Source organism: Cornus florida, unplaced genomic scaffold (genome assembly GCF_030987335.1).
Source record: "Cornus florida cultivar Cherokee Brave unplaced genomic scaffold, ASM3098733v1 CherokeeBrave_3.0.0_Hap2_Chr06, whole genome shotgun sequence".
Classification (NCBI taxonomy): Eukaryota; Viridiplantae; Streptophyta; class Magnoliopsida; order Cornales; family Cornaceae; genus Cornus; species Cornus florida.
In genome coordinates, this window is record NW_026775576.1 from 88,640,710 (window position 1) to 88,712,798 (window position 72,089).

General features: G+C 33.8%; 5 protein-coding genes, 2 long non-coding RNA genes and 2 pseudogenes across 7 annotated transcripts; 8 read left to right on the forward strand and 1 right to left on the reverse strand.

The window, feature by feature from the left end:
* The first annotated feature begins 9,083 nt into the window (after nt 1-9,083).
* On the forward strand, nt 9,084-10,967 carry LOC132312684 (UDP-glycosyltransferase 88A1-like). Its single transcript, XM_059811148.1, has one exon. The coding sequence runs from the start codon at nt 9,161-9,163 to the stop codon at nt 10,586-10,588; it is 1,428 nt and encodes a 475-aa protein (XP_059667131.1). The 5' UTR covers nt 9,084-9,160; the 3' UTR covers nt 10,589-10,967.
* Nucleotides 10,968-11,946: 979 nt separating this feature from the next.
* LOC132312685 (uncharacterized) lies at nt 11,947-16,625 on the forward strand. Its single transcript, XR_009483311.1, has 3 exons — nt 11,947-12,489; nt 12,632-12,680; nt 16,290-16,625. It is a non-coding gene; the product is annotated as an uncharacterized LOC132312685 (long non-coding RNA).
* Nucleotides 16,626-16,651: 26 nt separating this feature from the next.
* Nucleotides 16,652-19,003, forward strand: LOC132314533 (UDP-glycosyltransferase 88B1-like; annotated as a pseudogene).
* A 2,300-nt stretch (nt 19,004-21,303) lies between these two features.
* On the forward strand, nt 21,304-23,758 carry LOC132312686 (UDP-glycosyltransferase 88B1-like; annotated as a pseudogene).
* An 11,854-nt stretch (nt 23,759-35,612) lies between these two features.
* On the reverse strand, nt 35,613-38,072 carry LOC132312687 (ABC transporter G family member 8). Its single transcript, XM_059811150.1, has one exon. It carries the CDS (start codon nt 37,688-37,690, stop codon nt 35,771-35,773), a length of 1,920 nt encoding a protein of 639 aa, XP_059667133.1. The 5' UTR covers nt 37,691-38,072; the 3' UTR covers nt 35,613-35,770.
* A 10,225-nt stretch (nt 38,073-48,297) lies between these two features.
* Nucleotides 48,298-49,528, forward strand: LOC132315007 (uncharacterized). The gene is made up of 3 exons (XR_009483560.1): nt 48,298-48,641; nt 48,836-48,880; nt 49,075-49,528. It is a non-coding gene; the product is annotated as an uncharacterized LOC132315007 (long non-coding RNA).
* A 1,941-nt stretch (nt 49,529-51,469) lies between these two features.
* On the forward strand, nt 51,470-51,853 carry LOC132314534 (uncharacterized). The gene has a single exon (XM_059813387.1). The coding sequence runs from the start codon at nt 51,470-51,472 to the stop codon at nt 51,851-51,853; it is 384 nt and encodes a 127-aa protein (XP_059669370.1).
* Nucleotides 51,854-55,162: 3,309 nt separating this feature from the next.
* Nucleotides 55,163-59,310, forward strand: LOC132312688 (uncharacterized). Its single transcript, XM_059811151.1, has 4 exons — nt 55,163-55,292; nt 55,531-55,613; nt 57,719-58,071; nt 58,197-59,310. Exons 3-4 carry the CDS (start codon nt 57,727-57,729, stop codon nt 58,854-58,856), a joined length of 1,005 nt encoding a protein of 334 aa, XP_059667134.1. The 5' UTR covers nt 55,163-55,292; nt 55,531-55,613; nt 57,719-57,726; the 3' UTR covers nt 58,857-59,310.
* On the forward strand, nt 56,479-57,363 carry LOC132314535 (uncharacterized). Its single transcript, XM_059813389.1, has 3 exons — nt 56,479-56,640; nt 56,732-56,960; nt 57,044-57,363. The coding sequence occupies exons 1-3, from the start codon at nt 56,479-56,481 to the stop codon at nt 57,361-57,363; spliced, it is 711 nt and encodes a 236-aa protein (XP_059669372.1).
* Nucleotides 59,311-72,089: the final 12,779 nt, after the last annotated feature.

Sequence of the window (72,089 nt, forward strand, 5' to 3'; positions counted from 1 at the left end):
TTCCTCCCTCATTTCTATCTTGCATTTTGATTCTTACGAAGTCTAGATACTGTTTTTGTGGTTCATATACATTGGAAGGAACTGAGTAAGGGATTGCATGAGCATTCAAGTCATTTTGAGCATTTATGCATAATTTCGATCGATCCAAGTTTTGGTTCGATCGATCGAACATTGGTTCGATCGATCCAACTATGGACTCGATCGATCCAGCTCTCATTTTGCACCCAACACTTAAAAAAAATTTTGGACCTGCATCCAAACTCCAAAATGCATGCTCTCAGGATCTCCAAATTTTCAAAAGTTCGATCGATCGTAAACCATTTCGATCGATCGAACTACCTTTCGATCGATCCAACATGTGGTTCGATCGATCATGAGTCCCAACACTTAGAAAAATTTTGGACCTGCATCCAAATTCCAAAATGCATGCTCTCGGGACTTTTCAAAATTTTTCATGTTCGATCGATCGAATTCCAAGTTCGATCAATCCAAGGTTCCAACACATATCAACTCTTGAACCCTTAAACTTGTACATTCTTTATCCTCTTCGATCGATCGAAATCTTTCTTCGATCGATCGAAATTTGCATCTCATTAATTTAATTCCCTTTGATTTTTCAAAATTTATTCTAAAAAAAAAAAAAAAAATGCCATTAAGAGTGGAGACCTAAGTTCGATCGATCGAACTCCATCTTCGATCAATCGAACTCTGCATATCGTGTTTTTAAAAATATAACCGAGTTAGATCGATCACTTTGGATCGATCCAACTTCAAAAGGAAACCAAACCCTAGTCTCCCTCTTCTCTCAATCTCATCTCAATCCGGCCAACCTCGATTCCAATCATCTTCCCCATCTCCGGCGAGCCAATTCCGGCAAGGTAGAGCCTTATTTTCACCGCGGCTTCGCACCCTCTCTCTCATCTCATCCCTCTCGATTTTGAGGTAAACCGCGAGCCATTTCTTGATTTAAAAGCTTAAATTGATGCATGTTATTGATTTTCTATGTCGAATTATGTTATAAATGTGTAAATCATCCATTTTGAAGCTTGAATTTCCTGTTACATGATATACATATACATATCCATTCGGCCGAACCAAATTGGGGATTGTGATGTGATTTGTGGAGTTTGGGGAGTGTTTGGGTGTTGAGGATGGGATGTTTGGTGTGTAGATGGGCCCACAAACACGTTTGTGTGGGCCCCGTGCTCTAGATCTCACAGATCTGTGACTTTTCAAATTCGGCATTCGCACAGTTCGATCGATCGAACTTGTGCTTCGATCAATCGAAGTTGTGAACTTCATTTCACTACCTTCGATCGATCCAATCTTGTGCACTTTCATGCTTCGATCGATCCAACTTTTGAACATTTTTCACTTTGATCGATCGATCCAACTTTTGAACATTTTTCACTTTGATCGATCGAAAATTTCTGTGATCGATCGAACTTAAAGTTCGATCGATCGAACTTTCAAAGATCACACATACACACTCCATTCATCTCATGTTGTCTTCATGCTATCTTTATATGCACAATGCCTGTGATATTCCACATTGGATGCATTTCATACCTACATTGCTTAGCATGATTCACATATCATCATCATCATAGATTCATGTCATCCGTATTTTGTCTATCTTATTTGACATACATGTTTCTATTATGCACTTAAATTCTTATATATCTGGCACTGACTTATATTGAAATTTTCTTATCTTTTTACAGATCATGCCTCCGCGGTACAAGAGTACAGCCAGGAGATCTTCGGGGCCACAGCGACCCCGCAGACATATACGGCCCAGGATAGAGATGGTTGCAGAGCCATCTCATGCTCAGGCGGAGCCCGTACAGGTTACTCCCCCTCAGTCCCCATCCCACGAGGCTGAGGAGGGAGCTGACCACATGCCATCTACATCTCAGGCTCCTCCAGCCTTCACACCATCACCTTCTCCTGTGCGCCATCAGGCAGATGCAGCCGCCATGCCATCACCGCAGCCACCTCTACCGGCTCAGCGCCGTGACCAGTTGCTGCCGAGATATGCAGCTATGACCGTGGCTCAGGAGTCATACTTCGATACTGAGTACTTCTCCGAGTCTATCCTGACTCGGTCTGGCTATCAGGATATCATGCAGCGGGGCCTCTCAGCCATCTTTGCCCCAGTCACCGACCTTGTATACCCGCGACTGGTACGGCTATTCTTTCAACATCTCCGGCCCTCGCCACGATCTACCGCAGAGATGATCACTATACTGGACGGCCACGAGATTGTCATCACAGTTGACACTCTGGCCTGTGCTTGCCGGTGCCTACACCGGTATCCACCTGAGCTTGCAGAGACATACCCGAGGCTGCATAGGCCTTCATTTTCTGACATGGCTGTCTCCTTGACAGGCCATCATGCCGGTGGTCAGACATTCGCCACCAGGACCTTCTTGCCTGGCGACCTCTGGTTCATCGACACAGTTCTTTTTCAGAACATTTACATGGCGGGCCACAAGATCCAGAGGCGTCATGACTACTTGACAGCTCTTTACGCTTTTTACATGGGCTACTGGGTATCTATCCCAGTCCTCATCTGGAGCGTGATGAGGTTACTGTATGATTCTTTCATTTCCAGGAAGGACCCTAAGCGGTCCAAGGTCCTGCCCTTCGGACACCTCATCACGCAGATCCTTCTTGACCAGCGCTACAGAGTGCCCCCAGATGAGGAGCCCCTTGCACGGTCCAGCTTCTATAGGAGGAGCGACTGGAATAAGAGCTACAATGCTCTTATTCGGAGTCTTCAGGAGCCAGCTGTAGAGGCAGCAGCTGAACTAGATGAGGAGGAGGCAGCCCAGGCACAGCCGGCACCTCCAGCAGCAGCGGATATCGCAGCGGACGACACACCAGTCGGTCCGGCTACCGATCGCATGGACATTGACCTGGAGCGACCTGCGGAGGAGTATGCTGATGCCGATGATACCAGTGATCGAGCCGCTGCTCAGGAGCGAGTTCGGGAGTCTTCTTTAGAGGCATCTCTGCCTGAGTCTCCAGTTCCCACTCCTAGATTCGGAGCACGCTTGTAGACACTGGAGGAGGACGTAGCAGCCATGCGAGCTGACATCACTGCCCACCGAGCTGAGTTCACCTCTTTCAGGGCGGATGTCATGGCTTGCTTTGCCGATCTCTCCAGCCGACTCCCTGCACCTGCACCCACACCTGCACCTCCAGCCACTGCAGATCTTCACGATCAGGCCTCCTGAGACTTCACCTCTAGTTATTCTATGCTTTCATTTCTTTTATTCTGGATCTGTATTATACTGTCACTGTTACTGTATTATACTTTGCGGCCGGTCTGTCGGCTTTATTATTTTATTGATGTACCTGCACTTTATATTCTCTATATATTGCTTTTTGATTATGGATGTCTCTTAGTATCTCATATTTGTATGTTTGACTCCATCAGGTACACCATAGTGACTTCAGTGAGAGAGTGCTGCCTAATTTTTCAGGACCACTCTTACACCTCTCTCTCTATTCTCTATTTATCCCATTTTACACTTGCATGTCCACTGTGCACTGATTATCCTATCTTGTTATCTAATGAGTTTATCCGAGTGCAAACTTTTCAGGACCATAGTTTATCTCAAGTTTGGGGGGGCCATGCCACCCACTTTGGATACTTCTATCCCGATCATTCATATCTAAAGCACTGGTATACTCTTTCCTTTGTTCTCTTCACACATTGAGGACAATGTGCAGTTTAAGTTTGGGGGTATTGGTGTATATTTCAGTGTTACTTTAAAATTCAAATTTTGAGCATGTCTTGTGTATTTGAGGGATATTTCTATACTTGGTCCATTTCTAGCTATGATTTTGATCTTTTGAGGACTATATTGCTTAAAATTTAAAATTGCTTGACTTGAGAGTCCAATACTCCTTGTATGCCTTGAGGATGCCATTTAGGAGTAAATTTTTCAAAAGATTGATATCTTGCTTGCATTTGTGGTCCACATCATCCTGAATTTGTGATTGTTTTGAGATTCATTCTAGGATTCTACACTAGCACCGGTGCACACTAGCATTCATTTGTGGGGTACATGCTTTGTTGATTATTGAATTGGTTATATCCCAATTGGGCTAGTAGTGCATTGAAAGCTTTCATTCTTGATAAAGGTGGATAACAACCCCTTTTCATTGAGTAGCCGGGATTCTTGCCTCATTAAGCAGTGAACTTCTCGCGCCGAAAGGTGGAGGGCCCAAACTCTAGGTTAATAATTGAATTGAAAAAAAAAAAAGAAAAAAAAAAAAAAGAAAAAGAAGAAGAAGTTGCAAAAAGCAATAAAAGTGAGGACTTCTCCCAAAAGGTGAGAAGTGGGAAATGATTAGATGGTTGTTGTCTTGATTTGTAACCTAGTTGATTTGAGTTTGTAAGTCCGTAGGGGTGTCTTAACACCTAATGCCCTAAAGCCATTTGGTTTGGGAGTCATTGACCTAAAACTCGCTACATGAATCTTCTAGAAAGCTTAAGAGATCAACACATTGCACAATACTTCCATCTTTGATCCTCAATAAAAAAAAAAAAAAAAAAAATAGAGTGAAAAGAATAAGCGCACCTAGAACAATAAAGCTTTAATAAAAGGTCCACTCTCTTATCTTGATGATCGGTACTAGATTTGTGTGCTAGTTTGAGGGTAAGGATGTGATTACTTCTCTAGTTGGCTAAGATAGCAACACACTTGATGCCGGACCTCTCACCTGGATTCTAGACTTGTTTCGATTTTCATGATCATTTTCTTGATATGTGGAGGACCATACTTGCTTGCTTGATATTGAAATTTTGGGAGAATGCTTGGAAATGGTTGAAAAATTGCATACTTGAGGTAGTTTTCTCCCAATGCTTGTTTGCAATATTGGTGCCTCTTTTGAAAGAATGAGCTTAATGTTTGTGGGTACCATTTCTGGAAACCCTCACGAGACTTTACTCGTCCACTAGGGGTAACCTAGGGGTTTAAAAGGCTTGTTACATATGCTAAATGCAATCGTGTTCCCTACGAAAGTGGCGCTATCATTTTACTTGCTTTCCAGTTTATACTTGTTTAGTTGTTCATTTCATTCCTTTACTTCTTAGTTCATTGCTAGGGACTAGCAATATTTAAGTTTGGGGGTGTGATGAGTACTGAAAAGTGCGCATTTAAACCCGTTAAGCTTAAGCATTCTAGTACCTTTATCTATCTTACTTTGCCGTTTTAGACTTATTACGTGTTATTTATATTTTCAGGCACTAATCCCAAAATTGAGCTAACTCAGCCAAATAAGAGCTTAATTGAAGCAATCCTGAGATAAACTAAAGGAGGGAGCAAAGTGGAGAAAGAAAGGAGCAAAAAGGAATCAAAGTTGTGCAGCTGAAAAGTTCGATCGATCCAACTTAAAGTTCGATCGATCGAACATCTATGATCTATCACAGTACTTCTCGATAGATCCAACCTTGGCCCTTGCTGAAATTCCAAGTTCGATCGATCCAACATCACCTTCGATCGATCGAACCCTATTTTGTCCTATTCAAATGATTGATCTTATTCACAGCTGTACGCCTACCAACCACTTTTGTCCTTTTCCCCATAAATATCTTTGAAATATCTCAGCCTTATCCTTATCCGGAGGAGTCAGACCACTTCGATCGATCCAAGATGCAGTTCGATCGATCCAAGTTAAGGTTCGATCGATCGAACTTCCTCCAGCGAGAAAAAGTTAAAGTCCAGCTCATTTATTCCGTCCTTCACCCAATCATTGGAGAATATGCCTTGCACGACCACAGCTCATCATATGGTGTATTTGACCTATCTATATAAGGAATATGATACACTTTTTTTGGAGGAGAGTCTAGAGTCTCTTGTGACACATTGAAAATCATCTTGGAGGCTATTCTTGGAGAGGAAGAATGGAGGAAGCTAGAGCAACCATTGGAGGAGATCTTCACCAACTATGAGCAGCCATGGAGTTAGCCCTTGAGGGTTGGATCATCACTACCATGAGTGGCTAGACATCTTCTTGGGGCTAGAGTTAGCCCCAAACATGCTTTCTTTACCTAATCTTGTGTAATTTTGAGGGATTTGTGTTGTAATGCATATTTTGATTCTTGAACTTATGAAGACCTTGATTATTCATTGAGTTCTATGGATTAATGCTTCCAATTGATCATTTTCTCTATCTATATGTCTATGTATGCTAGAGTAAATGCTCACCTTTAGATTTAATGTTATTGATGCATGTCTATGTGTATTAATGCCTTTAATCTTGAGATTGCCAAAATATGAAGTTCTTAATGTAATGCTCTTATTATGTCTCTAGATGGTTCATACTTATTCCTTGATGGATTGTGTTTCTCTTTTAAGCAGTGTAGTGTTAGTTGGGGAAACAATTCATGCTTGTTCTTTGATGTTCCATGCTTTTGAATGCAAGAAGCATATGCTCTAATATTGTGGTGTAGTGGAATTTTGAGCTTAATGAAGGATTAATGATTAGTTATGATATGTTGTATCTTTCACATGTGTTTAGACAATTTATTCCTCTCCCAATAGATATTTTGTACCTCTCACATGATGATTAGATAATGCATGTTTAACTAAGTCATCCTTATGGATTGCTTGGACTATGAGCTTAATGAAAGGTTCAATGACTTGAATTGTTATTTTGTTATCTTCACATGATGTTTAGACAATATATTCCTCTACCAATAGATGTATTGTGGCCTTACACGTGTTGATTGAGACAATTTGCACTTGTTGAGTCACCCTTACCAATTGAATGTCTTTTACACACACAACATTGTTGCAACACATTCATTTCCCTCATTAATCACTTGATTATGGTTTGGAATAGTATTGTTTGGTGGTGATCTCTACACCCCAAGACCTTTCCTTCTTCCTTACTCTTTATCTTATTGCATTGCTTTATTATAGTTTAGCTCATTTAGTATAATCAACCAATCAATCAACAATTGTGTGATCACTCGACCTACTAACCATAATTACCATAGTCTCACGATTCGATACACCATCAAATCCCTTGGGACGATCCCTACTCGCCCTATCTATATTTTATATAGAGAAAGGTAGTAGTGGCTTTTTATAAATGTAAAACTTGGCCACCTCCTAAACACACACAACTCTCAAGCTTTGTTGGTTGTGGCGACTCCATCAAGGAAACCAACAACAACCTACGTCGGCCACCTATGTAAATTGCAACCCTAAATTCACGTAGAGAACAGAAAACTAAATTCCCTTAAATTTAAATTTTCATTAAATAAAATTGATTAAACAATTAAATAAACACAATTAAATAAATAAATAAAATTATATAAACAGTTACCAAAAACATATTAAGTAACATGACTGATTAAACAAATAAACCATTAAGTAATTAATTAAACCAAATAATGCACATAAAACCAATTTAAACAAATGAAAAACAATAAAATAAATAAAAAATGCGATAAAGACAATAAAATAAATAAAAATGCAATACAATAAATATTAAAAATACTGAGACTATCCTTTTTAAAATTAGGGTTATTACAATCATCCAACCTCTCACCTGGCCTATATAACAAAGTGTTCCAAGGCCAAGAGAGGTAGAGTAAAAAAAGGGAAAAGTAAATAAGCTTTCATGCTTTCTCCATACACCTTTATGAAGGGAGTCAATGGTGTACTATTACACTGCCATCTTCACCCTCTCTCTCGAGTTTGCCTGTGCTTCTACCTCTCTCAGTCCACCTCAGATTCTATTATGTTGTTTGAATCACTCAGATTTGTGTATGATATCACCATTTATATGTATTTTATTGAGTTACGAAAACCAACCCCCACAAAAGTAACAGTCTTCCAGAAATGGGAAGTTAAGTTGGGTAGTGTGCTGCATTGATTCAAGTTGTTGGATTTAATCTACCTCCATGGCTTCAAGCATGTGTCAGCGGCAGCTCGATCATTGAGTTGTCTAGTTTCAAGTAGTTTGTTGGGTCTTTTGATAGTCTGGTGTTGAATTTTGGTTTAGTTGTGTGTTGGTTTGGTTCAGTACTCGGTAATTAATTAATTAGCTGGTTTAGTTTGGTGTACATTTTCCTTGTAAAATTACCCTGCTTATCAAAAACCAAAAATAAAAGGAGAACCATGTTGTGCATTAAGGGAACTCATCATTTGGAATGACCGAGCAATAAATCCATAGAGCCTGTTCAACACCATTATTTCAAAGTTTAACACAACTTTTTTTAGATCAAAATAAATTCAATAATTGTATTGAAGCACGATTTGATGCGCTGATGATACAACATGCCACAGTAGGATAAAACGTTCTGAACAGAATTTGAGCTCGTCTTGTCTCTGTCTCATATTTTTTGTTACCGTGTTTATCACGGAGGAATGCTGAAGGGTTGTGTTTGGCTTTTTGGAAGGAGATTGGATTGACTGGTCGTTCAAGCATGAGAGAGAGAGAGAGTCATAAGAAATATTATGATGGGCAAATTATTGGACTCCCGTAAGTTTGGCCAAACTCTTTTTCATATTAAACTTTAAAAAAATATATGGGATAACCTCACGAGTGGTCCCAATAATAATTGACCCCGGCTTCTCTTTCTCCACAAATCATTTAGCTAACCCAAGAGACTAATTTTTGCGACCTTTTTAAGGAGTATTTGTGAGTTTGGGAAGTGGACATTTAATTTAAGGATAGAAGGGAGTAATTAATTACAAATTCTCATCAATGGCTTTGTGGCTCAGTGACATGTTTTCAATCTTTCGAAGTGGTGGTGAGGGTTTGAATCTCTAGAGTAGCAAAGTGGTGTGTGTAAATTTTTTGTCAAAACCAAAAAAAAAATTAAATTGTCTATATCATATACCGAGTACTATTATATACTATATAAAAACTATTTAAAAATCTTGCACTGACTGGAAGGTGTTAGCCTCAAATTTATTGTGTCGGTTGGTCTGATTAGCTGGTTTAGTTTGGTTTTTGTGTTTGTTCTTTTTCAGTTGGTATATTCTTCATCGCTTATTGTTTGGTGTACATTTTCTCATTTACCTATAACATTAGCTTGCTTATTAATATGTATATATATACCGCTTGAGAATATATATACCGCATAATCCTTTCTCCTTTCGGTTCACTCCATCAAGCGCATATAACCATGAAGGATGCCATAGTTCTATATCCTTCTCCGGCCATGGGACACCTGATCTCCATGGTGGAGCTAGGAAAGCTTATACTCCGCAACCACCCTTCCTTCTCCATCAAAATCCTCATCACCCACCCACCTTACAACACTGGCTCCACCACTCCTTACATCAACCGCATATCCGCCACCACTCCCATCACCTTCCACCACCTCCCCGCCGTCTCTCTCCCTCTCCAAACCTCCTCTCCTAACCACGAAACTCTGGCTTTCGATTTCCTCACCCTCAACAACCCTAATGTCCACCAAGCCCTTCTCTCCATCTCCCAGACTCACACTGTCCATGCCCTTATCATAGACATGTTTTGTACCCCAGCTATGTCTGTTGCAGCAGACCTCAATATCCCAGCTTACTATTTCTACACTTCCGGTGCCTATTGCCTTGCTGTCTTCCTTTTTATGCCCACAATCCATCAAAACACAACCAAGAGTTTCAAAGATCTCAAAAACACTTATCTTGACATCCCAGGTGTGCCACCATTGCTAGCCACTGACATGCCAAAGCCGCTACTCGATCGCGCTGACAAGTCCTATGAAGGCTTCATGGATGCATCTATCCACTTGCCAAAAGCAGCTGGAATCATTATTAACACATTTGAATCACTTGAACCGAGAGTTCTCAAAGTAATATCACAAGGCCTTTGTGTCCCTGGTGACCTTACACCACCAATCTATTGCATTGGACCCTTGATTGCAACCCATGATGATAAACCTGGTGGGGATGGTGGCAGACATGAGTGTTTGATTTGGCTCGACTCACAACCGAGTCGAAGCGTTGTGTTTCTTTGTTTTGGTAGCTTGGGTTTGTTTTCAGAAGAGCAGCTGAAGGAGATTGCAATTGGGTTGGAGAGGAGTGGACATAGGTTTTTGTGGGTGGTGCGCAGTCCACCTTCGGAGGACCACAGCAAGCGTTTCTTGGCACCGCCCGAGCCGGATTTGGACTCCTTACTTCCTAATGGCTTCTTGGAGAGGACGAGAGAGAGGGGACTAGTAGTGAAGCAATGGGCTCCCCAGGTGGATGTGCTGAGTCATGACTCGGTGGGCGGGTTCGTGACTCACTGCGGGTGGAACTCGGTGTTGGAAGCTGTGTCCGCGGGACAACCGATGTTGGCGTGGCCGCTTTATGCGGAGCAGAGGATGAACAGGGTGGTGTTGGTGGAGGAAATGAAGCTGGCCTTGCCGATGACTGAGTCGGAGGAGGACGGGTTTGTGAGTGCGGCCGAGGTGGAAAAGCGAGTCAGGGAGTTGATAGACTCGGAGGAAGGGAAGTTAATAAGGGACCAAGCTGAGGCAAAGAGAGAGGAGGCAAGGGCTGCAATGAGTGAAGGCGGATCCTCACGTGTTGCATTGGCTGAGTTGGTTCGGAAATGGAAGGCGGTATGAGTTGAGTCACACCTAGTCTTCACTTGGTTTGGTTGACCCATTAGAACTAATATAGCTCATTTGATGCTATGCGTGCTCTATGTTAATATGTTGATAATTAACTTGAAGCATATTTGAAGGACCAATTTGAACACAATAAAAAATTAGATCATCATATGAATCTCAGCCTACTGAGATTTTGTGATTGCATAATGCTTGGCTCGTTGGACATGTGCTGTCTATCAGTCTAGTATTTTGTATAGAATCCAACGTTTGAAAGTGTTTCTTACAACTTTCTATCTGTTTTTAGCACCTAACAATGTATGACATTCCTTTTTGTCTTATGTTTGTTAATTTGTACTTCCTTCGTCCCTTATTAGTAATTTATTTTTTTCTTTTACATGTCTCAAATTAGTTGTTCTTTTTTAAAAGTTAAAACATCTTTTTTTATATTTTTATCATTGTCTTTTATCTTTTTAAAAAATTTCAAACTTTGTAATTATATATATTTAAATTAAAAAGAATAATTTGGTAATTTTAAAAAGGGACAATGCATTAATTGTATATTTCTTTAAAAAGTTATAAAACAAAAAATGGACAACTAATAAAGAACAGTAATAGTAGTTCACTTTGACTACGGATTCAATAAAGCCCATTGAATAAGCTCTCACCTTGTACTATCTTACATTACATTTAATATTACTTGTATAGAATGACATGTTTCACTAAATTACCAGTACTGTCTTCTACATCATTCTCATCACAGAGCATATTTGGTGACTAGAACCATTAGATTAAATGGTTTTACATGCATTGGATTTGAATGGACCTCCTATTAAACCATCTGATGGTTGTTAAATTTTTTTATTTTGTAAGTAATAGGCTTAGATGGTTTTACATGCATTGGATTTGAATGGACCTCCTATTAAACCATCTAATGGTTGTTAAATTTTTTTATTTTGTAAGTAATAGGCTTGAGGTTTCAGTTAGTATAGCACAATCCTCTTCTTTTTGGGGATGGTTTTCGGTGAATTGTGCACCGGACATATCATAGTAGACCGTACATAACATGTGCGAAAATGACCGACTCTGAAAACCTGGTGTACCGAACAAACAGGATATATTCTTTTAGCCTAGTGGTGGTTTTAGCGTCACTCTGATTGGCTGCAGACGTGTAAGGATTGTTTTTTATATGTTCATGGATTCAGTGGTTTTTTGTCACGGGACTAAAACTACTTTAGTAATTTATATCCTATAGTAGCATTGTCACAAGGGGGTCCAGTGGGACCTTATTATTAATTTGATTTTGTACATATAAGTTTGAGTATTTATAAAAATAGCTCTGGAAAAGTATTTTGACAAGATTTGTAGTGGGGCAAGGGCTCCATTGTTCCGTAAAATATTTTTTTATTTTTAATTTTTAACAAAAATTTAAGTCAAAATTGAGATCCAAACAGAGAATATAATAATTTGTGACAACAAAACACCAAAAATTTTAAGTACATTCAAAATGTAGCTTTTTATTTTTATTTTTTATACACAGCAAACGTAGCATTGCAAAGCTTATAATAATAGAAACAAGAAAAACAAGCTTTCAAGAAATAACACGGCATTCCGATTTTGTCCCCACAAATTTATCTTTAATTCCCCATATTAGCCTTGTTTGTATATAAAATTACAAACCCAATCTTCTACCGATTTCTCAACGAGTCTCTGCAACGCATCGTTGCTCAGGAGAGAAGCCGACGGAAAGATGAAACGGTCGGCGACTGAGGAGCCGAGAAGGATCGACGGCAAGGGATGCTGACGAACTAGAGAGAATATCTCCCTCTCTTTTTAACGCTTCACTTTCTTCTTGCAGAGGGATACCGTTATTGGCATAAAAGCTAGGGTTTTTGTTGAAACACTAAACAAACTACATGGTAACTTGAACAAATTGTCATGCTTCGACTTCAGAATTTTAGCTCAATTTTTTCTATTCTTTCTTGTCATATTATGTTCTCAGTGATTTACACTTTTTAGTGAATGCTTAAAATTTCTAAAACTCAGGTTTGATCTATTTAGGCATAGTTTGTTCAAGTAGATTGCTTCAAGAATGGATCTGAACTTTCAGGTAAGCAAATTATTCTCCTTTTTATTCTTTAAATTTTACTTGATATAGAGCGGGGTCCTTTTTCCTTTTGATGGTTTTCTATGCATGATCTTTTGGAATTAGGAAGCTCCTCCAAACGCTAGGTAAAGAAATGAATCACAAAGGGATATATTGACTCTATAAAGGACATGTAGAATGGATGTGTGACTACGGTTAGCACGGCACTAAATTGGAGGTTTGTATGAAAACTCTAGAATTAAAAGGGTCCAAGATAAGTAGGAATAAAACAAAATACATGTAGTGTAACTTTAGTAAATCTAGATATACAGTTCGAGATGTGGTGAAGATTGAGGGTTGAGGGTCATGAGGCACAAAAACGAATATTTCCGTTATTTACGTTTAATTATTCATAATGAAGGAGGAATTGGTGATGATGTTAATCATAAAATACAGACAGGATGAGATAAATAAAGGAGTGCATCTAGTATTTTAAGAAATCGGCGTATCCCTCTAAGATTATAAAGAAAATTCTTTAATACAACAACTATTAGATAGCATGTTCTTTATGGAATAGAATGTTAGGCAACTAAGAAATAATACATGCATAAAGTAAGTGCTTTCAATGCGAATTTAGAGATGGATGCGCGAGAAGACAAGAAATGATAGAATTAGAAATACCAACGGGCCAGTTCCTAGCGGTATCGGCCTCTTATTTTCCAAAAGAAAGTCAGGGGTTCAAGTCTCAGAAGAGACGTGTGTGTGTGAGTACCAATTAAAAAAAAAAAAAATTAGAAATGAACACATTTATGAGATAGTTGGAGTAACATCAATCGGAGATAAAATGAGAAGACATTGATTAAGATGACTTGGTTTTGTGCAAAGAAGATCGGAGTAACATAGACCACAATGAGGGTAATGTCAAGGGAAGGGAAGACCAGAATTAACATGAGTAGACTTGATAAGGATATGATAAGATGTGATTTAACTGATGTTATGACAATGGATATAGCAAGATGAGAAAATAAGATTCATGTAGCCGTCCCAAGTAATTGGGAAAAAGGGTTCGTCGAATTGAGTTGTTTCTTGGCGTATACTGGAGTTCGTTTGGTTAACCGGAAATTGATGATGGAAAGTGAAAGGAAAAGAAAGTAAAGTAAAAAAAAATGAAAATTATGTTTCTATCATGCATTTGGTTAGCATGATTTTTTTGTAAAAAATTTGTGGGAAAAGAAAGTGAAAAGAAAATGATTTATATACCAAAATTATAAATAATTGTTTTATGAATAAAAATATATGTGCCTGCATATATATATATACATATATATGTATATATATAGTCCTAATTTAAAAAGTCAGAAAATTGTAACTTAATTAGGAGTCTTAATTTAAAGAGTTACAAAGTTGTAATATAAGTAGGAGTCTTAATTTATCAAAAAGAAGTCACTTTGAGTCTAAAAAGAAGGAAGAGAAATAACTACCGAGGGTATAATTGGAAACGAATACATGATGATACAACTTTCACGCGAAACTGAAATTTTCGCGTGTTTTATAGAGAAAACATTTTAAGGAAAATCAACCAGTTGCAGGAATATTACTTTTCTGAAAATTTTTCCTTTCACGCTAACCAAACTACCAAATAATTTAAAATTTTTCCGTTTCTTTTTCTTTCTAACTAGTTGACGCTAACCAAACTAACCCCAAGTGGAGAGTACAAGCCATGTTAGTGTTAAGACATTATTGAGTGGTTCCATGATCATGAACTCGTCTCATTCTTTATTACGATTGTCACATAGATAAAAAGTTTTAAATCTATGCATGATCTTCTACTCTGTTTTTCTTTTCTTTTTTATTTTATTTTAATGTCATGATCTTTTGTGTACACACATGCGTTATGGTATATATTTGCACTGGTGGTCTGACAATACTTTTGGATAGATTAGGAGCAGAAGTATGTTTTGTCATTATTAGTTGAGTTTTTGAAGTGGAGTCCTTGTAAATCTTGTTATGCTTTAGTATATTTTGTAATTACTTGACGTTCTATCAACATGGAAAAAGCACATATACTATTTTATATTTTATGTTCTTTCTTATCTTTTTTAATACTATATATTCATTTTGTCACTGGGTCTAAATCACATTTCTATATATAGAGCATATCGTCGTTTTGGCTTGATTTGGATATCACAACAGCTCTAGAAGTTCAGGAAACAGTGTTAATTTAAGTTCGTGAAATTGAATAGGAAGAGCACTTGTAGCCATTTGGGGTTCACTTGTGGCAATTTGGTTGTCAATGTTAGAAATTTTCTATTTATCTATTCTTAGTGGGATTACTTATGGTACTGAATAGGAGCAAGATTATGCTTTTAGATATGGTATATGATGAGTTAGAAGATTTTGAAATTGAGGGAAGGAGTGCATTGGGCCTGTTAATTTCTTGTTTCTCTTGGAGGAGGGGTTATATCTAGCATAAACAAGCATTTTGTGTAAGTAACACCTTATTGGACCCTAAATTTTGGAACGAATGGCCTACGTTGTTTTTAACGTTCAAATTGGGTGGCCTAAATCCTGATTGCTTGCACAGATAGTGGGCTTGGTCAACTGAATTCCTTAGGTTCCAACAACAGAGTGGTTACTACGAGTTAGAAATTTATAACTTAGATCTATTATCTGAGAGCTGATCTGAAGCAAACCAAACTTCTTGGTTGGTTTGACTGTGAATTCGACCATTCCAATTTGTCACATTATGGATTTTAGAAGAAAAACTAATCAGGGTGCTAGCAATTAAAGTTATTTCCATGGAGAATGTATATTGATACAATTATTAAAGGGTATGGATAAATAGCATTGTTTACAAACAATAAGTTGATCGAGTTTTCTGAGGAGTCATCCTATATATTGAGTGTCTAAAAAAATTGGCCAATAACTGTACAAAATACAAAAATTGGTAGGTTTAGGTCCAATGTAAGCATTCATAAGTCTATATGGAGAGGCAGTTTGGATTCTAACTTAGGTTTTTTTTTTTTTTTTTTTGGATCGTGTAAATGTAAGGCAAAAAAATACAAAGAAGCCGTTAATTTCTTTTTATAAAATCATTAGGTCCTATTACTAAATTAAAATATAGGAGGTTTATTCATTGATAGGACTCTATGGTCCTATAAAATTAAAAGGCTTCTATGTTATTTTCCCTAAAATTATGTATATTGGTTCGGTTTGAAATTTTGAATCTGGAGGCTGTTTAGGAGGATCAAGGGTAGAACCTATGAATGTATAGCTCCAGAATATTTATTTGATTCTTTGTATGTACTGGATTGCAGCCTTTGCAGGTTTATTTGTAATTAACTATTCTTTAAAATCTTCATATCTATTCTTTTTAATCTTTTCACATGGAGTTCTTTACTGGACTGTATAAAATCTTTTGGAATACTTATGCTTAAGTTTGAGACTTTCTGCTCTTGTTTATGGTCATTTTATTCTCTCAATTTTTATCCTGTTTTCCTGTTGCATACACTCATATAGCCTTTGAATCTTGTTTTCTTTTGGTTATATTTTGGCATTTTTCAAGTTGAAATTTTAACTTGTTATATATCAGTTTCTTGGTTGGTGATTAATCTATCCGCATTTCATGACCAGAGGCTGTTGCCGATGCAAACAAAGCAATTAAGTTGGATCCTTCAATGCCTAAAGATATTTGCGCAATGGGTGGCATTTCTGTACGTACTAGATAAAGCATTTCGAAGACACAACTTTTGGAGTCAGTATATTGTTGTCCTCCATAAAACTTTGCATGCAATTGCTGGGTTCTTGTTTGAATTTCAGACCACTATAATTAATTTGTATATGTGTGTGTGTTTTTCTAATATTTGACACAACTTTTGGTGTCAGTATATTGCTTTCCTCCATAAGTATTTGCATGCAATTGCTGGGTTCTTGTTTGAATTTCAAATACCTATACGTAATTTGTGTGTATATATGTGTGTGTGTGTTAACCATGTATGGGGTTTGCTTTATTTTCTGGGGACTTGCATGGAGATCTTTGTAGTGTATATGATACATTGGCTGCATGATATTGAGGAGTTCAATTTATTTCTCTATGCATCGTAAAAATTCATTTGCTTAAAAGAGTCTCCTGGATGGTATATACCAGTTCTCGACTGTGATTTGGTTGAACAAAGTAATACTCTTCCAGAAATGGAAAGTTAAGTTGGGTAGTGTGCTGCATTGATTTAAGTGTTGGATTTAATCTACCTCCATGGCTTCAAGCATGTGTCAGCAGCATCTCATTGAGTTGTTTGGTTTCAAATAGGTTGCTGTGTCTTTTGATAGTCTGGTGTTGAATTTTGGTTTAGTTGTTTTGTTAGTTGTGTGTTGGTTTGGTTCAGTACTTGGTAATTAATTAGCTGGTTTAGTTTGGTGTACATTTTCCTTGTAAAATTACACTGCTTATCAAAAACCAAAAATAAGAGAGAGAGAGAGAGAGAGAGAGAGAGGAGGGGGGGGGGGGGGGGGGGGGGGGGGGGGGGGGAGAGTGGGGTGTGTGTGGAGAGATTGGCATAGTTCTTTTTCTCCGGCTATTGGCCACCTGATCTCCATGGTGGAGCTGGGAAAGCTTATATACTCAGCCACCACCCTTCCTTCTCCATCCAAATCCTCATTGCAACCCCACCTTACAACACTGGCTCCACCACTCCTTACATCAACCATGTATCTGCTACCACTCCCATTACCTTCCACCACCTCGATCCTCACCATTTTCCTCCTCTCTCTCACCTTTGATTTCCCCTGCCTCAACAACCCTCATGTCCGCCAAGAACTCCTATCCATCTCCCACAATTGTACTGTCCATGCCCTTATCATACGCTACTTTTATACACTAGCTATGTCTGTTGTAGCAGACCTCAAAGTCCCTGCTTACTATTTCTTCACTGCTGGCGCCTATGGCCTTGCTGCCTTTCTTTCTCAGCCCACAATCCGCCAAAACACAACCAAAAGTTTCAAAGATCTCAAGAACACCTATCTTGACATCCCTGGTGGTGGCACACCAATACTAGCCAATGACATGCCAAAGCCCTTATTGGATCGAACTGACAAGTCCCGTGAAGGTTTTCTAAATACAGCTATCCACATGCCAAAATCAGCAGGAACCATTGTTTACACATTTCAATCACTTGACTCAAGTAATCAAAACAATATCAGAGTGCCTTTGTGTTCCTGATGGAGCTACACCACCGAGTTATTGCATAGCACTGTTGATTGCAACCCATAACTGAACTAGTGGGAATGGTGGCAAGCATGAGTGTTTGATGTGGCTCAACTCGCAACTGAGTCGAGCATTGTGTTTCTTGGTTTTGGTAGCTTAGGTTTGCTTTCAAAAGAGCAGCCGAAGGAGATTGCAATTGGGCTGGAGAGGAGTGGACATAGGTTCACTTGGGTGGTGTGTAGTCCGCCTTCCGAGGACAGCATCAGGCGTTTCTTGGCACCACCCAAACCGGATTTGGACTCGTTACTTCCTGATGGCTTCTTGGAGAGGACAAGAGTGAGGGGACTAGTTGTGAAGTCATGGGCTCCCCAGGTGGCTGTGCTGAGTCATGATCGGTGGGCGGGTTTGTGACTCATGGCGGGTGGAACTCGGTGTTGTGTGCAGGACAACCAATGTTGGTGTGATAATTTATGCAGAGCAGAGGATCAATAAGGTGGTGTTGGTGGAGGAACTGAAGCTGGCCTTGCCAATTACCGTTGGCTGAAGGGTTTGTGAGTGCGACCGAGGTGGAAAAGCGAGTCAGGGAGTTGATGGACTCAGAGTAAGGGAGGTTGTTCAGGGACCAAGCTGAGGCGAAGAGAGCAGAGACGAGGGCTGCAATGAGTGAAGGCGGGTCCTTAGGTGTTGCATTGGATGAGTTGGTTCGGAACTGGAAGGGCGGTATGAGTTGAGTCACACCTGGTCTTCACTCGGGTTGGTTGACCCAGTAAACCTAACGGCTCATTTGATTCTATGTGCAATTGGATGCTCTATATTATAATTGATCATTAGCTTTAAGCATATTTGAAGCTAATGATGCATTAAAATATAATAATCAAATTATCTCGTCATCTTAATCTCAAGTAGTATGAGATTTTGTGATCCTATGATGTTTGGTTGCATGAGTGGTTCGTCGTAAATGTGCTCTCTCTCTGAGTCTCTGTCATTTTATAGTTGTCTCTTCACTACTCATCTGTTCTTCGTTTGGTTTTTTAACATTCTATGGCCATCCTTTGTTTTAGGTTTGTTAATTTGTACCTTTTATTTTCTTATTTTTATAAGCAGTTTGTACCGTCTTATATCATATTAAATATTAATTTGTACTTCACGTGACTACTGAATCAAGGGAGCCCACTGAATAAGCTCTCACCTTGGTACTATCTTAAATCACATTAAATATTAGTACTTGATTAGTTATTACCATACTGAAAATATAGATAGATAGTCCTGCTTCATAAACTATCATGGCGGGTCCAGATACTAGCTCAGGCCAAATCCAATGTTTTAACGTTTCCCTACCCTGAAGCCCGAGTTTGAAGGAACTCTTCAGATCTCAACTCATTTCACGGAAATTTTGGTATCATCCAAAATTTTAATAATCTATTAATGACTAATCATTACAAAAAATTAAGTACATAATTTATACACTTGACACGAAGTAAACCCACTTGTTGTATCATGTGACAAGTAGGGTTCACTTTAGGATTTTGAGTCATTAAAACTTTTGGAACCCAGGCCCATGGTCTCAAGGGCTTGGTCGACGCCCGGAAATTTTCAGGCATGACTCGAACGCCAAGCCCAAGTCGAGCCCACATAATTTATACACTTGACATGAAGTAAACCCACTTGTTGTATCATGTGACAAGTAGGGTTCACTTTAGGATTTTGAGTCGTTAAAACTTTTGGAACCCAGGCCCATGGTCTCAAGGGCTTGGTCAACGCCCGGAAATTTTCAGGCATGACTCGAACGCCAAGCCCAAGTCGAGCCCATGGTCTCAAATTCTTGTGATGCCAAACCCAAGTCTAAAGGAACCCTTTGCATCTCAATCCATATTGCATTGCATTGCATGCTTTCTTAGGTTGTAAAAATTTTTAATAATCTACTAATAAAGAAATATTACAAAAAATATATAGTTTATTGTAAATACATGATGTCATTCACCATGCTTTATAGGTCCATAGTATCATGCTACTTTAACCTAATTCATCTTTTTTCAATACCTTTACTTAAAGTCTCCAACAACCATTAAACACATAACCATCAACCTTCATGATGTAGAAATCAACCAACTCTGTCCTTCAAAAGTCTTGGGGAAGTAATAGTGAAGTATTTATCATCTACTTTTCAACACATAATAAAATGTTGGTAGGATTTCTAGAAACTCAATAAATTTCACAAGTAACCACAATGAAAACTATAGACCCCATTTGCATAGAGAATGGAGGATAATAGATATCTATAGGTTACAAAAATTAAAATTTGAAGGGCTTGTTTGGTTTATCACTAAGAAAACAATTTTATGTTTTAAGAGAACTAACTTCCATACTCAGAAAGGCACCAAAAGAAAGAGAGCCAAGAGAACCTAAACAGAGAATCCTTGAGAGAGGTACCGAAAACGAAATATTTGAATGAGCAGCAAGGCGTCAACGAGAACAGTATGAGATATTTTCAGTAGAGGGAGAATTTATTTTTCTTTGTAGAATGAAATGGAGCTAGCTTGATGCCTTGTTTTCCAACACTCTCGGACGTATTTATATGCAAGGTTGGCGTCGATTGGGCTGGACATTTTATCGAACAACTTTCCTGTACAATTTACTGTCCAAGCTTGGCATTGATTGTACAGACATTTTTATCAAACAACTTTCCTGTACATTTTACCGTCCATTTATTACACTCAGAGAAACAAACCTTCTATTATACTTTCATTTTGACCCTTTGTATCACTGACCTGACTCGCGTTCTCAATTTCATTGGACTGCTTGTGGCTCACGCAGTGTACAAGCCGGATATAATACAACACTTGTACTTTGTTGTGAGTAGACTCACAAATATTTTCCAATACTTCATGGATTATATCTTTTCTCGATTGTGATTTGGTTGAATGAAGTTACAGTCCTTTGATTATTAGTGATTACTTTCTGCTAGTATATTGCTAGTGGCATCATAATTGTTGTTTTGATTAAAATTTATTTCCTCCCCTTGGGTAGAAATTTACATCTTTTGGATTTCTTGATATCTCCACTTTTTTGTATGCTTTGCTCAACTGCTCTCTCTTGGGTTGTTGGCTAGTTTTCTAAACAGTGGAGAAAAGTCAAAAGATTGAATAGATAATCTTAAAATCATGGAAGCAATGCAATTAGTACTTCCACCGCTAATTGAGTATACACAATACAACAATGTATATTATAAATGGGAGATTTATTCCAACCAATCAGTATTAAATGTCAAGTGTGGCGGTGTTGTCCAATTGGTAAAGTTTCAAGGCAGGGGTACCCATTAGGATTTTTTTTCTTTTCTTTTTCATATTTTAAATTTAAAATAGACATGTATTATTTTATTATTGCATCACATCAGTGATAAGGAGAAGTTCTCATACACTCATAAATAGATAGGTATTGTTTGTAACAGCTGCTTGAGTAGCCTGGGGTATGAAATGGGTCGCTGCATGTGTCTTTTGATAGTCTAATATGAAATGGGGCGCCGCACGTGTTATTTGATAGTCCGGTGTTGCATTTTGATTTAGTTGTGTGAGCTTTACATTTTCTTTTTGGTAGTTGCGTGCTTATTTCTTGTCATATAATCCTCCATCGCTCAACAGCGCACAGAGTAACCATGGAGGACACCATTGTTCTATATCCTTCTCTGGGTATCGACCACCTGGTCTCCATGGTGGAGCTGGGAAATCTTATACTCAGCCACCACCCTTCCTTCTCCATCCAAATCCTCGTTGCCACCCCACCTTACAACACTGGTTCCACCACTCCTTACATCAATCATGTATCCGCCACCACTCCCATCGCCTCCCACCACCTCCCCGCTGTCTCCGTTCCTCTCCAATCCTCCTCTCCTAATCCCGAAACTCTCGCTTTCGATCTCCTCCGCCTCAACAACCCTCATGTCCACCAGACACTCCTCTCCTTCTCCCATAATTGCACTGTCCGTGCCCTTATCATAGACATGTTTTGCACCCCAGCTATGTCTGTTGCAGCAGACCTCAAAATCCCAGCTTACTATTTCTTCACTTCTGGTGCCAATTGCCTCGCTATCATCCTTTATCAGCCCACTATCCATCAAAACACAACCAAAAGTTTCAAAGATCTCAACAACACTTATCTTGACATCCCAGGTGTGCCACCAATACTAGCCACTGACATGCCAAAGCCGGTACTCGATCGAGCTGACACCTCGTATGGAGGTTTTATGAATACAGCTAGACTTTTGCCAAATCTGCAGGAATCATTGTTAACACATTTGAATCACTCGAGTCAAGAGCTGTCAAAACAATATTGGAAGGCCTTTGTGTTCCTGATGGACCTACACCACCAATTTATTGCATAGGACCGTTGATTGCAACCCATGATCATCAACCTGGAGGGGATGGTGGCAAGCATGAGTGCTTGATGTGGCTCGACTCGCAACCGAGTCGAAGCGTGGTGTTTCTTTGTTTTGGTAGCTTAGGTTTGTTTTCAAAGGAGCAGCTGAAGGAAATTGCAATTGGGTTGGAGAAGAGTGAACATAGGTTCATTTGGGTGGTGCGTAGTCCGCCTTCGGAGGACCAGAGCAGGCGTGTCTTGGCACCAGCCGAGCCGGATTTGGACTCGTTACTTCCTAATGGCTTCTTGGAGAGGACAAGTGAGAGAGGACTAGTAGTGAAGTCATGGGCTCCCCAGGTGGCCGTGCTGAGTCATAACTCAGTGGGTGGATTCGTGACTCACTGCGGGTGGAACTCGGTGTTGGAGGCTGTGTGCGCGGGACAACCGATGGTGGCGTGGCCGCTTTACGCGGAACAAAGGATCAATAGGGTGGTGTTGGTGGAGGAACTGAAGCTGGCCTTGCCTATCACCGAGTCAGATGACGGGTCTGTGAGTGCGGCGGAGGTGGAAAAGCGAGTCCGGGAGTTGATGGAGTCGGAGGAAGGAAAGTTGATCAGGAACCAAGCCAAAGCGAAAAGAGAGGAGGCGAGGGTTGCAATGAGTGAAGGCGCGTCCTCGCGTGTTGCATTGGCCAATTTGGTTCGGAACTGGAAGGCGGTATGAGTTAAAATCTAATGATCGATGCAATATAAATAATCGAATTGTCTCATCATCCAAGGTTCTGGCAGTTTTAGATTTTTTTTTTTTTTTTTTTTTTTCGGAAGGTAAAGAAAATAGTGAAAGTGGCGGTATTAGATTTTGTGAACGCATAATGTGTGGGTTACATGAGTAGAATGTCTCATTCAGTAGTAGTTTCCAACGTTTGAGAGTGGGTCTTCGTCACTTCAATATGTTCTTGGTACCTTACATTCAATGGCCGGCCTTGTTTTTAAGTTTATTATTTTGTTGTTCACTTGATTCTGATTCAAGGAGACTCCACTGAACGTGCTCTCAGTTCGTATTGTGTTTGATTGGAAGAAAGGATTAGGATTGAGAAAGGATGATAGACGATTATGTTGTTTTGTAGGAAGGAAGGAAGGATTGAAAAAGGATGAATTAAGCCAAAAAAAAAAAATTGGTTTTTCTTTATTTGTCCGGATTTAGGCAAGAGAGAGTAGGAAAAGTAAGAAAAGTTACGATACCAATTTGAAGTGTCAATTATTTATAAAAGAATAATTATTTAAGGATAGAATTGATAGCTATCATCCACCATCCTTCTTTGCAAAATCATTTATCAAATCTCCTGCCGTGTAAACAATAGCAATGAGGATCTATATTAGTAAAAAAATAAATAAATTTCGTCCTTCAGTTCCTTCCAAAATTTGAAAAAATACAGAGGACCCACCAAATGTTCATTATTTATTACTTTAAAAATAGGAAAAAATAAAAATAAAAAGACAGTCGGCAATGGGTTTGATTCACGATGATTCAATAATGTATGCTTCCAGCCTTCCACCATTAGTCAAACACAAACATGCTTTGCAAATGCTTTCAGATTCAAAGATATCTCACTTAAGATAAATTGGTCAAATCATCCAATCAACAAGTCTCATTTCAATAATTCAATAAGATAGGGATAGTCTACATATAAAAACGAAACATACGCAATAATTCAATAAGGTAGGTATAGTCTACGTATATGAACGAAACATACGTCAGATTAATTAGTTTGATAATTTAACTAAACCTCTCTCTTTTTCCTTTATTACATAGAACTTAAAACTTCTTTAAAAAAAAATGATCAACCTTGCCCGAAGTTTGGGTGATTTTACTTTCATCACTCCTACCGTTAATTGACTTTTAGTCAAGTTAAAAGTCAGAAGTAAATTTTTTTTATTTTTATTTTTATGAATAGTCAGAAGTAAATTGAAATAAGAAAAATGCTCTTATGTGATGCAAAAGGACAAAACTAATCTTATCATTCATGTGAAATGACTACTTTGACCATAATATTTTGAACAAATAACTAGCATCTAATGTTTTTAATTTTTAGAGTAAAGTACAACAACATCCTTTAAAGTTTGACAAAAAGACATTCAGAGAAAACTTATCTGTTTTTTGGACAAAGACACCCTCTGAAGATTCAAAAATAAAAAATATGGTACCCCATTTTTAAAACTTAGTTTCATTAGTCTGGAGATATCAAAAGAAAAAAAGGAGGGATTTGTCTATTATGTCCAAAAAAAGGGTCTTAAATTATATATCAAATATTATGCATTTCCCAACATAAAAGGGAAAAAAATAATAATAATAAACAAAAAAAGGCATGCATAAAGTTAAGATGGTACCTATTTTCTTTTATGTTAGGAAATGCAAAATATTTGATATATAATTTAAGATGCATAAAATTATACTGGTACCATATTTTTTATTTTTAAGGAAAAGAAATTGGTTTAATTTTTTTTAGATGAAAGAATTAAGCATCTTAATTTAAAAATAAAAAAGAAAAAGAAAAGAAGTAATAACAAAATATAATTTATTTGAAATATATGTATTGAATCAAAAAATCATTTTAGACGTCTACATTTTTAAGAAGTTGTGACATTAATAAAGTAAATAACAAAAAAAAAAATGTAAACAATATAAAGTTTTTTTTTTTTTTTTTTACTTTTTTTTTATGCATAAATTATTCATGAGGGTAGATTGGTCCAATTTATTAAATAGTAAAATTAAAAAAAGTCTCTTAAACGGTCAAAAGGTAATTTGGTCAATTTTCATGCAAAGGGGTGTCTTTGTTCATTTTTGAACCTTCAGGAGGTGTCTTTGTCCAAAAAACAAGTAAGTTTCCTCTGAGTGTCCTTTTGCCAAACCTCAGGAGGTGTAGCTGTACTTTACCCTAATTTTTATTAATACAATAATTTAATATTTTATCAAATTATCTAAAATATAAATAATAAACTTTATTTAGCTAAAAACATAATTAAACATATATACCTCTAATTAGCTTAAAGATAATAACCTCGTACTGAGATAACAATAAAGCGAAAGTTTCAAACTCGAAAGAATTATAATTTCTTATTCAATTCTTCATTTCAAGATAGTTGAATCAGTTTTTTCTTCAAACTTCTAATCCTTTATAGGGAGTTACAATCTACAGAACAATAAGCCGACCTATCGCAACACCTACATACCTTGGTTCTTGCATTTTATACAAACACATTAAATGCACCCAACAAACACTTCAATCAATTGTCTACTTGGTTTTCATGCTCATTACTTGTTTTTCCTATTCTAATTTCATGTTTCACATTATTTCACTTGCAAACACTATTTCATTTTTTACCGTCTTTGTTTTCATTCACGTTATAGCGCAACATCCACACATGCAACTATTATAATTATATATATAGATATATTTCCACACACACATAAAACATACACTCATGAGGTAGTTACAAATGTTGTCCTACAATAGTCCTATCTACTTCAGAAAAACTTATCTTCAAGTTTGGTTACGGATAAAGTGGCTCATCCAATACATGATAATTGAATAAGTTAGTAGTATTAAAGGTAGGTAAAATAGCCATGCCATCGGGAAGTCAACAACATAGACATCCCTTCTTTGTTTTGAAATCACCCTTGTCTCCAGATTTAATATGAATTAATTGATAATAATTGCTTATGCAGTCAATCTTTGAAAAACTTTTTGAACCAACCATCGTATCCAACACAGCATCGAAACGCATTATAGGAACTAACTCCTTAATTTGCCTTTGAAACTTTTCATCTTGGTTAGATTTATGAAATAATGTTGCAAATTTGGTAAACTTGCGTCAGGCACTAGATCTTTGTGAGGTTAAATATTATGCATGAAAGGTAAACAATTTGGAAAATTGTGATACTCCTTAATTTCGGAATACGAATTGATCAAATCTGCGCACAAAACTAAGGGATCGATATCAAAACAATTAAAGTATTTAAATAAGCATAGATTACAAAATGAAATAAAGAATAAAATAATACGCTAAAGAAAACTAATAAATAGTAAATCCATTAATAACTCTCCAATGGTTACAATTCAGAAATCCCGTAACTCAAAGACCCCTTAACCAAAAGTTACTACATTTCAAAAATAAATACTAATGTCAAATGAAATAATAATAATATCCTACTTTTAAATAAAAACGAAAGAATGGATAAGTCTTCCAGATGCGAATCCTCAACCTTAATATTTGAACTTGTAATAACCTGAAAAATAAATTGCGGGTTAAACCTTACGTGCAAGCTTTTTCTACCAAGCCCCTGAAAACCAACAAACAGATCATCTCTACTAAAACCATCCTTAATAAAGCTTAAACTTTAATATACGATACTACAAATATATAAATACTTATATATATAATACAATAATCTTATCTATTAATAGGTTCATTAAATTAATAAAACCATTCACCAAAGATTAATTATTTATCATACTTAGACCAATCCCCCATTTATAATTTCTTTTAAAAAAATAACTCCTCCAACCTTAATTCCAACTTAGACAGTAATTTAATTAAACAACAAATTTTAAATTAAAAAAATACCATATTTAATCCAAAACCAAATAATAATTCAATTATCTTTATTACATTGCTAATGTCTATGCTTTGACAATTAGTTCATATCTCTACCAATATAATTTTACTAATATAATAAAATAATAATTAACATTTAGGTACTACATTATTCTAATAAGAATATCCAATCCTAATCAACTTATACGTACAATATCTATAGATGAATTTTAAATCATCTAACAAATAGCAATTAAATTATGCATTGGCAATTCAACCATGCCATTATAAATATATTTATTTATACTAGATTATTCTTATAAGAATATCCAATCCTAATCAACGTATACGTACAATATCTATGGATGAATTTTAAATCATCTAATAAACAACAATTTAATTATGCATTAGCAATTCAACCATGCCATTATAAATATATTTATTTATTTATTAGTAATTCAACCATACCTCCTTAAGTATATTTACTTATACAATTAATTAGCAATTCAACCATACTTCCCATATATGAAAGTTATTCATAACTAATAAAGCCATACATATAAGCCTTTGGCAACTCATCCATGCCTGCAATTCAACTATGTACCAAACCTTAAAACTAATTTAACCCTCAACCAAATCATACATAAGCATTCCATGCATATTATAAGCATATAATTAATTTAACAACCAACCTATCAAGATATACCAAATAATAATCATAATTTAATCATCTATATACATATACACGTATATTATTTAATATAAATATATGTATAACACCTTCCATAATAATCTTTGATTATTAAAATTATATATATATATACGTCCTTCCTTACTAATCATATATACATATATATAGTTATACACACTTCCTTCTATCCTTAACTACTACTTAAATATATATACGCACATTAAATACCAAAGCAACACTCTATGGCTCTTAAAACACCACGAACGCATTCGCTGATGGTTGTTTTCAACCCTAACAGTTTAAAAAACAATTCTTGGAATTCACTGGACCCCACTGGACCTTTCCGAGACCTCAAACACCATTGCACGTGCACATACGCGCTGCCACACGCGCCAAGACCCATTGCACGCGTTTCCACGTGCCATCCTTCACTGGCAGGTGCGTCCACGCACTGCCACGCGCCCTCACGTGCCTGATCCACTCTCGGCATGTGTTGGCAGTTTCTAATTGGTTGCTGTTTGGGGCTCTAGTAAGTTGCGTTACACTGGATAATTATTTTGTTGACTAGACTAAGTCAACAGTCCAGATCACATGCGCACCATACTCCCAAGTTCTATGCTGCACTGAATCATCTCCTTTTCATCAATTTAATCCAAGGGTCCAGATTAGTACACTCACCCTTATACTATAAGCCTCGCCGCACTGGAATACACACTCCTTTGAGGCGCCGATTACAGAAGCCTCCAATATATTATGTAAACAAAATTATATATATATATATATATATATATATATATATATATATATATATATTTCCAAAATATTTCTAATACTATTCTAAAAATTATAAAACAAATCCAGAAAATTCTAGAAAAACTCCAAAAGCTTAGTTTATTAATTTTGGGTATAAATAAATATATATAATTATATTATGATCTATTTAATCTAATTAATCAAGTTACACAAAGTCAAAGCAAATTATAGAAATTTCAGAAATAAAGTTTAATTAACCTAACCTCACATACAATATTTAAATTATCAGAACAATTTATACATATATTCACATGTTTAAATCTATAATTTTGTAAAAAATAAACATACTCATCTAATCCGATTAATAATTTAATTTAATAAAATAAAATTATAATTTCGATAATTAAGGTGATGAGCTTATGAGTTCTAAGAGGAGAAGTAGAGAAAACTTGCCTGTTTCTATCCGACGTCCTATTTTTCTGATCCGGCCTCCTCTTTGTCAACCTTCTTTTTCTCTCTCTAACTATCTTATTTTTCTAACGTGGAAAATTTTTAATCCTAAAATCTTATGCGTATATTCATGCACATTAAAAATCCAAATCCTTTTTCAATTATGACTACCAAATAAAATAATAAAAAATAATAATCTTTAAATAAGAAATATCTATACACATATATATTATATAGTATATACTCATTCCTTCCATAAATAATCATCTATATATATATATATATATATATATATATATATATATATATATCCTTCCATAATGATTATTAATTAATTAAATTTATATATATATAGAAAGATAATTATTTTAAATATCTTCATATCCATAGGCCTTTATTAACTAACCCAATAAGGTTTCATTCAAACCCAATACCACATCCATTGGTCCCACTCCTTTTAAGCCCAAACCAATTAATTTAAATTATTAAAATAATTAAATTAAACATATTAAATACAAATAATTCACAATAAAATCACACAAGCTTAAATATTCACAAATCAAATAAACAATTCACTCATATCATTCCACAAATCAAATTAAAAGTATAAATTTAACAAATAAAATTACAAAATATAATTTAATTAAAACAAGACAATTTATCTACGCACTTATTTAAATAAAACAAATCATTTTAAAAAAAATAAAAGTAATTAATTTTAATTAATAAATTCTTTAAAATATCGGGGTATTACAAAAATTGACCGAGGTGAACTACTGATATTCTACTAGTAAAGGTCGTAACATAGTTGAAGTAAGTGTTTATTCCTTTGCTTATTCACTTTTAATAGTGAACACTATATCCTCATTAGACTATTTCACTGCCTCCACGAACTATGCCTTAGCCATAATAAGAAAATGTTGCCCCTCCACTTTAGAATCTTTGGATGGTTCATTTCTTATATGTTTTTTAATTTGATTTAGGACTGGTGTAATACCCCTAATTTTAAAATGATAGTCTCGGTATTTCTTTTATGGTTTTATTGCAATTTTATATTCGTTATTGGTTTATTTGACTATTTGTTTAATACGTTAATTGTTTAATTAACTTATTTGTTTTAATTGAAATTATATGCTTATGTGGCATTGAATTAATTGTGTAAATTACTTTATTTGTTTAATTGAATTATAGGTTTAAAATTGATTTATTTGTTCAAATTAAATGTTGAATTAAATGTTTTTTTAATTTAAGGAGTTGGGATTGGATAGTATGGATTACTTGAATAAATGCTTAAATGAGTACGGTTAATACCCATGGATGTGGTTATACGTATATATATGAGTATATATGTACATGAGGGTAGTTTAATTATTATTTATTATTAATAATTAAATTAGTATTATTATTCATTATATATGTACTATATAGTTTTAGGGTTTTATATATATGTATGAATTTGTCGACTTTATTTTATATTTTTGTTTTTGTTTTTTTCTTTTCCGTCTCCTCACATGAATAGAATTAGGTTAAAGTTATTTTGTCTATAAATATAGTGTTATAAGTCTGCTTAGGGTTGAAAACACAAACCCTATTCACGTACAGAGAGGTTTGAGAGAACAAAGAGAATCAATTAGGGTTTCGGCCATAGATTAAAGGTCGGGCCAAGGAGGAAGGAGGGGATTGCTTCTGGATTTGAACCAGAGCAGTAGGAGGTTTGACGGTAATCAGCAGTCCTCGAAAAACTCAGAGATGATGGTACAAGGTTTCAAACTGAAACCTAAAGGCAAGTTTTATATCTAACTCTCTCCCATTGACTTGTGTTTTTTACATACCTAAAACAGTTCCAGGAGTAAATAAAGGTGAAAATTAATCTTGTATGCATGTTAGATTCAATTAAAACAGTATGTAAATTAACAAATTTGTAATTGCCTGATTTTAAGTTTTCTTGCATGAGTACTTGTTTTAATTGGGTTGTTGAACACATAAAAAATTTGGATAATTAATTGGGATTGTCTGGAACTTAGAACAGAGGGTTAGGGACCTTAACAAGGGTAATTAAAAAGTCTGAAAGTCGTCGGAGGCGGAGCAGAGGAGGAACACAGGAGGAGAGCCGACTCCCTTTTGAAGAGAGACGGCTCCCCTCTCAAAGAAGCAGCTCCCCATGGTAGGGAGCCGGCTCTACATGCTAGGGAGGCGGCTCCCTTTAAGGGGGAGGTAGCTCCATGCTTGGTGGAGGTGGCTCCTTCCATGGGGGAGGCGGCTCCTCTCCTGATTTGTGGTTTTGACGAGTTTTTGGGCCACAGTGCTTGGATTTCAAAGTGAATTAAGTAATTCTAAGAAGGATTAAAATGATTTCTATGGTGTAGATTAATCTCCTAGAATATGTATTAATTCATAATGAACCACATAGTGCTAATGGCTTGAACAGTATGTAATTCTTAAATTAATTTACATACTGTTAGTGGATATGGATGATTTAAATTGCTTATCTTTATTTTAGCAATTTCCTAATAATGGTTATACAGTTTAATCATGCATCAATGGTAACAAATAAGCATGTTAATTTACATAATTCTACTTTGCTTATTATGGATTAATTGATGTCTACATATATTATATGTATTATCAATTATTGGATTTTGTGAAGTGGTATAAAATAAGCATGTTAATTTACATATTTTTACTATGCTTATTATAGATTAATTGATGTTACATTTATTATCTGTATTATCAATTATTGGATTTGTGGATGATATGCACTGGTATGGAACGGTGACATATTAGGGATGGATTAACTCAAAACGCTAAGTCCTACCTATTTCAATATAAAGGAATGGATTTGCAGGTCCTACTTATATTTATGTCATGTCAACAAATAGTTGAATGACATACTTTGGTTTGGATGGATTTTAAATATATAGTTATAGTACCACGATATGAGCTTGAGTCTCAGGATCGTTGGTTAGGGAGCATATATGCAGTGGGATGCATAATTGGCTATGATGGTTAAAGGTGTACCTTGTTAAGGTCTAGGCACTCATGCCCACTTCAGGTGCTTTTTGCATATTGCCTACTAGTTAAGTTGAGACCGGCCTGTAGCCCAGTAAGAGTCCCTTAGTGTGGATATATATATTTATGGGTTATATAGTTATTGTTGAATTGTTTAGGATGTACATGCGTATCGGGTCTCTATTTGGATTATAATAGAGTATAACTTGCTCGTGGGCCTGACCTACTATTATTTTTTCAAGTGTTCGACAGTTCCGGTCCTACAGATTATTCATGCCGAGCAGAGACGGTTATTCACTCTTTCGACAACGTAGGACTCCTTTTTGTTAGGGATCCACTAGATAGATTCCCGAGTTGTTTAATTTTTAGAGATTTTGGATTATGGGATCAGCTTACTTTATCTTTATTCTTTACATTCTTCTTGTATTCAATGCTTATTTAAATACTTAATTGTTTGGTATCCCTCGGATCTGTGCTCAGACTTGATCACCCGTGACTCTAGAATCGAGGGGTATCACAACTGCCACCTACTATCCTCTAATATATTTTTGTTATTTGCTGACGATTCTTTTGCTTACAATTTGGATTTTGGTGAATATTTATCCGTAATCTGGTGGTAGGAATCTGACGATTAATAAATTTTTCGTCTTATGCCACGTCCAAACAGTTTGTTTTTCTTGCCATCTGTAGTTGCTTTGTATTTGTTCCCACCAAGTAGAAACACTTCCCTTAAACCTGTATTGTACTTAACTTGTTTATCTTCAGGTATATACATATACTCAAAGAAATACTCAACGTCAATAATCCAATCACGTAAATCCTTAATATGAAGATGTCCATTGAAACTGAGAAAATCAATTTTCATTTGAAAATCACGAGTGTCTAGATCTCTTTAGTTCGATGGGGCATAGTTCGATCACGTTAATCCATCCCGAATCCTTCGAACTCTTCATCATTGGAATACTCCGCATAGGCTGGAGGCTTACATGGAGGTACATGAAAGTTATCCATATTCAGTTGGCCACCAGGAACATCTTTGGAATGAACTCAAACAGGTTCACAATCCTGGTTACTACCAATCCCTCTTTGGATCTCTCGTATCATACGGTCCATCCATTGTTTAAAGTTTAAACTGATTTTCTTGAGTTTGTGTGGCTGCCCAAAGGGCCTGCTCGCTGTTTGTCACCATAGTGGTTGGTGTCATTACTTCTCTTACCACTTTTTCACCCCCTCTATTGCCACTATTGCCAACGTCACCTCTGACATTAGCCTTCTTAGCCACAAATCTTACTCTTCCCCACCCATGAGTAAATAAAACTAAAATGAATACAAACACAAATTGAGTCTAGACCCATAAGGAACCACCACTGTCGCCATTATGATTACTGACCTAACCACCACTTTCCCTTTCCGTATAAGTAAGATCATCAAAGTCTCTCTTGATACATCGATGATGGGAAAACCTACCAAAACAATGCAACCTCTGAAACCACATCAACAACAATCGGCCACCATATGCATTTTATTTAGATTACCTAAATAGTGACCATGTTGATTATTATTGCCAAATGACGCAAATTGACTACTTTCATGTCATAGGTTTCTTGGTGTCATCAAATTTTCATCTTAACAAAATGATAGCCTTTGATGAAAGAATTGAGATTGAGATATGTTAGTGGGTTAATTATGTACTTGTTGTCTATTAAGGGCCTGTTTGGTATGTTTTTGTTTTTGGTGTTTCTGTTTTTGTCGAGTACTGTAGCAGTGAACATTGAAAAAACGTGTTTGATAAACACTGTTTCATTTTGCACAATGCCGAAACATTTCGTGAATAGTGGCAAAAAATCGAAACATCAATTTGAGATTTTTATATATTTTCACACTGTAGCGTTTGGTACTATAACGATGACTAATAATTTTTTTTATTTAAAAAAAACTCTTAAATGACATTTTTTTACCAACCATTATATTTTTCAAACTTTCATCACTTTTTTACCAAATATGTTTTCATGTTTTTGCTTTCATGCACGAAATGGACATTACAAAACATGTTTTCGATTACTATTCAAAACATTCTCTAACAAAACACTTATTTAGTTTCAGGTTAAAACAAAATGCCAAAAACAAAACGCATACCAAACAAACCCTAAATGTGTATCAAGATTTGGTAGTTTGTGGTAATGGTGGAAAGAAGGGGAGGGGGTGGTTGTTCTATCAATGGTAGTGGTAGTGGTAGTGGCCGTTAGGGATTAGTCGTGGCGTGATGTAGAGATGGGATGGTGGTGGGGATGATAGATTTAGATAGGGTGAGAGAGATGAATGATTAGTAAGATAAGGTAAAATTAGTAAAATAAATTTATTGTCCTTGCATTAAAAATAATGAAATCACTTGATATAATAAAAGTGGAGGTAAAATTGTAAATAGATCTTGACTCTAACAAAGATGTCAGTGTTAGTTAATAACAGAAAATCTCATAGGTATTAAAGTAATTCATTTTTTTTTCTTTATATATATATATATATTATTTTTAGGATGATTTAGTTATATATCGTAAATTACACTAATCTCCACTAAGGTTTGAACAAATTACACATAGGTAGATCATTCAATATTTATTACTTTGACCACTCTTAAACACGTTCGCCGACTATTGAAAAGTAATTTTGAGTGTGAAAAAGTTAGTAATGTCTTTGTATTATAATAATATAATATATTGCATTTTATATAAATGAAGGACAAAATGATGATTTTATAAAATTTGGTTAACATGTTTATCGAAAGAAAACTCTAGGGAGTGTCGTTGAATACACAAGTCAAAGTTCAGAGAAAGTTAAAGTAATAAATGTTAAATAGTGTACTCCAATTTAATTTGTCCAACTACAGAAAAAGTATGTGTAATTTACCCTTAAAAATATATGATATATCCACGAGGCACAATTTAGAGAGGGCACCAAATGGGTTCACGTGTGGGCCAAAAGAAAAGTATGAACCCGTGAACATGAAATGCACTGATTCAAAGAGCGTTCATTGAAGAAAACAAACACACCATCCGACAAGGACCCCCCTACCCTATTCGAATCATAAGGACACAAGGACCCTTCATTCTTCACTTTACTTTGGAGTAATTTATCGATAAGGACCCGTGACATGACACTGTTTAAATTATGTGGGTCGTTAGCTTTCACTCACGAATCCATTCTCACCCCATCAACTTCAGCAAATATAAAGGAACCCACATGCAATTGGAGTCATATAATGTAGATTTGATCTTTTATAAAAATAGCGAGATTTGATCAGGATTGAAAGTGGGTAAAATTTGCCCACCATGAAGTCAAATACTTTAAAGTTTATTTACTTAAAATATATACTTAGTTTTTTATTTTTTTATTTTTATTTTTTTTTGTACATATGCAAGTACACTATGAGGGACACACATTGTCACACCAGACCTTATTGATTGAGACTATATACAGCTTTACTTTTGCATTTGAAGAGATTGTTTTGATTTTATTGATTAAATAAATATTGCAATACCCATCAGACAAGGATCAGATGGAAGGTTTATTTCTTGCTATTTACAATATATATAAACAAATGCTAGGAAAAATAGCAGACCCTGATCCTTTCTTTTATCATGTTGAAATGGAACTAGTTAATTAGAGTAGGAATCTTGGTGTGTCTTTGTTAAATAAATAAATATATATATATATATATATTGGAGGTCATTTTAATGTTTGGTGTAGGGTCAAATTCTCTTGAACAATATGGGTTGGGTGGGTTTATGAGTTGGACGTGCGCTATCCTGTTGTAGTTCCTGACATTGATTGGGGAAAACAAAAAGAATGAAACAAAAACAAAAAATTGCATTCAAGTTCCAAAGATAAATTGAAAAAGAAAAGAGGACTTCAAAATCAATGAACCAAACATGTTTTGTAATTACCTTATTTCCAATTATTTCAATTTGAATTCCAAGTAGAATCAAACCATATGAAATGAACCATCATATATGCATCAAATTAACTATATATTGGATCATTAACACTTCCAGAATCATGATATCTCTCACTTCTTGGATCTCGAAACCCTTCTGATCAAAACCATCAAACAAAGCACACGATACAACACAAAGAATCCAATCAAGATATAGATGTTTGTCCATCTCTGCCTCTCATGAAGCCCTCTCTTTTGCAACACACCACGCCCCGTTAACATGCATGTCTTGTCCACATCAACATACCAGAAACACCGTGATATATGGCAAGAGTACTCATTGATGAGAAGAGCATCAAGGGCATACTTGTACATTGAGAAGTAGTGCATGAACAGCCAGTACTTGGGCATGTTCTCTTTCGATATGAAGTAGCCGGAGAAGAGAAAGAAACCCCCTAGAAGCATCGTCACAAGAGACGTTCCGGCGATGTAGTTCGGAGTTATGGAGCTCAAGAAGAGAACAAACGAATTAGCCATCAAGACTATGATCCATATGACCAAAACAAAGTAAGCAAAAGCTTGCCATGAAGCACAAAGTCCCACCAAGAAGTAGACCGAAATCGAGTACACGATGGCTATGGCGAAGAGGTAAGGCAAGAAGACTAATGTGTTTGCTATGAGATATGATGATAATCTGTAAATCCCACTTGAAGTTTCTCTCAGTACAATTGGCCTTTCATTGATGAAGATTGGTAGGGTTTCAGTTGTGGAGGAAAGAAGGAAGGTGAGAGTGAAGGCGAAAAGGCCTAGTCTCTTTTCCAACCCTTTCTTGTCAAACCCAATATTGATGTAAATTGTTCCCAACACAAGACCAACACCAAGAGCTTGTAATGTGTTTGTCAAGAGTAGTTGTTTTGTTCTATATATAATCTTCCAAAACCTTTTATAAAGAGTGACAATTTCATGAACTCTTGAGCTCTTGTATCTTATATCTCTTGTTTTATCATCAGAATTAGGTGGAATCATAGAATTATTGGGTGATAAAGGAAGGGAAATTGGAGGTGAGATGTGTTGATGGATATGAAGCTGGTTTAGTATTTCCATGGCATATTCTAGGGGATTGAGCTGTGGAGGGACAGTGAAGCCATTGGAGAGTAAGAAAGTTTCAAGTGAAGAAAGTGTACCTTGGTGCACAACACTTCCTTTTGATAACAATAGAATTTTATCAATGGTAGATAGGATCTTGAAGCTAGGTTGGTGTATGGACAAGACCACCGTCCGGTGATGTGAGTCGGTGATCGTCCGGAGGGTCTGCATTACATTGAAAGCAGAAGTACTGTCAAGCCCTGAGGTGGGTTCATCGAGAAGTAACACGGCCGGCTCATTGAGGAGGCTAAGGCCTATCGAGACACGTCTTCGCTCTCCACCGGAGAGGCCATGGGCGAGCCGTGTGTGTGCCAAGTGTGTGAGCCTGAGCTCGGCGAGGAGAGAGGCCACAATGGCTACAATTTTGGGTGATTTAGGGTTGAGGAGGGAAGCGGCGAAGGCGAAGGTTTCGGATACAGTGAGCAATGGAAGGCATGCATCATGTTGAGGGACATAAGCTGAGAGTTTTCGGAATGAAGAAGGGTTGAGTGGGGAAGAGTTGAGAAGAAGAGTGCCACTTGTGGGGGAAGTTCTTGCAGCTAAAATGTCGAGTAGTGTGGATTTTCCGGCACCACTTGGGCCGACAATGGCGAGGATTTGAGAAGGATAGGCGGTGAGAGAGACTTCTTGGAGGATGTATTTGGGTGGTAGTGTACATGTAATGCAGGGTTTGAAGAGGAAGGTGGGTGCAATGGATGGGGTGGTGGATTTGGTATAGGAGATTGAGGAAGCTGTTAATTTATAGGTTTTGAGAGGTGGTGGTGGTGGTGGAGGTGGTGGTGGTGAATCTTCCATGGAGGAGCTGGTGGAGGAGATGACAGAAGGGAGAGAGTCTGAGGAAGCTGTTAATTTATAGGTTTTGAGAGGTGGTGGTGGAGGTGGGGGTGGAGGTGGTGGATCTTCCATGGAGGAGCTGGTGGAGGGGATGAGGGAAGGGAGAGAGTTTGAGGAAGAGACAAGGAAATGTGGAGGGATATGTTGGTGATAGTCTCCATGAGTTTGGAGTATAATGCTTGTGAATTGAAGGATAAGAAGTGTCGCAATTAAAATGTTTGGGAGTGCCTCTTGGTAATATAAATTATACTTTCTTTCTTTTTTCTTTTTTTAGGGTAAATATACTTTAAAGTTGATAAAATTAAGCAAGCATTTTCCAAATTATTTTAACAAGGATAACTTAACATTTTTTTTTTTTTTTTCATAACAGTTTTTCTTCATCTATACAATCATAGTTATTTACCGAAAATACCAAAAAGGATAAAACTTTTCCACCTAGAACTTTGTTTCTCCTTCTCACATAATATATATATATATATATATATATAATTTTTAAAAATAAAAATAAAAAATCTCCCTGCAGATGGAATTATTGATATATACAACTTTTAACTAATGAGGCAATCACAATCGCAGTCGCAATCATTTGTAATTAGTGGTGTTGCTTTCAAATAATTGGGTCGAGCTGGCTGAATTGTCTAGTTTTGCTAAAATGCAGCACTTCTGTGACTGCGATGGTTGATAACCACAATATATATATATATATATATATATATAAGAATTGTTCACTTATTGGTGTGCAGGATACACATGCACATTTTAAATATTAATTGTTAAATTTTACTGGATAGTTAAAAAGATAATTTATTCTTTTATATTCACCGATTAAGATTTAATTCGTACATAAATTCTTATATACCAGTGAATAGGTCTCTCTATATATATATATATATAGTGAAAAAAAGAAGTAAGAATAAGACATGTGATAGTGTGATTGAATTAAAAATTACAGTTACATTAATCAGCTGATTAGGAGGATCAACTGCAATCTAACAGTGTGACCTAAATGGATTTAGGATATATAGAAAATTAAGCTCAGAAGATAAATGGGAGATATAAAATAAAATAGTACAATGATCGAGAATGTAAAATATAATTAATTAAGGTAAAATGAAATAGATTATATATGTAGCTAGTAGCTAGTTGTGAGAGGAATTTTTATTTCGTTGAAACAACAATCATGCATGTGAACATTTATGTTGAATTTTTGTTCAAAACTGGGGCAACTTGGAATCATTGGAATGTGTTAATGAGGAAAAAGAAACCAGCTAGGAACCCTCCCCAAGTTCACGAGCTTACTGTTCTCTCACTATATATATATATATATATATATATATATATCACGAGTATATATATTTATATATCACGAGTATGTATCTTATATATATTCAGCCAGCATATGTGCATGTCACGACGGTCTTTCCATTAAATGTCTGCAAGTCCGTGATTCATTGGTCGTCCCCTTGTGAATTGTGAGCCGGATCCTCTCAGGCGCATAAAAATGTACTGTACTAATATATGGAACATATGTAGTACTAGGGTATCATACATCTTCTCAATTGAATGATGTTGTAATGTTAAATCTCGATGTATTATATTATATAATTTGATTTAAAATACAGATGATAACAGGACGGTCTACCCATTTCATCTCATTAAGTATATTATATGAATGGAATTGAAACTCATTAGATTTTCACTACTTTTCCATGTAGTAATTGTTAATTTAGGATAAATTTAATGGTTATAATTGATATCCATTTATTAAAAAAAAAAAAAAAATCTAGTAATCCATTTCTATCACAGGATGTTGGTTGAGATAAGGTTATATGAACTATATGAAGATACAATTGGTGATGTGATTCTGGTCCCAGCCTATATATGTGATTGTGACCCATACGAATAGATTGGTGAGGTGAATTTAACCCCAGCAGGTGTGTTTTTTTTTTATTATTAATTGATGCTCATACACACATTTTTTTTTTATAAATTATTTGTACTTAAAGAAAATCAAATAGTAGACTGATACTTACTTAAAACCCTAATAAGTTAATTCGCGTATGATACGCGTCTAAATTTTGAAAAAATATTTTTGTTTGCCGATCAGAGTGGAAAGATACTGTAAAATACGTATTTTTTTCCATCACCCCGTATCTAACGCGTTTATTCATTTATTGGTTTCGGTTGCTTCGTTTAATTGGTAACCTAATTATTATTTTTTTCGTTTACGGACTTCACGTTTCTAATAGCGTATTTTTCTGAAACACAAACTATCGTCTTTTCTACCCTCTTTTGTTTGGTATATCTATTATTTTTTAAACCATTTGAAACACAAACTATCGTCTTTTCTATCCTCTTTTGTTTGGTATAGCTATTATTTTTTAAACTATCAAAATAATGTTATTAGTTGTGCAAACTTTTTTCTACCCTCTTTTGCTTGATATAAGTATTATGCAATCTCTTATTGTTGTCACCCCAATTATGATATTTAATCAAAGTAATGAAAGATATATATATCTATACTATTATTAAATGTGGAAAGTGTTTATATAAAAAAAATATTTATTAATTGATATAAAAATAGTTTTTGTAAAAATAGTTTCTATAAAACTTTAAAATTACCTAATAAAATCAATCACATTCTATATAAAACTCTTATTTTTAGTTATTTTTTATGAATAATTATAGTTTCTATCAAACTCTAAAAATTACCTAATAAAATCAATCACATTCTATATAAAACTCTTATTTTTAGTTATTTTTTATAGATAATTATCACAATATAACCGGTCCGGCCCAATTATGATTATGTTATCATCAGAAAAGGACACATGTCATCATCCTATCCACCCAAGAAGCCTATAAATAAAGGCATGGAGGAATGAGGAAGGGGTATAGAAATTGAGAATTCTAGAAATTCAGAATTTCAGAGTAAAACTCTATTACAAATTACCTATTTTATTTTCTATAAAACTCTATCAACAGAGTTTCTATAAAACTCTAACACAAATTACCTGTTTATCTATTTATTATGAGTTTTTTAATAAAAAGAAACCTAATTAAACAAGTATTATTAATATAAAAAATTATTTCTTAACTAATACAAAAAGAGGTTTTAAAAGAGTTTTTAAAAAACTCTAACACAAATTACCTATTTATCAATTTATTATTAGTTTTTTAATGAAACTAAATGTAATTAGACAATAATTATTAAAATAAATAATATTTATTAATTGATATAAAAAGAGTTTTTAAAAGAGTTTGTATTAAACTCTAACACAAATTACCTATTTATTTATTATAAGTTTTTTAATAAATGAAAATCTAAGTAGCCAAGAATTATTAATATAAAAAATATTTTTAATTGATATAAAAAATAAAATAATTAATGTGCAAAGAGTTTCAGTATTTAACTATCTATTTATAAAAAAATATATTTATTAATTGATATGGAAAGTATTTTTAAAAAAAAAAACAAAAAACAAAACTCTATCAAACTCCAAAATCTATCTAATAAAATTTAAATTAACCTCGTTTATTATTAACATAAAAATTACTTATTAATTGATATATAAAATAAAATAATATTTCTAAAACTCTACCACAAATTAACTTTTATTATGAGTTTGTTAATAAAATTAAATTTAATTAGACAAGAATATATTTAAAGAAAATAAAATATTAAATGTGTAAAGAGTTTCAGTATTTATTTATTTATATAAAAAATATTTATTAATTGATATGAAAAGAGTTTTTATAAAAAAAAAATAAAAATAAAAGAAAAAAAAAACTCTACAAAACTCTAAAATCTACCTAATAAAATTCAAATTAACCTATTTATCTATTTATTATTATAAATTTTTTAATAAAAGAAAATCTAAAGTTTCATATTTATTTATTTTCTTAAAAAATATTTATTAAATGTGGAATGACTTTCAGTATTTCAGTATTTATTTATTTATATAAAAAAATATTTATTAACTAATATGAAAAGAGTTTTTATAGAAAAAAACTTTTATAAAACTCTAAAATCTACCTAATAAAATTCAAATTAACTTATTTATTACTATGAATTTTTTAATAAAAGAAAACCTAATTTTCTGAGTAAAATACAGAAGTTGTGCCAAGGTGTTTAAGTATTTATTTATTTATATAAAAAAATATTTATTAATTGATATAAAGAAAAGTTTTTATCTATAGTATTATTACATGTGCAAAGAGTTTCAGTATTTAACTATTTATTTTTATAAAAAAGATATTTATTAATTGATATGCAAATGTTTTTATAAAATAAAAAATAAAAAAAAATTATCAATCAAACTCTAAAATCTATCTAATAAAATTTAAGTTAATCTATTTATCTATTTATTATTATGAATTTTTTAATAAAAGAAAATCTACTTAGACTAGAATTATTAATTGATAAATAAAATAAAATAATTTTTCTAAAACTCTAACATAAATTAACTTTTATTATGAGTTTTTTAATAAAATTAAATCTAATTAAAGAAGAATATATTTAAAGAAAATAAAATAATTTTTATAAAACTCTATCACAAATCACAAATTTTATTTTCAATAAAACTCTATCACAATAGACAAAGATATAATATTTAAATAGTCTCTATAAAATTTTAACTCAAATTTTATATTTATATATTTATTAAGTGTTTTTTAATAAAAGGAGATCTAATTAGACAAGTATTTTTAATATAAATAATTATTTATTAATTGATCTAAAAAGAGTTTTTAAAAGAGTTTCAATAAAACTATATCACAAATTACCTATTTATCTATTTATTATGAGTTTTTTTAATAAAAGAAAATCTAATTAGACAAGCATTATTAAGATAAAAAAATATTTTTAATTAATGTAAAAAGATGTTTGAAAAGAGTTTTTATAAAACTCTAACACAAATTACTTATTTATCTATATATCATGAGTTTTTTAATAAAAAGAAATCTAATTAGACAAGAATTATTAATATAAAAAAATATTTATTAATTGATATAAAAAGTGTTTTTTAAAGAATTTCTATTAAACTGTAACATAAATTACCTATTTATTTATTTATTATAAATATATTTTCAGAAAATATAGTAATTTCTATAAAACTCTTCCACAAATTATCTATTTTATTTTTTTAAAAACTCTATCACATATAACTTGTTTTTATTTATTTATTGTGAGTTTTTTATGAAGGAAATCTAATTAGACAACGATATATTTAAAGAGAATAAAATATTTTTTTAAAAGAGTTTATATAAAATTCTAATAAAAATTACCTATTTATGTATTTATTATGAATTTTTTAATAAAATATAATATAACTAGATAAGAATTATTAATATAAAAAATATTTAATAACTGGTATAAAAAATAATTTTTTGAAAACTCTACAACAAATTATCTTTTATTATGATTTTTTTAATAAAAAAAATATAATTAGACATAGATATATATATTTAAAGAAAATAAATAATTTATATAAAATTCTATCACAAATTACCTATTTTATTTGCAATGAAACTCTATCACATTAGATAAAAATATATTTAAATAGTTTTTATAAAATTCTAACACAAATTACCAAAACTTTATCACAAATTAAGTATTTTATTTTCTTTAAAACTCTATCACATATAACCTATATTTATCTATTTATTATAAGTTTTATAACAAAATAAAATCTAATTAAATAAGGATATATTTAAAGAAAATAAAATAATTTCTATAACTCTATCACATTAGACAAGGATATATTTAAAGAAAATATATAATAATACATATAAATAAAATATAAATGTTAAAGAATTTGAACATTTCAGTATTTATTTTTTAGTATAAAAAATATTTATTAATTAATACAAAAAGAGAACTCTATCACGTATAAGTATATAACCCTTGTATTTATCTATTTTTCAGGAGTTTATTAATAAAAGAAAATCTAATTTTACAAAGATATCTTAATAAAATAAAATAATTTCTATAAAATTTTACCATAAATTACATATTTAAAGAAAATAAAATATAACCTAAGGTCTTCCAAAAATCACAAACTCCATATAATAAATTTTTATATCAATTTCAATCTAATGTATAATTAGTATAATTGAATTTTTATTTAAAATTTAATTAAAAATTAATATAATTGAATTTCTATTGTAAATTAAAAATTATACTAAATTTCAAATTATCTAATAAAATTCAAATTACAAATTACCTAATAAAATTCAAATTACCTAAAAAAATTTATTACTTTGCAAAACTCAAATATTTCACTATTAAAATAAAAAAATTATTATTTAATAAAAAATAAAATATACATATTTCAGTATTAATATGAAAACATAGAAGAATTTATTAATTTACGAAACTTAAACTCTATCACCAATTTCAAAATATTTCAGTATTTATTTATTAATATCAAATAAATTTTTATTAATCAATATGAAGACAGAAATTTTATAAGTTACAAAATATTCACCACGTGCATGGCACGGGCCTTTTCCTAGTATATGTATATATTTGTGGAACACTATAATTGTAGAATACTATAATCTTGAAGAATCGTAAGTTTTTATTGATATTTGTAGATATTTATAGATTTTTTGTTTTGTTGTGAGATCTTTTAAATTTTATTAATATCTTTATTATTATTATTATTTTAGAAGTTTGTAGATCACCACACTTCTTAAATGTTTTAGTAGAATATCACATTATATACTTATAAATTTTTTTTTTATGATTATTGTGATAGTGTCAATTGTAATATATTTAGTTTATTATTTGTTACATATTCTTTATTGTCCTTACAAATATATATATATAAAAATACTAAGATGTGTATAGCGGAATTTTTTATCCCAAATTTTTAGTATATATAACGTATTATACGCGTACGTATCCGTATTCATATTTTTACATCTTCGTATTTTTTTGCCGAATTTTTTAAACGTATTTATAAAAAAATATCGAATTATACTCGTACGTTTTCGTACCCGTATTTTACTAACTATGCTTAGGACACACCAAAACCAAATAAAATTCGTATGAAAATATTGATTCTCTCTCTAACAACTAACTAAATTGTATGTCCTTGGTCACTTTCCAAGAATTTGTTTATGTGAATATCATTTAATATCAGAGGGTATAGTTGTACCTTTCAAAGCTCCATGCATATAATGCCCACACATATGATTGATCTGCTTTCATGACCATCTATCATTTAAGGATTAAGTGCAAAAATAAAAAATTTTGATGTATAAGATTTGTGCATAAATAATTTTTATTTTTTGAAAATGTGCATTTCACTTCATTAAAAAAAAAAATAATAAAAAAAATAAAATAAAATAAAATAAGTCCCTCTAATCATTTTTTGGACAAAATTGACATAAAATAAATTCAAAAACTCTATTTTGTCCTTGGGTTAAGTGCAAAAAACCCTCTTTACTATCGATATAATGCAAAATAGTCCCTCTGTGGTATAAAACCCCCTATACTATCAATTTGGTGCAATTACCCCCCTGTTTACATAAAAATACATTAATACCCTCTCTAATATAAGTGAAATAATATTAAAAATATTAGGCAATGTAAAATTCCCGTTTTTTATAATTTATTCTTTTTTTTTTTCCTTTTATTTTTATTTTTATTTTTATTTTTTTCCTTTGTATTTGGTTGATTGATTTGTAGGTCGTGGTGGTGAAAGGTTCAGAGCCGGCCGAGGTGATGGAGGAAGATGAGGAAGGGGCTTCGGAGGAGGAAGAAGCCTCAGAGGCCCCAGAGGTGACGGCGGCTTTAAAAGTCGTGGTGGTAGTAGAAGTGATGAAGGAAGAGGAAGGGACAAAGGCGGCCGCCATCTCGTCGTCGTATAATGAGACCTCAACCTTTCACCGTCAACCAAACTCCGGCGGCAAGCTCTCATCCTTACCCGACAACAAACTCCAATAAATTCAGACCCTTCTCATCAGTTGCCATCACCGATGACACATTAACGGCATCCCGAGCTCGCCGTTCTTTACCGTCGCCAACAGCCATCAACAGCTGGGTTTGTGATGTGGCTTTGTTTAATGACACACTGAGTTAACTCAACAGATTGGCGCTAAACTTTGGCTATGGGCTTAAATTGAATGGTCAAAATAAACATAATGGTGGTGGTGGTGGAGCGTAGGAGAGAATGGTAAAATATGAAAAGAAAAGGGCAAAATAAGGTTTTTGAATTTATTTTATATCAATTTTAATCAAAAAGTGGTCATGGGGGCTTATTTGCACATTTTTTAAAAAAATTTATGGACTGAAATGCTCATTTTCAAAAAGTATGGACTATTTTTGCACAAACCCTATACATCAGGGGGGTTTTTGCACTTAACCTAGAAATTTATATTTGAGAGGGTATTAATGTCTTTTTATGCGAACAGGAGGTAATTGTACCAAATTAATAGTATATGGAGGTTTTATACCACACAGAAACTGTTTTGCACTATATCGATAACAGAGAAGGATTTTTTTGCACTTAACCCCATCATTTAAATAGGGCCTAATTAATTAAATGTGTTTGTATGGATTATGGAACAAGAGAAATGTGTTTGTCTGGAACAATAATAATAAACCTAAATGGTAGCGCATATATATATATACATATATATATTTATCTAGAAGCCTAGAGCTCATAGAGGCTATATACCGGAAATATTCCTAGTAAATTACACACGCCTCCTCTAAAATTTGTTGTAATTTACCCATTTAATTATGACCTATAATTTTCATTTTTTTAATTTACCCATTTAATTATGACCTATAATTTAAAATCAGTGTTTGGCCTAAAACACTTCAATCGTGAGATGATACTCCAAAGTCCACGAAAATCTCTACACATTGAAAATTTGAAACTCACGTGATATGATACTTCAACCGAGCATTTCTGTTGAAGTATAATTTTCCAATGAAAAATACATACTTGCTTCCGTACATTTAACGAGGTACCTAAATTATTCTTTGAAATTCCTAATAGCCAATGTGAATATATAGACTATAATATGATGTGTTGATTATCATTGATCAATAGGGCCTGCTGGCCTCATGTGCCATTGGGAGGAAAGCAAAAGGTTGGCCCAAACCAGGGTTGATCAGGGCCCAAGTCTCAGCCCTAAGCCCAGGACTGAACAGATGTAAAGACGCTCGTCCCTTTTCTCTGAAAAAAAGATTACTTTCTTGAAAATTTAGATTGTACAACAAACTCATTCAAAACTAGGGGCGGTTTGTACAGCCAACTCAAATCCAATCATCTTTTTTTTTTTTTTTTAAGTAATCCAATTTTATCACAAGTTTGGACATCATCTTTTAAATTGTGATGGAGTTAGGATTGAAAAATACAAACTTGGATTTTAATTCGAATTGATGTCTCAAATAAATATTAATATTAAGGATTAAAATCATAATACTCTCAAAATTTCAAACTGTTTTAGAAAATTTCAAACTTTAAAAAAATATCACATTATCCCAATATCAATATTCAACCCATTAAGCGGGTTATGAAATGACAAATTTATTCTAAAATTAGGTAAAAACTATTTTTTAAAATTACAAAAATTATGTTTTAGAAAGAGTGAGGGAGTGGTGAAGAAAAAGATTAAAGGGTATTTTTGTAATTTTAAAAAATAATTTTTAATTTAACATTAAATAGTAAAATTAAATTTGTCATTTCGTATCCCGATTAACGAATTGGATACGAATATTGGGGCAATGTGATCAATTTTAAAAAATATAGAAATTTTCTAAAACAGATTAAAGTTTTATAATCAATTTTTAAAAATAGTGAGAATTTTATGATTTTAACCCTAATATTAATTCATTGTACAGTTAATTAACCATGAAAATTTATTTATTTTACCTTCCAAATGATAGATTAATGGTCCAAGTCTTTGGAGCGACTGGATATGTTTGTTATTAGCCAAGTTTATAAAAATATAATAAATGAACCACCAAAGCAAGCTACACGCCTATTTTAATTCTTTACAGAATTAAAATATTAAAATTTATAAATCAATTGTACGATAATTCTCTATATAATATTAGTTTTAGTATATATGTATACTAAAAAAATATAATCCAAAAATGAGAAAAATAAAACTTAAATATATAGATGGAAAAATGATATAAAAAAAGTAGAACACAGAGAAGTGAAAATGATAAGTTACAAATAAAAAATGAAATAAAAAATTAAAAGAACTAATAAAAAAATATTATTAGAGAATTAATTTTCTATTCGCAGTGTCTCTTAAATAATAAACTTCTTGAGAAAATTTTTGAGCACTTTGATTTCATTTTGAAAAAATTATTTCATTATTATTTTGTTGAACTATTAAAAACATTAGGGCCTGTTTGGAAGCCCAAATCTGATATTGTTTTGATGTTTTGGTTTTGTATTTTGGGCCAGTATCATGTTTGGAGTGGGCTAATATGGTATTGAATAGTGTCAAAACATTACTAGATTTGGGCCAAAACCCATATAAAAGAATTGGTGATATTGGGTGATATATACACTGTAGCGGCGATATCAACCCAAACCAAAAACATATCAACCCTCGTTTTTACTATTACCGTGATATCAACTATAAAATATCGCATATCAGGATTTTGCCATTTTTAGGGCCTGTTCGGAGGCCCATATCTGATATTGTTTTGGTGTTTTCATTTTGGTTTTGGGCCAATATCATGTTTGGAGTGGGCTGATATGGTATTTAACAGTGCCAAAACATTATCATTTTTGGGCCAAAACCCATATCAACATTTTGGTGATATTTAGACTGATATGGCACTGTAGCGGTGAATTGATCTCAAACCAAAACCAAACCAACCCTCGTTTTTATTGTAGCGGTGATATCATGTATATAAGGTCGCATATCAGATTTTAGGTCATTTTTCAGCATCGTTTCTCTCTCTTCGCGTAGCTCCCTTAAAGGCGACTTCAGTGGCGATCCAACCTTTTCCACCACCGATCTGGCAGAGCTCCTCCACCAGGTATGTCATTTTGTGTCTCTGTTTGTATCTATAGATCACATATATCTTCGCTTTTGAGATTTACATTTGGGAGGTCCTCGTGTTCACTTTCTCTCTCTAATATTGTGACAATCAGAGTCTATATTGCGTTTCCAAGTTCTGATCTTTATTCCAATCATGTTGTGAGTGTTGTAATTTAGGGCATTTGTGTCTAGATCTCAAGTTTCTCCACCACCGATCTGGCAGAGCTCCTCCACCAGGTACGTCATTTTGTGTCTCTGTTTGTATCTATACATCACATATATCTTCGCTTTTGAGATTTACATTTGGGAGGTCCTCGTGTTCACTTTCTCTCTCTAATATTGTGACAATCAGAATCTTTATTGCGTTTCCAAGTTCTGATCTTTATTCGAATCATGTTGTGAGTGTTGTAATTTAGGGCATTTGTGTCCAGATCACAAGTTTCATGAGGCTGTGACGGAGATCTAGGGTTTGATTTTAGCCCTGTTTCTGGGTTGTTTCTTCTATCAACCATGGTTCTGATATAAGGGTTTATATGTCATCCATCGATTGTGTGTGTTGCAATGTGGAAGCAATTAGAATGTTGACTGAGTTAATTATAACTATCGATTTTAGCGATATTTTCAAGATCTGTTCTTGGTCCAAATTACAATTTTGCAAAGGATCTGTATTATGTATAAATCAACCTAACAGGCTCTTATATCATATCAGGCTTGATCGTACATTAAAAAGCAAAATTAAAATTGATATTTGTAAATTATTAAATTGTTTGAATGATCAATTTGTTGTATTATATTATTTAAGGACAAATGGGAGGACAAAAGATTCGACAAAAGGATAAAATTTAAACATTCATCAACTTTTAAATTCTCAAACTTAGGATGATGAAATCTACAGCCAATATATATATATTTTTTTAATTTGTGCATTATTTTGGCTAGGCCCCGCCAATATTTTAATGTATGCTTCACAGTTCTGTAAACATTCAAACCAGTATAATTTAGACGACTTGAAAAAGAAGAATAAATACAAGTAAATCCTAGAATAAAATTTAAACTAGGGAATTCAAATATCAACAGAAAATGGAGTTTCACTATTATCTTTCCACAAGACCATAACCAACAAAAACAGACCCTAAATGTAAAAAACAGAACAAGACTTGAGAATACAAGAATTAGAGTACTAATCTTGATAACAGAACAACTTCCAGCTACAGCACCAAGAAATCCAAATGACAACCCTGATATTATGAAGAATACACCTAAAAAAAAAACACAACAGACCTGGTCAGAGCTAACAGGCCTGCTGCAGAGTAAGAGATGGCACAACATAAGCAAAAGCATTAGATCCTCAAAACAGATTCAGGCAAATCCAAATCCTGTTCTGAGTTAGCAATTTATTTAAACAGGCAAGCGAACAGATAAAAGAATGCTTGTGAATAGCTCCTTTAAACCAAACAGTCTCATTCCAAGCAACAACATTTTTCTTAGGTCTAATATTTTCCCAAGCAGTTTTAATGGTAAACTGCCCCTTACTAGGTAACAAAATAACTTGATCATTATTTAGAAAGGCTGGAAATCTGAAGGTATGGCATTCCTTAGCTCAATAAGCTCAAGGGTGTTGGTTTGAGGCCACTGCCAGTGGTTATTAACTATAATATCAGCCACAGTTGTTTGTTCATTGTAAACCTGAGTCAAAGATGACTCTATTACCTATTCTCATCACAATAGGGCTCATAGGGAGCCAATAGTCATTCCATAACCAAGTGTGTGTCCTTTTACCCACTTGATGCATAATAAACATTCTAAAGTTAGTTCTAATTTGTAAGATTTTCCTCCAGCTCCAAGAACTACTTTGAGGAATTTTAATAGACCAAAAGTCTCTATTTCTAAGGAGATGAACTTTAACCCATTCAGTCCATAGAGATTGAGGCATCACTTGAACAACTTCCCATAAGTTCTTAGCCATAGCGGCCCTGTTCCAAGCATTCAACTCCAAAGACTCAAACCACCTTCCTTTTTAGGGTAACAAACATCATCCGAAGCTACTTTTGAACCAGCATTCATTAAAGAACTACCCTTCCACAAGAAATGCATTAAAACTGAATTTAATTTATTAAAAAGAATAGCCTTATTATTTTATTTTTTTTATAAGTAATAATATTTAAAAAGGCGTTCAATAGGGGAACTCGTCCCGTAGACATAAAAGAAACCGGGGTCTAAGGCCCCAAAGAATCCAAAAAAGAAATTAAATCAACAGAAGAGGAACACGAACTTTTGTTCACATAACTAAATAGAGAACGAATCGCTTGTTGAATATTTGAATATTCATTGGTAATATAAGAAAAAGAATAAACATTTACATCTCTTTGAAAAAAATGCACTGATAATTTGTCAAATCTTGTCAATTCACATTCGAATATTTGTTGATATTATACAAAAATTCATAGGGTTACAATTAAGTTTCTAAAGAATGGCCTAAAGAATACTATTATACATTTATTTACTGGAACACTCACCATGCACTAAATGATTAGAATATTCTCTCAGTATATTATGCACACATCTGAAACAAAAATATGATTGTTGCCATCCAGAGGTATTACTTCTGTGAAATGTACTTGCAATAATATTTCCCTGAAATTTCGTAAAGAGATAAAGACAGTACCTTGTGTGTTATACTGCTATATACCACTTTCCTTCACCTTGCTCTTCGTGAGATGAAGTGTTTTATAGACAGTACATTTTTTACTTATCATTGACGTGTTGAATTATGAGTCAAAACACAATTCAATATACTAAACTGTTCAATTACTTAATAATAATCAGATGGACATGAACAATGACAATGTTGAGCAATACCCATCAAGAGACATTCATTCTCTTGATGGTGACAATGGTGAGGATGTTGTAGTTGTTGAACAGGCCGATGCCGCTGTTTGGTGTAATGCCCATCAAGAGAAATTCATGCTCTTGATGGAGGAAGAGGTTGGAAAAGGAAATCGTACAGGCACGACTTTTAATCCAAATGGGTGGACACATATTGTGGACGCAATGTTATTAGAAACTGGAAAGAAGTACACGAAGGACCAATGTAGACAAAAATTCAATAATATAAGAGCATTGTACAAAGATTGCAAACAAATATTATCTGAGACTGGTGTAGGGTACAACAGTGAAACTGGAATGATTGACTTGGAAGCTGAAAGATAGGTTCGATTGTGCAAGGTTAGTATTTCAATACGTGTCTATTTACCATACATACAGTAAGTAATTAGTGATTTAGTATTAAAAGGGTTTGATGAACAATAATTGTAAGTTGATAACGTGTAGGTTCTCAAGCATGGAAAAAAAATAAAAAAACAGGGGTGTAAGAATTATGAGCAGATGGTAAGGATTTTTGGGAATACACATGCTACTGGCAAGCATGTTCATCCTTCTACAAAGCCACCCAGACCTCACCAAGTGCTAACAATGCCTCAAGTGGCAACACATGAAGCTCAAATTCATAACATTGAGGGCAATGTGGGCATGACTGATGTAGAACGACCTAATGTAGAAGGACCTATTGACCTTAGTCCTACTCCCAAACCTATAGCTAAGAAACAGAAGAAAGAAACTTTTTCAGAAACAATGTCTTTAGTGATGGAATGTTTGACTAATATTGGGAACGCGAAAGCTGAAAAAATTGCAAAAGCCATAACAGAATCATCTTCTAGTTGTCAACCATCTCGATTTACCGAAATGCCTGAAGTGACATCTCCCAGTAAAAAAGAAAAAGAAATGGATCCCCAGCTTGAAGAGTGCGTCAAGATCGTCAACACATTAGTGGGGATTGATGATACCCATTATGCTAAGATCATAAGGATGTTTGGTGAGGACAAGGTGTGGAGGGATATATTTCTTCGCATTCCTGATGAAAGGAAGGTTGGGTGGGTGATGAATCAGCCTCTATGATTTCTTCGGTATCTTACTTTTATGTGCTTTTGGATGACTGTTTTATAACTGCTTTTACATTACTGTTGGATGACTGTAATGAATTTTTCTTATCTACTGCTTTTACATTATTGTTGGAAGACTATATTTAATTCCTCTATCTACTGCTTTTAAATTAATGCTGGAAAACTATTTATGTTCTACATCTATTGCTTTTACATTGTTGCTGGATAATTGTATGATTTGGTATGTCTTTTCCATTTTGCTTCATTTTTGTTACAATAACTGCTTCTGTTTATTCTTAAATAGGATAGTAGCTATGGATATAAGGACAATATTAACCATTTATGATGATGATGATGAGGAGGAAATTCTTGTATTGATCGCAGCCGTATATAAGTACTATTATAAACATTTTGATAAACAACGTTGTAGGGATTCCATGTTACAAGGGGAAGATTACATATTCGAGGTCTTAAATGGACATGAAGATAGGTGTTATGAAAATTTTCGGATGTACCCCAACACCTTTAGGGCATTGTGTCGTGAGTTGAAATTGTTAGGATTGAAAGATTCAACATTTCTAACGGTGGAAGAACAAGTTGCAATTTTCCTACTTACCGTGTCTCACAATGAAAGGAATCGTGTCGTTGCTGAAAGATTCCAACACTCTACATCCACAATTTCATATCACTTTCATACTGTATTAAAGTTAATTTGTGAGTTAGGGACTAAGATTATTGTTCCCCCGGATTTGAATGAAATTCCTAAAGAGATAAAGAACAATCCAAAGTTTTACCCATACTTTAAGAATTGTGTAGGAGCCATAGATGGTACTCATATCCATGCTGTAGTGCTAGTTGACCAACAAATACCCTTTCGTGGTCGAAAGGGTGATACGACTCAAAATGTCATGGCCGTGTGTTCATTTGATATGAAATTCACATACATTCTAGCAGGGTGGGAAGGGTCTGCTAATGATTCGAAGATTTTAAATGAGTGCATTCAGAATGAGGATTTCAATTTTCCATCACCACCCGAAGGTAAAAATTTTAAGTTTTCATATTTGTGCATTTTACATTACAAATACGTTAACTTTAATACTTAACATACTTAAAATGATAGGTAAGTTTTATTTAGTCGACTCTGGGTACGCCAATCAACCGGGGTTTTTGGCCCCTTACCGAGGTCAACGTTACCATATGCAGGAATATCGTAGACATACTAGAGGACCACATGGTAGAGAAGAGGTGTACAATTTTAGGCACTCGTCATTGAGGAATATCATAGAGCGATGTTTTGGGTTGGTAAAGATGAGATTCGCTATATTGAAGTAAATGCCCCCTTATCACTTTGACACTCAAGTTCTTATTGTCATTGCCTGTTGTACATTGCATAATTTCATAAGATCCCAAGGTGAATCTGATGAAATTTTTGATTCTGAAACCCCTCAATCTTCACAAAATGAACTTGATGTGGATGACGATGTTCAGGTGGTCAGTGCTACTAATACACAGATACGACAGATGGATATTTATCGTGATGGTATTGCCAACCTAATTTGGGAGCACTGTAATCACTAATTATAAAACTGTCTAATAGTGTGTAGAATTAAAATATGGATGCCTGTAATAACTAATTATATTACGTAAATTAAACTCAGATGCTCCTTATTTATGGATAACTGTAATAACTAATTATATTAGGATATCAAATATTAAATGCTTTAGTACTTGTAGGCGCACTTATGTATAGGCTTGAAGGTGAGCGACCACAATGTGCATGTGGTAGAGGTCCTATGCATCTGTATAGGGCTCGAACTCCAAAAAATGATGGTCGACAATTCTATAGGTGTCCGGCTCGGGAGGTATGGTCAATTACTTTTAGGTGCTATTTCTGTTACTGTTTCCTAATTGTATAATTTATATTTCTTGTAGTCACATATGAATGCATTTATGTGGGTGGATGAGTTGCACCAAGGTGCACAAGTTGAAGAACAGGTTCAATCTGACTTGGACAGAGTCATTGCAATGATTCAAAATGAACAATGTAGACAGAAGTACATGCTCTTCCTAGGTTGTGGATGTCTTGCTATCACAATCATATTTATTGTGATTGTCCTCTTGTTGCTCATTATCGTTGTTATTGAAAGATGAAGTTAGATAAACTTCCATCTTTTGTAATATATGACATGTAATATGTATTTAGTTAATTTCCTGTGTTTCATTTGGTATGTAATATATACTTAAATGGTATATTTTGAACTACGTATTAGTTGCTGTTGTGTTATCTTCTCTGTCATTTTGGGAGTGAGCTTTAGGCCTCGTTTGGATTGAGGGATTTAGAGGGATTTGGAGAGAAAAGAAAGGGAAGGATAGTGTTAAGTGTGTTTGGATGGAAGGAATAGAAGAGAAAAGAAAGGATTGGGAAAGATTTGGAGGGATAGGCTATCCCTCCAAATCCCTCCACAACAGTAAAATCAAATCCCCTCAAAATTGAGAAAATTTGAGGGGAAAGGAAGAGAAAGCAAACAAAAGACAAAATTAGCCTTCCAAATTCTATATTAGGGCGCAGCAGCTTCTCCATCTCTTCTCTCGCGTCTCCGGCTTCGGCTCTTTAACACGGCTCAAAGAAGAAACGCTAACCCTAGGTCTGGAATCCTCAATTGGAGACGCGAAGGTGTGTTAGGCGATTTGCAGACTGCCGTTGCTGCTAGGTTTGTTTCCAATCTATTTCTCTCTATTTATACAAGTATATATATGTGTGTCTTTGTGTTTGTACATTTGGTCGATCCTTTGTTGATCACTTTGATCGTTCGCTCCGCTCGTCGTCTTTGTTTCTATCCATCCCCGGCTTAGATTGAGTTGCCAAGATAGGGGAACCTCGGCATAAGGGCTTGGCGCCAACACATGAATCTGACTTCATCGATTTTTATTCTTATTTTTTGATTTCAGAATCAATATACGAATTGATCTTGTGAAGAGCAGCTCGCCACTTTTAGATCTCAGTTGGAAGACTTCTCTTTTGCAAATATAAGGTACTCAATTGTTTTCATTTTTTTTTCTGTGTTCTTTATAAGTAAATTAATTACTAATTATTTGGTGTTTCTCATATTCAATTTGGCATTTTGAATTGAAGCTAGTGAATGGAAATTTAAGTTTGAAAATTTGAAGAAATTGGTTAATATGAATTTGCTGTCTTAATCAATTTTTGGATTTCAGTTAATTAGTGGATTACGTTCCTATCTCTATTACAGTCTTTAGCGCTCTCGCTCTTCTTTGCTCGCCGTGATACAGTAGTATGTGGTGGTTGTGTGCTTTTATCAGATGAGCTAAAATGGGTTCATTGAAGATTACCATCATATGGGTTGATTTGAGCACATTGAAGTTGTCATCAATATTAAATGATTTGAGCACATTGAGATTTTTTTTTTGTTTTTTAAACAGCTTACTGGTTAACACAAGATTTTAGTTGTAGATATATACAAAAAGTAACAGTACTACATTTTTTTCTGGTTATTAATATATCATTTTGCATTTTACAATTTTAGATGGACAAACAACAAAATGACATACTGCGTTTCCATCTTATGTGGGTACAAAGACGACGCCAAATTGCAACTCTAGTCATTCTCCTTGCCGTGTATTGGTTTAAGCGTAAAAAACGTAGAAACTATGTAGATAAACCTATTACACAATCAGAGATTGAAAGACAAATAACACGGGATAAACTAATGAACGAGCTTAGGGTAAGTGAGAAATGTCGTAACATTACTCGTATGGGACCAGAAGCTTTTCAAAATTTCTGTGAGATGCTTATAAGAGATGGTGGTCTTCGACCCACAAAACGTGCAAGTTGCTAAATTTCTGCACATTATATCACATAATGTGAGGAATCGGACAATGTCATTTTTCTTTTGTCGCTCTGGTGAAACCATAAGCCGTCATTTTCATAGTGTGTTAAAAGCAGTAATCTCATTGGAAGGACAGTTCCTCAAGCAACCTAGTGGATTGGACGTCCCCCCAGAAATACTCAATAATGATAGGTTTCATCCATATTTCAAGGTGAACATGATTAGTACTTAACTTAATACTTCAATTTTAACGATTTTATAAACTATTACATAAAATTTTTATTATAATGATTTTATCTCAGAATTGCATTGGGGCAATTGATGGAACACACGTTCGTGTGAAAGTATCTAACGAAGATGCACCCAGATATCGTGGTAGGAAAAATTATCCAACAGTAAATGTGTTAGCAGCTTGTTCATTTGACATGAAATTTACCTATGTTTTACCTGGATGGGAGGGTACCGCTTCAGACTCAAGAGTTATGGCTAGTGCACTAAAAAGACAAGGAGATAAATTAATACTTCCGGAAGGTAATTTTTGTTATCATTAACTAAAATCTTTAAGATATTTTTTTTAATACGAAGCAAATATTAATTACTATTATTCTTAATAGGAAAATTTTATCTTGCTGACGCCGGGTATCCATTAAAGGCTGGACTTATCACGCCTTATAGAGGTGTGCGCTATCATTTAAAAGAATATGCCTCACGCCGACCAGAGAATCCTAGAGAGTTATTCAACCTTCGACATGCATCATTGCGCAATGTTATTGAGAGAATTTTTGGTGTGTTGAAGAAACGATTTCCTATCATAGGAAGCAGTACTGAACCAACATATGATGTTAAAACTCAAGTTGATATCATTTTAGCTTGTTGCATCATACACAACTATTTAATGGGTATGGATCCGGATGAAAGCCTTTTGATGAAGTAGATCGGGAGCTCTTAAATGAAACTCCACATGAAGAGCATGGTCCAATGGAAAGAAGTGAAGATCATAGTTTGGGAGAACACTTGAGAGATTCAATAACTTCTCACATGTGGCATGACTATGTAGCTAATTATGTGTGATACTTGAAATGTTTTATTTGGTTGCAATAACTTAAAACTTATTTGCTTATGTTTAATTTTTCTGTAACTTATTTTATGTCAGAGTGCTTCATTTGGAGATGTAGAATGCTAATTATAGCTTGTTATAAACTCCTACCTTGCATACAGTTTTTGTTTACCTTTAGTTAAATGATTTATTTTTTCCTTCATTTCTTTCTATTGTATTTGTTTTTATGTAGATATAAGAATGAGTAATCAATTAAACATAAGTGGTGGGTCGAAGAGAGATAGATGTGTTTGGACTGCACAGATGGATGATATTTTTGTAGATGCATTGCACAATCAATTTGTGAAGGGGAATATGATTGATGGTACATTTACAACAAAAGCTTACAGTGAGATTGTTGATGAATTGAAAGAAAGATTAGGTATCGATATCAACAAAGATAAAGTGAAGAATCGATTGAAAACAATAAAGAAAACATTTAACGAGTGTTTTGACTTATTCAAAACTGGTTTGAGTGGGTTTGCTTGGAGTGAAGCAACAAAAATGTGGTATGCTGAACCTGAAGTTTGGGCTTCATTAATTGAGGTTAGTTATTTAATTGAGATTATTTATTTATTTATTTATTTTTTCTTTTAATAGTTACATTTTATTCTGCCTTTGTTTTAGCTTGAAATAATGATAATGTAGTTTTTTTTATGTTTCGCCAACAGTCAAATCCAGCAGCGGAGAAATGGAAAACTACTCCAATTTGCAACTATGATAAGTTGCTGGATTTATTTGGCAAGGATAGGGCAACTGGGTCTAATGCAGCCACTGCTAAGGAGAGGATTAATGATTGGGCAACAAAAGGAAAAGAGAAGAGTAATGAAAGGGTGTCAAGTCCTAATGATGATCTAATGGAGAGCATTGATGCTATTGATCACATGGTGTCCCGGAATGAAGTAAGTTTGGATAATACATTTTTTATGGATCATGAGTTTGAGAATATGAATATGATGTCTCCTGAAACACCTTCAAGTGCACCTTCCCATTCCACTTCTTCAAAAGGAAAGAGAAAAAGGAATTATTCGACTGTTGATGGAGATAATGAAATAATTGAAATAGTGAGAGGTGTGGCTGCTTCTCTAAAAGAGGGAAATGATATTCACAAAACATTCAACCATATTTATGAGAAGTGCAACCAAAAGGGAAAATATGAAGAAGAACTCTTTAAGATTTTGGCGGAAATTGGATTAGAGGGGCATGCAGCTGTTAAGGCCTTTATTTTTCTGACTAAGCGTGACCATCCTGAGAGAATGACACAATTTATTGGTTGCCCACCTGTGCTTCGCAAGATACTCCTGGAGGAACTGATGTCCAATGATTCTTGACGTTGATAATGGTTTCGGTTATACTAACTTTTGACAATGTCTTTTAAGTTGGTAATATTTTGGAACAATTAGTAGAACTTGGTATTATGTCTAAGTTTAATTATGTATTTTTTTGTATCTATTTTATTTTATTTTATTTTTTTTGTTATGGAGCTTTTGGTATATAAGCTCTATAGAACTTCGTATGGTGTGTTGAAGATGGCATATGTTTTTTTTTAAGGTCTTGATGAATTCCTGAGTAGGCGTGTGAATGTAGAAACAAAAAACTATAATGGATTAAAGTCTGTGTACTATGTTATACTAGGCGTGTGAATGTAGCTTGGATGTGAATTGAGGCTATATTGTGTTCAATTGAGAAGTGATTTGTTGTGTCGTTTTGTTATAATTTTACTTTTTGTGAATTGAGCCTATTCTGTCTTCAATTGAGAAGTGTTTGAGAAGTGATTTTTTACTTATATATATTACTTCTTCTTTTAAAAAAATTTGTTTACCTATGTAAGGGACAAGCAAATATTGATCTAAACACAGGGAATTAGGGGTGTGGCTACATATTTGTGGTGTTACAGGTATAGAAGAACCATATATATGTAGCACTCTTTTATCCAAGTTAAGAAGCATGTGATACATAATTGAACAATGTATTGCATATCTTACGTGTATACATTGATTTATAGTAAAATTGTCTATTAATAAAGAATATACTAACTTTTAGTTGGTATTAATTATTTAGTATTATTTTAATTATCCAAAAAAAAAAAAAAAACCCTAAAGTTTATGAAGAGATGAGAAAATGTGGTAAAAAAATCTTACACCCATATCTATCTATCTTCGAAGTATGCTATCAAGTTATATGTATATTATCAAGTTACTTATTAAAAAAAAAAAAAAAACAACAACACTAGTATGCTATCAAGTTATCTTGTTTTTTTAGTTATTATTAATTTTAGTTTCCAATGAAACTGAGAGAGAGAAAAAAAAAAAATCAGTATGCTATCAAGTTATGAATGATTATTTATCAAAATATATAAAAGGGTAATATAGTAATTTCATTATTATCCTTTCTTTTCTTTTCTCTCCTCTGTTTTATCCAAACAAGTATATTATGTTTTCCTTTCTTTTCTCTCCTATTTATCCAAACATTATAGCTATCATTTCCTTTCTTTCCCTTTCTTTTCTTTTCTCTTCTAATCCTTTCTTTTCTTTTCTCTCCTCCGTATCCAAATGAAGCCTTAGCGTATTTGTAAAATTTGCTACTGAGGTCATTTACACTCTATTTGCGACATTAGAGAAAAAAAAAAGGTTAGATAAATCTTGTTTACTACTTCTAATTATTTCATTCCTACCGTGTGTTATTTTGTTTTTCTCTAATGTTGTTCATGTCTTTTGTTTTGCATGAGGTCATTTACACTTTAAATTTACAACTAAGCTTGAAAAAAGGTTAGATATATCTTATTTATTACTTCTAATTATTTCATTCCTACCGGGTGTTATTTTGTTTTTCTCTAATGTTGTTCATGTCTTTTGTTTTGCATGAGGTCATTTACACTTTAAATTTACAACTAAGCCTGAAAAAATGTTAGATATATCTTATTTACTACTTCTAATTATTTCATTCCTACCGTGTGTTATTTTGTTTTTCTCTAATGTTATTCATGTGTTTGGTTTTGCATGAGGTCATTTACACTTTAAATTTACAACTAAGCCTGAAAAATGGTTAGATATATTTGTTTACTACTTCTGATTATTTCATTCCTACCGTGTGTTATTTTGTTTTTATCTAATGTTGTTCATGTGTTTTGTTTTGCATGAGGTCATTTACACTCAAAATTTGCAGTTTAGCCTGAAAAAAGGTTAGATATATCTTATTTACTACTTCTAATTATTTCATTCCTACCGTGTGTTATTTTGTTTTTCTCTAATGTTCTTCATGTGTTTTGTTTTGCATGAGGTCATTTACACTCCAAATTTGCAGCTTAGCCTGAAAGAAGGTTAGATATATCTTGCTTGAATTAAATTTGTGGACGGTGTCCCTTGTTAGTTGAATTTTGTGGGCGGTGTCCCTTATTGAAATAATTTTGTGGGCGGTGTCCCTTATTAAATGAATTTTGTGGGCGGTGTCCCTTATTGAAATAATTTTGTGGGCGGTGTCCCTTGTTAAATGAATTTTGTGGGCGGTGTCCCTTATTGAATTAATTTTGTGGGCGGTGTCCCTTGGGTTTATTGTGTTTTGAAATTTTGGAAATGTCCATTTTTAAGGGGAAGTCATGCCGGATTTTTTTTAAAAAAAATAATAAAAATTTAATTTAACTCTGCTTTATATTTTGCTACTATAGGTAATGTCTTGTTTTACATTCAAATTCATTTTTTGCTACTACATTGAAGGACATGGAAGTAAGTTGTAGGCAGTGGCACCAGCGGGATTGATAGGAAGCATTGTCTACTTGCTGCAACTCCAGAAAGCTAGTGATCTCTAAGTTAATCAAATGGAGGCCTATGCAAGTATAAAAAAGTGGGTGTACATTTTATGGAATGAATATTAGTGATCTCCAATTATGTGTACATTTTTTGTAAGTGTAATGAAGTGTGTGTGTACTTTCAAATATTTTAAAGAAATGTCTAGCTTCTTATATGTGGAAGTATATATGTGAATGATGCAACACTCAAGTTCTTAAGATTGTGATGTATAAAGCAAAACTATACGTGGAAGTATATATGTGAATGTCGTTCAGTCTTGTAAGAGGGATCTTCCTTGATTGCTTACTTTTAATCTTTATTCATATTTATCAATTCTGCTTATGGTTGGATATTGTATGAAATATTCACAAGTCCGTTATCAAAATAAATACTCAACAAAAGGGGAAATGGTCTTATGACTAAACAAAAAAAAATATTACCAATTTGAAGGACCTCCACTGCAAAATTTCAAACTAATCTAAGTGAAGTAAAACTATTTACAAGCTTCAATGTTCACCAAATTTCAACTCTGACCAATTCAAGACGATTAACGTTTTGGCTTTGTTTCTTGTTAGTTTTAACTACAAGGATCTCTCTCTCTCTCACATTCTTCATGAATATATATATATATATATATATATATGAAACAAAACAAAGTTAAATGGAATGCAAGCCAAAAGAAAAAGATAAATGGAGTGCAAAGATCTACTCTCATTGAAAGATTATTACAAAGTTAGATTTGTAATTTGGTTGCCATTAATCATGTTTATGCAGATTTATTCATTATTACAAAGTAGTTTGGTTGCCATTATACTTGTAAATTTAACAAAAAAAAAATTTCCCAACTCTAATGCAGATTTTTTTTTTTTTTTTTTCCATAAATTATTTCAAATCATAAAGAAAAATGGACTATTTTACATATAAACTTATAATTGTATTCATATATATAATTTTTCAAAACAAAACAAAACAGTCTTTACCAAACAGGTATTCTGTTATTGATTCAGAATTTTTAATAACAAAACACTATTCTCAAACGTGTTTTGTTTTTGGATTTCTTAAAACGCATGACAATACCAAACGCGTTATCATGTTTCTGATATACAATTATTAAAAACAAAACAATCGTTACCAAACATGGATCCGATTTCTACTAAAAACATACCAATACCAAAACAGTTGTTTTCATATCGTACCAAACCATAACATATAACGTTATCGCCATCCAAACGGACCCTTAAGCGTCACTTTCTCTCTCTTTGCAGAGCTCCTTGGAGGCGATTTCAGTGGCGATCCAACTGTAGGTAACTCCATACACAACATCTTCCACCATCGATCTGGCAGAGCTCCTCCACCAGCTACCTCCTTCCATTTTCACCTCTCAGTTGTCTGTCTTCTCGTAGGTCGGTTGAGGCAATTTCAATTGCGCCTCTCATTTCTCTCTATTGTTGCAGATCGGGGTTGGTAGACCACAAATCAAGCCTTTTTGTCTGCAAATCTTTCAAAAGCAAAGACCAATTTCATCTCGGCCTCGGCTTTCCTATCGTTTCTCTTTACTCTCTGAAACCCTAGCTTGGTGGCCAGCAAATCGAAGGTATTTCTCTATTCTCTGAAACCCTAGGTCGATATTTTTGCCTTTATGAGCCAATTTAACCACTATTAATTAGCAAGAGAACCGATCCAAGCTATTGGTCAAACTCACACATATCGTACCTATGATATGTATTACTGACAACTGATCACATCACCTCTTTTCATTATTTCATTATAGCAACAAGGTGGTTACAATTGTAGAAATAATTTTCAGTGATCTATCCCAAACTCTTTACAATTGCAAGTTTGTTTTGTTTTGTATAATCAATTTATAAATGTTCATGATATATATGGGTGGACTAACAGTTCACTTTATTTGGAGGGTTCAGAGGCTTGAATTTGTTAATATTTTAAAATCAAAACTCATATGGATGCATACAAAAAAATTCACAAACAACATACATTTGGTAAATAAAGTTTACAAAATAGTGGAGATTCAAAATCGAGTCTCAAGACTTTTGATCCAGGATTATTGCTTCAACCAATTCGCATACTTGTGCGGGTTTCATTAATTTCAAATTTTGTTAAACAAAAAAAGAGTCAAAAATCTACATTTTATGATAGTTTAATTTCATGGTTGTATTTTATAATTTCTTAGGCTTTAGGCTTTCTTTTTTCTTAAGTAGCAGGATTTTGGTATATAGGAAGAACATGTTGAAGTAGTCTTCTATTCTACTCCATAATTACTGTACACTATAACAATGAATGATTTGGGACATTTCGTAGTTGGATTGAAGTCTTTCACAGACAGTAGCTTCTTTAGTTATCATTGATGTGTTGAATTATGAGTCAAAACACAATTGAATTATGTTATTGTTATAACACTCTTGTCCCCCACCCACAATATATATATATATATATATATATATATATACACACACACATATAATATACATAAATCTAAGTGATCGATGTTATGGGACATATTAAACCATCATGGGTTTTTAGTTTCCTAATCTGATCATGGGTTTAATCATATTGTACATAAGTAACAAATAATTTTGCAACCTTATGGGGGATAGCATTAAGATTGAGCTCCCAATGTGGTTATTAATAATATGACTGAATTGTTTTTTAATTTTTAATTCTTATATAATGTAGTACCATTGAATTATCACTTTAAAATTAGTATGATATAAATAATTTACTAAACTGTTCAATTTATTTAATAATAATCAAATGGACATGAATAATGACAATGTTGAGCAATACCCATCAAGAGACATTCATTCTCTTGATGGTGAGAATGGTGAGGACGTTGTAATTATTGAACAGGCCGATGCCGTTGTTTGGTGTATTGCCCATCAAGAGAAATTCATACTCTCGATGGAAGAAGAGGTTGAAAAAGGAAATCTTACAGGCACGACTTTTAATCCAATTGGGTAGACACATATTGTGGACGCAATGTTGGTGGAAACTGGAAAGAAGTACACGAAGGACCAATATAGACAAAAATTCAACACAATAAGAACACTGTACAAAGATTGCAAACAAATATTATTTGAGACTGGTGTAGGATACAACAATGAAACTGGGATGATTGAGTTGGAAGCTGAAACATGGGTTCGATTCAATACGTGTCTACTTACCATACATAAAGTTAGTAATTAGTGATTTAGTATTAAAAGGGTTTAATGAACAATAATTTTAAGCTAATAACGTGTAGGTTCTCAAGAATGGTAAAAAAAAAAAAACGGGTATAAGAATTATGAGTAGATGGTAAGGATTTTTAGGGATACACATGCTACTGGTAAGCATGTTCATACTTCTACAAAAGCACCCAAACCTCACCAAGTGCTAAGAATGTCTCAAGTGGTAACACATGACGTTGCAATTCATAACATTGAGAGCAATGTGGACATGACTAATGTAGAACGATCTAATGTAGAAGGACCTATTGACCTCAGTCCTACTCCCAAACCTATAACTAAGAAACCTAAGAAATAAAGTTTTTCCTCCACAATGTCTCAAGTGATGGCATGTTTGATTGATATTGGGAGCGCGAAAGCCGATAAAATTGCCAAAGCCATAGCAGAATCATCTTCAAGTTGTCAACCATCTCGTGTTAAAGAAATGCCTGAAGTTGAATCTCCCAATAAAAAAGAAAAAGAAAATGAAAATGAATCCCCAGCTTGAGGAATGCCTTAGGATCTTCAACACATTAGTGGGGATTGATGATACCCATTATGCTAAGATCATAAGGATGTTTGGTGAGGATAAGGTGTGGAGGGACATATTTCTTCACATTCCAGATGAGAGGAAGGTTGGTGGGTGATGAATCAGCCTCTGCGATATGTTGGCTATCTTACTTTTATGTGTTTTTGGATGACTATTTTATAACTCCGTTCACATTATTGTTGGATGACTGTATTTAATTTTCTTTATGTACTGTTTTTACATTACTGTTGGAAGATTGTATTTAATTCCTCTATCTACTGCTTTTACATTAATGCTGGATGACTATTTATATTCTATATGTATTGCTTTTACATTATTGCTGAATAATTATATGATTTGTTGTTTTTTATCCTATTGTATTAATTTTCCATTGTCCTTATATCATTGTGCTGATTAATTTTTATTACAATAACTGCTTCTGTTTATTCTTAAATAAGATAGTAGATTTGGATATAAGGACAATATTAACCATGTATGATGATGATGATGAGGAGGGAATTCTTGTATTGATCACAGCCATAAACATTTTGATAAGCAATGTTGTAGGGAATCCATGTTACAAGGGGAAGTTTACGTATTCGAAATTTTAAATGGACATAAAGATAGGTGTTATGAAAATTTTCGGATGTACCCCAATACCTTTAGGGCTTTGTGTCGCGAGTTGAAATTGTTAGGGTTAAAAGATTCTACGTTTGTAACAGTAGAAGAACAAGTTGCCATTTTTCTACTAACCGTGTCTCACAATGAAAGGAATCGTGTCGTTACTGAAAGATTCCAACACTATACATCCATAATTTCATATCACTTTCATGTTGTCATAAAGTTAATTTGTGAGTTATGGACTAAGATTATTATTTCCCCGGATTTGAACGAAATTCCTAAATAGATAAAGAACAGTTGAAAGTTTTACTCATACTTTAAGAATTGTGTAGGAGCCATAGATGGTACTCATATCCATGATGTAGTGCTAGTCGACCAACAAATACCCTTTCGTGGTAGAAAGGGAGGGTGATACGGCCCAAAATGTCATGGACGTGTGTTCTTTTGATATGAATTCATATACATTCTAGCAAGGTGAGAAGGGTCTGCTAATGATTTGAAGATTTTAAATGAGTGCATTCAGAATGAGAATTTGAATTTTCCATCTCCACCCGAAGGTAAGAAATAATCTTTCCACATTTATATTAACATTATTAATACGTTAAGTTAAATTTTTAGTAGTTAACATGACAGGTAAGCATTATTTGGTGGACTCTGGGTATTCCAATCAACCAGGGTTTTTGGCCCCTTTCGGGGGTCAACGTTACCACATGCAGGAATATCGTAAACATACTAGAGGACCACGTGGTAGAGAAGAGGGGTGTAATTTTAGGCATTCATCATTGAGGAAATATCATAAAGCGATATTTTGGGTTGCTAAAGATGAGATTCCCTATATTGAAGCAAATACCCCCTTATCACTTTGATACTCAAGTTCTTATTGTCATAGCGTGTTGTATATTGGATAATTTCATAAGATCCCAAGGTGAATCTGATGAAATTTTTTATGGTGAAACCCCTAAATCTTCTACTTCACAAAATGAACCTGATATGGATGACATTGTTGAGGTCATCAGTGCTATTAATACACAGATACGACAGATGGATATTTATCGTGATCGTATTACGAACCTAATTTGGGAGCACTGTAATCACTAATTATAATAGTGTGTAATAGTGTATAGGATTTTAATATGGACAACTATAATAACTAATTATATTACGTAAATTAAACTCACATGCATACAATATGGATAGCTGTAATAACTAATTATATTAGGACATCAAATATTAAATATTTTAGTACTTGTAGGCGCACTTATGTATAGGCTTGAAGGTGAGCGACCACAATGTGCATGTGGTAGAGGTCCTACGCATCTGTATAGGGCTCGAACTCCAAAAAATTATGGTCGACAATTCTATAGGTATCCAGCTCGGGAGGTATGACTTTAATCTTTTACGTGTTATTTCTGTTACTGTTTCCTAATTGTATGATTTATATTTCTTGTAATCACATATAAATGTAGTTATGTGGGTGGATGATGTAATACCCCTAATTTTAAAAGGATAGTCTCGGTATTTTTAATTTGTGATTGTTGTATTTTTATATTCATTATTTGATTATTGGTTTAATTGTTTAATTGTGTATTTGAATCATTTGTTTTACTTACATTATGTGCTTATGTGGCATTGCATTAATTGTTTAAATTGATTAATTTGTTTAATTGACATTATTTGTTTACTTGAAATTATATGAAGATAACTTGAATTAAATGTTTAAATTAATTGTTTACATTAAAATGTTTGATTTTGTTTAAGGATGGGATTGGATGGTATGGATTAACAGGGTACGGTTATTACCCATGGATGTTTATATATATATATATATATGGGTATATATGTATATGTGGATTAGTTTAATTATTAGTAGTTATTAATAATTAAATTAGTACTAATATTCATTATTCATTGTATAATATGATTCTAGGGTTATCACGTTGGATTAGGGTAGCCGACTTATATACATATATGTATTTTATATTTTTTTTGTTCTGTTTTTCTTTGCCGACTCCTCATATGACTAGAATTAGGTTTTATTAGAAGGTTATATATATGTCATTATAAGTCTGCCTAGGGTTAAGAAAACCCTATTCACGTATACAGAGAATTCACGAACAGTGAGGTTTGGGAGAAAAACAGAGAGAGGGGAAAGTTAGGGTTTGGCTAGGAACAAGGGCTGAACCGAGGAGGGGTATTGAAAGCTTGTTTGTGGGTTGAATCAGGAGCAATAAAGGAGTTGAGAACAGTCTCGGATTGCCGGAATAGTTAGGAAGACGACGCTAAGGTTTTAGAACTGAAATTAGAGGCAAGTTCTATTTCTTGCTCTCTCTCTTTGACCTGTGTTTAATGCATGCTTAGGTAGTTTCCAGGAACTTCATGAACATTAAAATTGATTATGTATGCATGTAATTCAAATGTTAAACTGTATTTTATGTTTTGATTAATTGAAATTGAATTATTGAACAAATTGTTTCATATTCTGCTTTAAATCTTGTAAAGATGCATACTTTGATTTAAAAGTTTCTAGGAGAGTTTTGGGACATAGACGGACTTCTGGAAACCTAAATAAGACATTACAGAGTGTGTATAGCATCATCGGAGACGAGGACGAAAGGAAGCTGGGACAGAGCCGGCTCCTAAGGGAATGAACAGGTTCCCTAAGATTTTTGACCACGGCTCTCTGTAAGAGAGAGAGCCGGCTCCATGGAACTAAGGAGCCTACTCCCTAGGTCACAGAACTGGCTCCTAAGGTTAGAGAGCCGGCTCCCTTGTGTGGGAGCTTGTTCTCTTATTTTTTAGAGCAAGCTCTCTTGCATAGTAACTTACTGGAATAGTTTTTTTTACGGTTTTGATATTTTTTTTTGGAGATTTCAGGACTGTTTGGGTTGGTAAATGAAATTCTAAATTATTTAAATGATACATTAAGATCCCGTGATGCATAATCTTCATCTATATGCAATTGATTTGAACAGTATGGAAGTTTAATTAAGTTTACATGCTGTTAGTGGACTTGGAGGATTAAATTGCTTAATATTATTTTAGCGATTTAAATAACTGTGACAGGATTTCTAAGTCTTGTATTGGATGTATAATGTGATCATATATACATCAGATTTTTATTATGCATAAGCTTTGGATTCCAATTGATGAAATGTTTATATCTGTTTGTCAATTAATGGATTTTGTGGACTGTATGCTCCGGTAAGGGACTGTGGTATAGTAGGGACGAATTAGTTCAAATTACTAAGTCTTACCTACCCTGGAATAAGGGAATGGATTATTTAATTAAGTCATACTTATATTTAAGTCAGATCAACTGAGTAATTTGAGTGACTAATTGGATTATTTGTTATTGGTGTTTGATGTAACCGAGCGTGCGCATAAAATAATGCACAACACTTAAGGTTTTGAAATAATGTCAAGTGGACCCCATATTTTAAAATTTATAAAACCACTAAACACTTATACTATGGAGTATGAAGCGAGCAGGGATCGTCCCAAGAGATCTAAACAATATTGATTTTTGGAATTGAACTATACTTTAGTATCTATGTGATTGCTAAAAAGAGTTTTTGTTTTGTGATTAGAACTAATTTTAATCTAAATGATTGCAATAAAATAATAGAGTTTAAAGATTAGGAAAGAGACTTAGGGTGTAGGATTCACCAATAAGCACATTCTCTAACTCACGCACTTTTAACTAATTGGGGAAATAATTAAATGTAATTCTAATGTACCTAATACTTGCAAAGAAAAGTATGAAACATCAATTTCAAGCTTGAATTGCTTACCTAATGACAGATAAACCAAATGCAGTGCAATTCATCAATCCAAAGAATGGTCCATTAATTCAAGTTACAATTCTAGCCTACATTAATTTAGAAGATAATGTATTTGTGACAAGCAGCATGGAATTCAAACACAGGCATGAATGGTCTACTTACTTAGGAATTAAGTGTAATTAAACTAATTAAATTTAAATTGAACTAACGAAGCATGAAATTAAACTAATTAGAAAATGAATTAACCTAATTATGTAGTACCATCCATCTAGTAAAAACAATATCCATCAAATTGGAATACAAATACAACTAATTAGCCACATGTATAGACATCACAAGAATCAATTTACGAGGAATTTAAGTGTAAAGCTTATTTATTCATCAATAACACATAAGACAATATTAGATTAATACGAATAAATAATTGAAAGAATTAAATCATGTTATTCAAGCCTATACATCAATTACATAAATAAATCCCCAAAAATTATGAAAAAAGAGAAAGTTTAGGTTACATGCTTAGGGTTTATCTAACCTTAAGTTGAAGAATTAGCTGCTCATGATTGATTGACTCAAGGTGTCAATAAGTTCCATCATCTGCTTCATCATCTCCGAGCTTATTCTCAAAACCCTAGATTGTTCTTGCTTTTCTCCCTTTTCGCGTGTTTTCCAGAGAGAGTGTCATATCACGATACAGAAAATAAAACTTAATAAAAAATATCATAAAAATAACTCTCTAAAACTAATGGGTATTGGTTCCCTTAAATAAACCTTATTGGAGACCAATAAGTTACAAAATAAGCCCAAAATAAGAAATTCCCGTAACCAAGTAAACATCAATCCCGCAATGCTGCCAGGTGCTGGGGGATCGATCCTCCAAGGGCATTTTTAGTTCTGTGAATAGTGGGGGATCCATTCCTATGATACCTCTCGGATCCGAGACACAGGTTGATCAAGCCCAGGCCCAAATCCGAAGGATATTAAACAATTAATATGTAACCGAACACAGAATACAAGATAAAATAAGAAATAAAAATAATAAGCTGAAAGAGTGCTAACCAAAAATCCTTAAAATATAAATACTGAAATCCAATAATCCAAAACTCCATAAGCTTACAACTCGGGAATCCATTCATTGGACCCCTTATTAAAATTCTCCAAAAGATACTGAAATAATAAAAATAAAATCCAAAGCTATCATAGAGAAGATTCCTACATAATCGGAGGAATGAATAGCTGTATCTACTCTGCACGTCCAAGCTCTAACCTTGGAATTGACGAGCACCTGAAAAATAAAGAAGTGGGTCAGGCTCACATGCAAGTCCTGATCTACTACAATCCATACAGTAATCCGATACGCAGATACATCCTAGGAAGACTCAACAATATCTAGAGTAGTCCATATAAATATATAGTACACACTATAGGACGCTCGCTAGTTCAATAGGTCTGTCTCAGCCTGAATAGAAGGCAACATGCGAATACGCACCCTAAGATGGGCATGAGTACCTAGACCTACCAGGGAACAACACCTATGTCCAGTTATCCATCATAGGCGATATACGCGCCCAAACCATGGTCATAAGACTCAAGCTCATTCTACGGCACCGTATAATATATATATAAAGTCCAAACTCCTCCTAATACAGTATACCATCTATCTGTGTAGTGGTCTGATATATGTATAACCAATCCATCCTGAAACCATAGTAGGTCATTCAATTTACAATTGATATGACACATGTAGGTGATGGACTTAACCTTTATGATTAATCCATACTTTAATCCAGATTTAGGTAGACTTAGTGTCTAAACTAATCCGTACCTAGTATGACACCGTCCCATACCGGTGCATACCATCCTCTAGTTTACATAGTTAATAACACAGTATATCTATTTATTAACCACATCCCAGAATAAACATAAATATAGTTTAGCATGTATACAACTAATTTATGCCTCCAATATAACATTTAGATATTCCATTGCAGTTCTTTATAAAAAATAAAAAGACTGTACACTTAGCTCCTCCAGTTAGCGTAATTGATGAAAACAGTATCAGATACTAATCAACCATACTCCAAAATTTGCATAAATATAGTTTAACATGTGTATTACTAAATTGTGCATCCAAAATTTGCATAAATATAGTTTAACATGTGTATAACTAAATTATGCATCCAATAACAATTTTAGAATCCTAGTTCCAATCCTTTAAATTGACAAATCAAGATTATACAATTTATTTCTCCATATAATACCATAACTGATGCGTTGTATGTCAGTTTGTAGACATCAGTTAATTCCAGCTAAGAACACATATATTTTAACAATCATATGCTCTTAACACAACTAACAACATGATTCATAATTTAAGATCATGCAATAAAACCAATTGCTAAAATAGTAAGCAGTGTACTGTAAATATTTAACCATTCACCTACGAGCCTTCTATTTGATCTTAAATTAATTCCTATCCTCAATAACTGAATGTGAACTTGCTTCTTAACATTATTATAAGTCTCAAACACATATTTACAACATTCAGTAGCTTCAAACAGTACCAGAAAATTCAATTTCAGCCAAACGAACCACAAAAAAATCAGTTTTTGGACCTTTCAAGAGA

What these genes read in the sequence shown, in the direction of transcription:
- LOC132312684 (XM_059811148.1), top strand. Translation starts at nt 9,161, where the DNA reads ATGAAGGATGCCATAGTTCTATATCCTTCTCCGGCCATGGGACACCTG.
- LOC132312687 (XM_059811150.1), bottom strand. Translation starts at nt 37,690, where the DNA reads ATGGAAGATCCACCACCTCCACCCCCACCTCCACCACCACCTCTCAAA.
- LOC132314534 (XM_059813387.1), top strand. Translation starts at nt 51,470, where the DNA reads ATGGACATGAACAATGACAATGTTGAGCAATACCCATCAAGAGACATT.
- LOC132314535 (XM_059813389.1), top strand. Translation starts at nt 56,479, where the DNA reads ATGTCATTTTTCTTTTGTCGCTCTGGTGAAACCATAAGCCGTCATTTT. An exon ending in GGTTTCATCCATATTTCAAG is followed by an intron (nt 56,641 to 56,731) that starts GTGAACATGATT and finishes ATTTTATCTCAG; the next exon opens with AATTGCATTGGGGCAATTGA. An exon ending in TAAATTAATACTTCCGGAAG is followed by an intron (nt 56,961 to 57,043) that starts GTAATTTTTGTT and finishes TATTCTTAATAG; the next exon opens with GAAAATTTTATCTTGCTGAC.
- LOC132312688 (XM_059811151.1), top strand. Translation starts at nt 57,727, where the DNA reads ATGAGTAATCAATTAAACATAAGTGGTGGGTCGAAGAGAGATAGATGT. An exon ending in TTTGGGCTTCATTAATTGAG is followed by an intron (nt 58,072 to 58,196) that starts GTTAGTTATTTA and finishes TTTCGCCAACAG; the next exon opens with TCAAATCCAGCAGCGGAGAA.